This window comes from Drosophila persimilis, unplaced genomic scaffold (assembly GCF_003286085.1).
Source record: "Drosophila persimilis strain 14011-0111.01,24,50 unplaced genomic scaffold, DperRS2 tig00000579-arrow-pilon, whole genome shotgun sequence".
Classification (NCBI taxonomy): Eukaryota; Metazoa; Arthropoda; class Insecta; order Diptera; family Drosophilidae; genus Drosophila; species Drosophila persimilis.
The window spans coordinates 2,850,509-2,920,435 of NW_020825322.1; the positions used below are offsets into that span (position 1 = coordinate 2,850,509).

A 69,927-nucleotide genomic window follows, 5' to 3' on the forward strand; every position below is an offset into this window, starting at 1 on the left:
TCCTCGACGCCCACGATCTCAGCTATGCGGTACTCTGGCTGCTCGCCCTGCCCGTTGACGTTGACGCGCACAAAGCAGCTGGTCACCGCCTGCTCAAAGGCCGGACGCACCAGCAGCTGGGTGATGCGGTGCCGGGTCAGTCTCAGCGGCTCCAGCTGGTCCAGTCTCTTCACTGGCCTGTCGCTCACTGATGGCTTTGGCAACTCCTTCTCGTCATCAATGCGCAAGGGCGACGCCTTCAGACGTCTCAGCTCTTGTGCGATCTCCGAGATGGGACGACGACTCTTCTCAATTCTCAGACTCAGTTTGGCTTTACTGTTCATCCTGCACTAACTTTATTTTTCTCGTTCGATTTGGCTTCTCGAAAGGTATTTTTATTGTATTCCAGGTCTCCAATATATGCCGAAACGACAGGAGACTAGAGGGTGTCTGGCGTTCGGTATCTGGATCAGAGCCAGAAAACAAAATGTAGGAAAACTAGACTGGGATAAGACTATTGTGGCATTTCAATTGTCTTTTGACTGGCGGCCAAGTGTGGAAGATTTAACGTTCATTTAAAAATACGAAATAGGGAGCATTTCTGCAGGATACCAAAAGGGTGGATGAGGCTGATCACATTGATCACAAAAAATCCATTAAATGGCATCCCATTTGTGCTTTGTTTCGCCAAAACCGAAGGATTATCCCGAAAATTTAAGACCAAAAAAAAAGAATTCAATTTATTTCATTTTCAAACTCACACTCCAGGGTATCAACTGGGTCCTCCACTGAGTTGTATATTATCCATTTGAATGCATTTAACGACGTTCGTTTTATACCCACCATAAATGCCAGGCCAACTATTAAATTTATATTAATTTTCGCCATTTTTCCTTGGCACATGGCCGCGCCCTGGCTCTTCCTTTTTGGGATACCTGCTGGGAGATCTTCCCTGCGGAGGTTGCGCCGTCAGCCATTTGGCAAGAGATTTATTATACAATTGTTTTAATTACAGTTGCAGCTAATTGTATGCGGACATCGCCGGCAGATGCTACTTTCAATCCTGGCACAGAGCCCAAAGCAGCCCGAACATCCGCTCCCCGGCTCAGGGGCAGGAGGAGCTGGTGGAGCAATGCAAAATCTTTGCATGCTTTGTATGTGAGTCTGCATAAATAACTTGGGACTGCTGGGTCGATGTGATGTACGATGTGGCACATCGAAAATGCTGCTCACGCACAAAATCCTCCCTCTCCCGCTCTTTTTATCACTCTACCATCGTAGCTCCTGCTCCTGCTCCACTTAAGGGCCAACTCGTTTATGCAAGCTCAGTCATCATCATCATAGGCATTGGTATTGGCATCCACCCCCTATGCTCCCATTGTCCCACCCAGCATCTCAGCCGCATCCTTATGCGACGGCATCATGGCCGCATCTTCGATGAACTGACCAACACAAATTCCCTTCGATTTCGATAATGGACTTTTCGGCTATGCTCAAAAGAGGGAGAGGGATAGATAAATGGAAGGACTTTGTGATAAATATATAAATCCATTTCGTAGACCAACTGGTTCAAAAACCTGTGGCACATGTTTTACCCTTGGTGGCGGGTCTCCAAAAGATAATGGGCGATCCATTGAAACATATACAAAACTTGGGCATTTTTTCATACAATATATTTAAGCATAGTAAAATGGAAATTCCATGAATAAAATATGCATACGGTTTTCTTTAAAACTGTCAGCAAAAGGTCATAACTACTCAAAGATCTTAACAGCTTGAGCCTGACTTCTAGGCAGCATATGAAACAAAATCCTAAGTGCCATGAGACTCATCCATCACATGAGCATCAGCTGGCAAAAGCTAAACATGAACAACTAAGGAACTTTTCCTCGAACACCTTCTGCTGAAGGCAAAGTACAGTCACCAACAGGCCAGACCATACCATACCAGCCAGGCAGGAAGCTCGAGCTTTAAAGCCACGCCTTGACGTTGACGGGCAGGGAAAAAAGTTGCTTGCCCAGGACGAGGACGAGGACGAGGACGTGGTCAGGGATGAGGAGGAGGAACCCTCATCCAGTTGGCTGACATGCCAAGCCCAGAACTATAGCCATTCTACCCTCCCAGGTCAGACGCGTCGTGACGAGTTATAATGTACACATAAGTATTTAACAGTCTTGTCTTAATCCCCTGTACAGCCTTCCTACCGCCACATCTAAATGAAAAATAATTTATCATGATCTTGTCCAATAACGACAATAAAATGCCCTTATAGTACATATAGCCTTGTGCATCTAAGAATCTAATGATCATTATTTTGGTCGTAATTTTATAGCACCCACTTTATAGGAGGTCTCCATACATCTACAAAAATATAATTCCCTTGTCCTATGCGAGTACCAGAATGCCAGAATGCAGCACACAGCACAGAGCAACAGAGCTGGCAGCAGACCCATGACTGCGAATGAATCTAGGATACGGATACCCATGTCAAAAAAAGAAAAGCGAAACTCCTCCCGCATGCGGGACTGGGGCTGTGGAAGGACTTGGAATAGGCTAGGGGCACTTTCCAGTTGGCAGTCGAAAGGAAACTTGTTTGTTGCACAGAAACAAAAGCGCTTCCGCTTTTCATGTACAATGACAGAAACAAGTGTTAATGGTTTTGAGCTTAGGCGGTCGCACAAAGGCAAAAAACAGAAGGGAAGCAACGAAACGAAACAAAAAAGACAGCCAGATAGCTGGAAAGGGATAGCCGAGGGCAGCAGGACTCTGCTGCACTGGATTAGATATCAGATCGGACGGTGAGGTGTCTTCAAGTGCCGCACAGATCTCTGGGACCAAAAAAAAACTCTGGAGCAGCGCAAATAATCTTTGGATATCTAGCAATGTCTTCATAATCTAACATGTATAATCATAAGAGATGATTCCAAAACCTATTTCAAAACCATAGTCAATATTATGGTATGTAGACTCTTTGAAATAATATGACATAAGGCGCTATCAGCGTAGAGTTTTCTTGGAGAAACTGAAGTCTAGACAATCATTGGGCACACTTTTTGAAAACAAAATAAACATTATCAGCGAACATCGATCAATCTTGTTCACGCACACTGCATGTGTTTTGTTTTTGCATTCTCGTGCCCGAGCATCGGTTGCAAAGTCCGCTTTGGCTCCAGAGCCATTCAGGCAGGGGACTCGAGAGTGCTCACACATTTGCGTCCACGCACGGCATGTACTATTTTGTATTTGCATACTCTGACCTTCTCTTTTTCCCTATTCACTTGTATGTACGCCTGTCTGTCGCCGGTTGCCGAAGAATAAACTGAGGAGCAATGAGGAGAAGTTTAGATCGGAGCAAGAGTATGCTTTATATGGTTAGATTCTCGTATGACAAGGCCATATTCAATGCATTCTCTCCTTTGGTATATCTTTCCCTTTTTCAGATATCCTTTGCCAATTTCAGTGTGAAGCCGCTACCACCGCCGCACCGCTGTCTACCCCACAAGCCACAGCCGCAAAACCCCACTATAACCCACAGCCTTCCAGTGCCTTCTCTGTCCGTGTCTTTGTCTATATCTGTGACGTGAGCTCTTTGCTATTTTGATTTGGCATTTTTTGTACCCTTGGAGAAGGTAATATAATTTTCACTTATATAAAGAACCATCTCCAATGCCAAAAGTTTACTGATTCTTGATCAACAGCAACAGTCGAATCTTAATCTGACTCTGAATCAGATAACAATATCATATGACTGTCCTTGAAATGATTGGGGGAAAAACTCTTGTGTTCCTAAAGATATCCGATCTATGTGGCTGTGATTCTTTTTATAGCTTATCTGCGAGGGTGTGTAAGGTTTCGGTCATGAATAATTATAAATATCTCCTTTATTTTTTTCTCGTGCGGCTGCTTTTTAAATTTTACCTACAGGAATTTTTGCTGCTGCTGCTCCGTATGGATGTGCAACATGCATATGCAAATGCCTCGGCCTACATGTGTCGGTGTCTGTTACCGCTCCACTCCCACCACTTCCCACACCCGACACCCCACCCCCCAAGTCCCAGCCCCATCCGTGTCCCTGTCCAAACATATGGGAAACTTTTGCCAGCATGTTGCCTAGTTTTTTGCACTCATTTCTTTGGCAGCCCTCCGTGCCGTTCCAGTAGAAATTACAATAATGAAAATGTATTTGCAAAACTCGCCTAATTAGTTGAATATGAGCCATGTTGGTATTCAAATATGCACACGAGGCTGTCAGAGAGGGACAGCTCTCCACAGCACAGTGGCAGTCAGAGGGCGGTGGAAGTGCGGGTGTGGGTGGCAGAGTGCCACAGACAGCGGGCAGGAGGAGTGGGAGTGAAAGAAGCAGTTGCAGATGCAAACAGACATGAAAATATGGAATACAGACTAGCTTAGATACCCTGAAAGTTCGATCGTTCCTATGGCAGCCAAGGCATAAGTTAATTTTGTTGCTTTTTGGCTAAGCTAGTGGCTAGTATACAAAATATTTAGAAAAAGCTTTTTGGGTCTTCACAAGCAATAAAATATTTCGACCGGTCGGTGTGAATGCTTCCTCCTCTGCATTGAATTCGGAGTAGCCTCTGTAAGGATATCAAAAAGTTTGAAATGAAGCATGCAGTCTATTGCAGTTCCACTGCCTCCTTTCTCCATCAAAGATTTTAGTAAATTTTTCCCACACTTTCACATTCCGAAAGCGTGTCCAGGGCTCATTTCGTATATTTCTATTCAAAGGGAAGAAAAAGAAACCAAGAATGCTCACCTTATTTTAATATATGTTGTACCTTCAACATTCATTGCACTATGGTTTTTGGCATTTATTTTGCATACCTGTACGAATATTTTCCATATTTACAACTTGATTTGCCTTTAAAGGCACAGCCATAACATATGTGCACTGCTCATTTTCGGTAAGTTAAGTTTAATCAGCGGATGTGTATACAGTTTTCCAATCATAAAATAAACAAACAAAATTTAATTAAAAAATAAACCAAATTTTCTTTTTACGTACAAAGTACAAAAGTGCCAGTATTGGCACCAGTGGCAGGGGGTAACGAAAATAACATAATTACTAAGAAGCGCAATAAATTGTCACACAATGTGGCACAGACGTAACAGCTGAGGCAGCGACAGAGGGCAAAGGATCAAGTAGTGAAACGTTTACCACACATACACCTTCTTTACTATTCCGCTAGCTTATATTTTTACTCACTATTTTGGGAAATTGAAAAATAAAATTAATTGCCTTCATCTTTTTTTATATCTAATATATTCGAGGATCAAAAAACACTTCAACCAGTTCCGGGCGGATCAAAACAAAACTCCAAGTGCTAGGTTTGTGGACCCGAAGTGAGCCGAAGTTGAGAACTCCCAGCCGAAGCTATCATCTGCCAGTGCCGAAGTGGCTTTGGGCTTGCTGAGTCGCTCCACAGAATCGGGTAACAAAATACACAGTTTTTTGCGAGGCTGAGTATAGAGTAATTTAACACAGAAAGGAACCAGTTTCCGACATTTAGCAATTAGTGTGTGTAATTCTGTTTGAAAGCTAGTCGGTTTCCCTGCAGGGTTGCGTTTCGATTGTTTATGAGAGATCTGGACAAAAGGCATACGGTGGCAAACCCAATTAGGTCTAAGTGCTCATTCACACTTTACCTTTGGTAGGGCAGAGTGTATAGTGGGAGGCAGGTGTTTGGGTTGTCGAGCGCATTGAACGCACCTGCTTCCCCTTGATTTTCCCTGGAAAACAAACAAACATTTTGTACTTTATTTACACTCTTTTTGGTTCTTCAGGGCAAACGCTTTGGCTCTCAGTTTTATGGTTTGGCATCAGGCAGCAGGTGTGAGAGAGAGCATAAATTTGTAGCAGGGTAAATTTATCGTAATTGCTGAGCGAGTGTGGGGAAAGTGGGTGGCGAAGATAAAAATGTCTGTCAAAAATGGGCAAACACATCATCGAGAGACAGAGAGAGAATTCGTCAAGCCACATTTACCCAGATTACTACATTAGTGGGGTTCACTGGGCGTGGAAACATGGCAAAAAACACCCATCTAGAGAGGAATAGAGAGGGAGAGAAAGTTGGATAGATAGATCGACTGACACACACAGACGCACACACGCACACATCATAATCACAACACAATCAAATGACAATCAAAGCCGCAAACAGACAAACGGCATACTAAGGCAGTGCCACCCCCAGTGTCCCAGTGTCCCAGTGCCCACGCGTCTGTAAGTGATATGCGTAGGGGTGAAGGGGAAGAGCAGCGAAGAGTGGAGGAGGAGGATGCGGTGTGTGGTGCGTGGTGCGTGGTGCGTCTGGTGAAATTGTGGGTGGCATACTCTGGCCCACATGTGGGCTCCCCTTAATGACGATTAACTGCTGAGCCGCAATTAACTGTGAACAGGCGGAAATACGGTGAATGACAGCTGAAGAAATGGCAGCAAGCTAGAGAGAGCGAGAGGTTGCTATAAATGGGTGGAACCGGAAGCAAAAGATGGGGTCACCGGAAACCGTCGGTAACGTGCCCCCAGGGCATACACTTCCCTACAAATGAATGGATTCAAGGCAAGGGAAATGAGTATTATGAATAAAGCAACCCATGAATGAACCACACAGAAATCGCGATGGATTAAAGGCAAAAGAGTCACAGAAAAAATTAATGACTGACTCTTAAATGGAATAGAAAACACCAAAGGTTAAGGTTTATTAACAAGAAGAACAAATATTATTACTATATATTCTCTAACAATCGATGCGAAAGCCAATCAAATAGACCACGTCCTAGTCCATCGGTTTTAATTATTGACGAATTTGTGAAATAATTTCATATTTCAATACTCATAAAAGAAAAAAAATGATGTTTTAATAATACTAATACTCGTGCGGCAATAAGTCACCAAGAGTGGATGTTTTTGTCCTGACAATAAATACCGAAAAACAGTCGTGTGAACACTCAAAAATGACATCCACTCCAGTCAATCCACTTATTATCATTGAACTAATCAAATGCATTCAGAATGTCAAATGAATCGGTGAGACACTTATGCAATCATCTAATCACTAGAGTCTGGAATATTTATTCGCCTACTCTTAAAGATGGTGTAACTAATTGTTCGATTAGCTAGATGCATATTTTGTATATATAGTATGTAGTTCCCATATCCCTCTGTTTAAAAAAATTGTCATTCACTATCATTTATGTTCCACATAATTGCTTCATTCTGGTATAATTTAGAATCCTCAATTTGTGATCAATGGCGAAAATCATTTATGGACCCAATAGTGAAGCAATTGGTCTGGAAGGGTAATGAATGCATCTGCCACGGAACAAGAAACTATTTTCCTATGCACTTACAAGGACATATGTATGAATGTATGTAGTCGTAAACCAAAATAATTGAAGCAAAGTAAATGAATGATTCATAAATGATTCCTTACACCAACGTCTGGACGTCTGGAGAGTGAGAGAAATGTATTAATAAGGAAAATGGAGCATATGCTGGAGCAGATGTCTTGGAGTGCGAGTGTGCGAATGCGAGTGCGAGGGAGGACATACGATATGAATGAGTGCCGACAAAAGCAAACAAATGCGCAAATAAATCGAGGTGAATGGAGGCGGGGCACAGGACAGCTGAGGATGATTATGATGGCGCCCACCTAGACACGCACTTGGCCCATCCAAAAGTCAAATGTTGGATGACAATTGCAGCGCATATCCGCTTCCGGGCCCTGCTCCTTCTCCAGCTTCTGCTCCACCCCTGCACACAGAGAGAGGACAGAGGCAGCCACATCAATTTGGAAGCGTGCACATTTATCCTAATCACACACACAAAAGCAGCCCCCCCACTCGCACACACACACGCCAAGAGCTTATTTATGTGCCCAAGTTCTTTTTGACATTGTTCTTTTATTATTTTAGTCGTTGTCTCTCCCTCTCCGTCTCCTGTGCCGCCCCTCCATGGGGCGACGGCAACGCTGCTCATTTTTGTCGCAATTTAGCTAAAAGCGTCGTCTAAGAGGAAGTCGTTTTATATTCCCCTATATACCCGCGCCATTCCCGCCTTTTCCTTTAATCTTGTTCCTGGCTGGTTTTTCCTTTTCACATTTTCTCTCAAAGAAGAAGTACAGAAATATAAAGAGAATTGTTTGGGGAAAGCGAAGGGGAAGTGGAAGTGGAGATTTAGATAGGTGGAGGCCCTCCTTGCTTGCATATATCTCCGCGTTTCCGTATACCTTGTGGTCTGGTCTTCTTGTTTAGATGATATTCTACACCCAAATAGGACTAGCGATCTATACAGATACGTCTGTATAGGAATCTTCCTAGATCTGCCAGAAAATAGTTTTTTTGAATGTCCAATTGTTTCACTTTCTCAGAAATACTTTTTCCAACATTCTTTGCGTTACTGCTTCGCCTTCAAAAATTTTTAGATCCCGAAAGTGGCTCCATACAAACCCCTCTGAAAATAAAAAATAAAAAACATTCTCTACTAGGTTTCATCTGGGGGTGTGCTTGACACATGTCGCCCCAGGTGGAGTGCTGCAGAGGGGCAGACAACTGTTGCTGCCTGGGTATACACATATATACATACTATATACATATGTACTTTATAGCTCTCTTGTCGCGTCGGCCGGAAATGGCGTCAATGTCAACGTCGACGCCAAAATTTTGCTGTCATATAGATGTCTATGTGTGGGTGCGTGTTGTCATGTGCGTGTGTGGTTGACAGCAGCACGTTTGCGTCTATGGTTGGCCATGTTCCTGTCCCAGTTACAGTCGCAGTCTCAGTCCCAGTCCCAGTCCCAGTCCCTGTACCAGTAACATCTCCAGTTCCCGAGCCACAGTTCGCCATTCGGTGGGCCTGGCTCTCTGCTGAAGTTGATGGGACTGCTGTTGCTTCACGTGCTCGTTTACAGTCATTTATCATAAAAATATTTTTGCACTCTCATTTTTATAAACTGTATTGTTTCACACCCCCGGCCATAAGAGCCCGGGAACAGGGCGCAGGGGGTACCAGCTGGAGGATTGTGGCGCTTCGAGTCGACATTTTTATGAAGCTAATTTGATGTTGTCATTCTTCATTCCTCATTTTTGTAGCGCCATTTTCGTTTTTACAGCTCGTGTGTGTCTCACTCACTCGCACTCCCTTCGCATTCGATGAGGCCTGGAGCAGTCAATTCACGAAGGAACTGGAGCTGGAATGGAAACTAAAAGTATGTACGGGCCCATATGGAATGCTGTTGTTGGCAATGTGTCCATAAAGCTACACCTAACGGCCGGGCACTGAAACTTAACGAGGCTCGTCGCACAACTTTTAACGGATCTGCCACTCTCGACTTTTGGTCGGAACTGCGAAGGGCACAGGAAATGACGAGCAAAGCAAATTATATTTAAACAAGCAGTGCAAAAAAGGAAAAGGAACGAAAAGGATGCTAAAAGAAAAGAACGAGACAAAAGCAGAAGGAAACTGAAGAATGAATGTGAGATTGGTTAGGACAACGCTCAAGATCGTACATACAGGATTATCCTGTTGTATGACGACTTCTGTGATATCGCACTGAATCAAGATTTCCCTCTTTCGCCCCCACAAAGAACGAAATCAAAACACAAAATCAGAGAAAATTATCTTATCTAAAAGATTTGGTTTAGATCGGATCATTATTTTAGCCGTCCACTTACTCATTTTCTGTCTCTCTCTCTCCCACGCTCTTCGTCGTGCAATGTGTGCGCCCTCTGGCGGAGGGGAGCCTTATTCACCATCGTCCTTTTGTGAGCCTAGTGCTTGTTTTGCTTCTCATATGTGGAGAAAAAAATATTGGAAAATGGAGGAAAAGAAAACGTAACGACGATGCTGTACTCTTTGCATACTGTTTTATTCTTATTTCAAGAGCATGATCCCACGTTTCTTAGTGTAGATATTTTGGAAGCCCTCTAATGTTAATGGGCGTTTGGTCAGGGGAATCTCTTCTGCTGTGGGGCCGTTCTAATATAGGAAATATGTTGGGGAATGCATCATCTTGCCTCTAGGGCACGTGTCACGCCCTCGGAGACATAATAGTAATTGAATTTCCATGTGTGTGAAAATTAAAATCGGAGAAATATCAAGAAAACCCAAGAAGCAGGTTTCCATTCTCCCATTAAAAATGGTATAAAAATTGATAGAGATGAGCGGTCTACTTTGTCCGTGTCCTACCATAGGACGTAATTATGTTATTTGTATTTCCTTCATAAAAGAAAGTCAACGAAAATGAACTTTGATACTAAAAAAAATTCAAATTACATTCTGAATTCAATCTACATATGACATGTGGGCCCAGCCGATCAGCCCCATTTAATAAACGCACTTTGAACTAAAGGTTAATCGTCTTCCATTCGAAGGGAACAAAATGGAAAGAATACAAACAAGAGAGAGCGAAGAGCTTTGGCCAAAAAGTCGACCCTAAATAGAAACAAATCTATGAGCTGAACAGAGTGAATCCAAAGAGGAAACGGAAGTTGGAGCTTGCGTGCCGCAGCTATTAGCTTTTGCCCATGTGTTTGCGAATGGCTTGGCTTTCTCTCTCTTCTTGTTGCCTCACGTTGGCTCTTTGATGCGGTCAGTTCGGGACCGAACCGGCCTGGGGTTGGAGATGACTTGCCCACCGCAAATTAAAGTGCACAAAATGCTAAACTTCTCTGTAAAATATTTACGAGACAGCCAGCGGAAACGGGGTAAGGTACGAGTACAGTTTTACCGTTTGAAAAATAGCTTTGTTCCAATAACAGAAGCCCCAACGCGTTGGGAATGTGAGCGTGGGGGAGAGGGTGAGGCTGGCCAAGGGATACTCTGCGGCTTCAGTCGCCTCTCGCCTCCTATTTAAGGGTAACACTTCGAAAAATTGCAACCGCCTGCATTGGAAGCAAAGCAACGAAGAGAACATTCTTTGGGAGTCAGTGTAGAACCCTTTCGGTCCTTTTCCAGCAGCCCTGCTCGTCCGCGTCCGTCGGCAAAACTCCAGCAAGTCAAGTCTTGAGAAAATGTGCGGTTTTTGTGGCCTTCGCTGGAGAAATCTAATTAAACAAATAACAAAAGCTAAACTCAACCTCAGCTTCGGCTTCAGTTTTAGCTTCAGCCTCAGCCTCAGCTAGAGAGAAAGCAGAGTTCCTAGCAGGCAATTGCCGTTGCATTCTAAAGGCTATTAATAATAAGTTTTGGTTGACTATACACGCAAAACTTGAAGCTCGGCTCGTCTTGGCTCCGAAGCCAAAATAATTCCAATCTATGAAAACTTTTGGCATGCGGTCAATAAAATTTACCAATGGGATTGTATGGCTTTTCGTATGATAATAATATTGACTTTATTTGAGAGCATCCCAAGTGATGGTAAGAGATGATAAGTGGATTTGTAATGGCCTAGAATCCGTTCAACAGCTGTAAATTATATCAAGAAATGTTTATTCGCTATTAAAACATAGAAAAATATATCTTCCATTTTCTTCTACATGATTTTCAGCATTGGTACATCCATTATCCGTTGGTTGTGTTCCTGAAACTAGAGATTTATGTAGGGTGCGAAAATCTGCCCATGCAGCCGTTCTCCGCCTCAAGTTTTGCACTGCCAACGACCGACCCTATGGAGTAATTATAACATGTCCTAATTGAATTTCGTTTCACTTTAAAGCCCTCCCCCCAGTGCGGTCTCCGTCGCGTTGGGTGCGACAGAGGTTAACCAATCTTGGCATTATTAAATTATCCCTTAGACACCGCAATCACACTACCCTCTTCGTTATTACGAGCTTTGCTCTGGCCTTTTGCCATTTTTCAGTGGGTGGCAGGCGACGCTTTTTGTCATTAATCTTCTTTGACGCGCTTAAATCACATGAATAACAAATTAGATGGCATATTAGTACGTGGCTTATATAATGTTCCTACCAGCCCTCGCCTCTCCTATCCTCGACGCCCGTGTACCGGCATCCTTTGTAATATTTTTTAAATGTGACAAAATGTCAAATGTTATGTAAAAAAAAGAAAGCGAATGCAGAATGAAGAATGAAAGCGGAAAATGGGAGTGAAAATTAAATAACAAAAGGCTTTTCCCTCCCCTTTGAGGCTGTGACTGCGGCCCTATGTATTTTTGCATAATTCATTGCCTTGTCTGACGATGCGTATACTTTATTTGTCCCTGTCCCTGTCCCCGTCCCCGTCCAAGTCCCAGTCCCAGTCCCAGTCCCTTTTCCATCCTCTGATGCCTCCGCTTTGTGCCGTCAGTTTTCTAATTAGCTACGCATTTTCATTGTCGTTACACTCCTTTCATATGTATATTTACTCACACCCCTATTATGTATTTATTATCCCTCTCTTTTTATATTCCTTTAATGCAATTTAATTATTTTATTTTGTGTTTATGTCAAGTGCGGAGACAGAGACAGAGACATGCTTGAACAGCGAGAAAGAGAGGGCTTTGGCATTGACTTTAGCTTCTCGACTCTCTGGCATGTGGCATGTCCGCTTGATAAATTGTATGAATTTTTAATTCAATTATGTTGCAACAGGCAACAAATGTCAGAAGCTGCTTATGATGTTCACAGAGCAGATGTCTCCCGCATACAATCCCCACACAGTCTGACAGAACTAATTAAAATATGGAATGCAATGCGGAATGAAAGGTGCAGCCTCGTAAGTTTGCAAGCCTAAAAAACTTAAGCATCGCCAAAAGATCTCCCTTTTTCATCGTGTACTTTTATGCCCCTAAAATGTTTCAATTAAAGTTTGTGGATATGCTTCCGAGAGCCATGAGGAGAACATCAAGCTTACTTATTCAATCCTTGTGTACATTAAGCTATTACTTGCCATCAATTTATCCAATGAGGGTGCTTCGTCCAAGGCCAGAGCCTTCCCATGCCTACAAATGCATGTCTACGAATCCCTTTGTACTGATAATGTTTTCAAAACTCAAACAAACCATAGACGTATCCATTGACTCAGTCGAAAGTACGTTGAATAGATGAAGTCTGTAGTATCTTCGATTCTTGTTTTCGTTTGGATGTTACGCGCTGTCGCTCGAGTTACTCCACAGAGAGTGGGTCCTGATGGATCAGTCTTCTGATCCATTGGGAAGGTGGCGCCCATGTGAGCGCCAATTCAAAGTCAAATTGTCCCCAAGCTCCTGCCGTTACAAATAGTTTTGTACATAGGCAATAACTACACAATAATGAGTATGCAAATAGGTCAAGTACAATGGTGAGCATTCGAATAGGGACAGTGGGAGTTCAAGCGTTCAAGGAAGCTCTCTTCTCCTGTTTAGCTCCGGGAGATGGCAGATAGGACTGCTTTAGGAGTGGACATTGAAGCATCCTCCGTTTCATGTGCTCACAGATTTTGTTGCCGCATCGAACTCCGTCCGGCCATAAAGCAGCGCAACTGTTGCACACATGAGCAAAAAGTCCAGGGACACCAGAAGGTGGGAGGCCACTCGGCGGGAACTATTCAGGAGGCAACAATTCAAGAAGATTCACTTGTGGGAGTGCCAGTCGGGCCTGTTGCCACATAAACAGAACATTTTATTAGATTACACTCTCGCCGGATCCTACATATTGGGAGAAAAGTTATCATGGCAGCGAGACTGCATCGTTATAGGGGGTCGTGAATCGGAGTCAGAGTGCAAAATTTTTATGGCTCCCAGCGGATGTTTTGATACGTTTTTATGAGACGCGCGCGTGCTGTAAGCAATGGCGACTTCCGCCCGGCCTAGGCTCGACCTATTCCTGACTGGCTGACTGGCTGACTGACTGACTGCCCGACTGGCACTGCCTTATCGCACTGTTGAGCACTTGGTTGATGTTCTTTAATAGAAAAATATATTGTGTCTTCTCGTTTTATTGCATTGCCACCGACTAGGACAAGATTGAGGCGATTGCCATGAAGTCCACATTGGTTACACAGCCAACCCTATCCCTATTCCGGGTCTTGTCTTTGCATAAACAAATTCATCAGCGCCGGCAACGAAATGGATGACATAAAAATTTGAGCTGAGAACTGACAAGATGAGAACGGTTTGGGCAGCTCATTCGGAAGGACCTGAAAAACTAAAGAATAAATGGCATGGCTGGAGCTCGAATGCCAACTGCAATTCCCTATTCCCCACTTAATCCTTTGTGATTAGAAGACCCGATACTTCACATATCTGATATGTAATCCTAAAATTTTGGAAGAACCCCAACCCTTGTATATTTTCCAATCGAAACACTAAAATAAATCTCTGCAGTCTTATGAAACTTTTTTGGGAATTGATATTTCCACCAGTTAGAAGATAAACTTGAGTAGATATCTGCTTACCCTAAGATCTCAGGAGCATTTCTGAAGGAACCCGTCTAAGCAGACCAAAAAAAATGTCTAATTCAACTTAACTCTGCCATAAATCTCAACCTCGATGTCTGACAAACGCTTAACTCCATCAGCTATTCCCGCTTCATCCGTTTCATCCGCTCCATCCACACCCAAGATTGGGGGCACTTCAGCAGTCATTTGGCTTGAAGTTGTTGGACTAACTAACTATGTGACCCGAACCCATAACACATTCCTCTCTTTAAAAGTTGCTCAAACTTTGGCTCAAGCCCTCCTACATTATCCTCAGGGCCTCCATCCACATCCACATCCAGCCCCCTGCCACCCTGTTAACTGCCACTTTATCCATGGAGCATACTTTTCGGGCATGGCAAATGGCAGCGCTGATTTACTTTGCAATTACAGCCAACTGAGTGGGGCTGCCGCTGCCGCTGCCTCTGCCGCACGGACGCCAAAGGAGTAGACGGCGGTGCCATTCAAGGAGTGGGGCGGGGCGATGGGGTTAAGGCAATGAACTAGAAAGCTGTCTGATTAGCGTGCAGCTCGGAAAAGTTTCTCCACTCACACTCACACAACCCCCACATCCGCATACCCGTACACAGATTTATTGAGCCCACTGTCCGCGTCAATAATTTGCATGGGTTAAGAGTGCAAAGAGAGAGCGGGCACGGGTAAGGCGGGGGGAACACAGATTCAAGCAGGGGTTAAGTCAACCTCATTCTCACTCTGACTGAACCCCACCCCTCACTCCCCCCGCCCTCGTGCCTGACATCCTGTGTCAATGGCCAAAGCCTCACCTGTATGCGTCTGTGTGCCTCTGTGTCTGTGTCTCTGTGTCTGTGTGTGAGAGAGATTGCAAAAGCGTGTTAAAAAAAACTTTTTACGTTTTTTTACCCTAGCTACTTCTTGGCTTTTTTCATACTACCCAAACACACAACGACCACAAAGGGTATACTAGTTTTGATCGAAGAAATGTCACGGACTGGAGAAATCGATGGAAAGACTTGGGAAAATAATACCAGTCTGTCCTTTCCACAAAAAACTACAGGTCTCTAAGATTGGTGGTACAATTCGTATATATTTATGAAATGATGTACCTGAATGTTGTTTCAGCCCTGTCCCTTATCCGTTCCTTTGTTCTTTCACCACTTTAAACCATACAATCCATACACAGATGAAGATCTTGAAGAGACTTGTATGCAAAGAGTATCTCCTGGTCATTCGCTTTTTCACATTTTTTTTTCTAGTCTGCAAGCTGCAACGCGCGGTGGCAACAATAACAAGTCCAGTTCCAGCAGCGACAACAGAGTGACAATAAATTGTTAAGTGTAAAAAGTTTATAGCATTCGACTGAGTGAGTGATGGCAGAGCGGCTGGGTATGAAGTGGAGGCCCCCCGCCACCCATCCACCCCCCAGCTTTGCCCTATGCCATCCTTAGAGCTTAGCGAAAAGTTAAAGATGGATTTAGGGTTTGGTTCTTGGGTTCTTCGAACAACAAACAGAGCAGCAACAAGCAGTGGCAAACCCGCTCTGAGCTGCACTCAAACAGGCGAAGCCCCAAAAGTGTAAGCCCCAAGATGAGTGCGAGAGTGCAGCGCCAATGAGTGAATGAGTGCCACATGAGGAGAGACATTGCCCAGACATTGTTGTCTGGTCTCGATCCACGTTGACAAAGAAAACATCAGAGTTCCCAGAACAGAAACGAACAGAAACAAACACGCCCTTTTGTGGGCATTTATTTGAATATTGAGTTTTAATCTCAAATGTGGCACATTTTCAAAACATATTTTGGTTGGCGGAGAAGGAGAAGAACAGGCATTAAATTACCTATACGAGTATATAATAAATTGATTGATACGATTATATATTTAAAATCAAGAAAAATATGACTACTTTCAATATAGTTCAATATAGTCCCCCTCCAAGAAGAGTTATCTGCAGTGGTTCTACAAATCTCAAGTCAACTTCCTCTTTCATCACATTCAAAAATTTATTGACAGAGTGGTTGAATGTTGTCCGTCACGTCACCACTGGCCCTGTCAGTGTCCTGGTCCTGGTCCTGCCCAGCCACCTGATGGCTGATGATGAAGATTGATAATGTCCGGGCCCAGAGATGATGAGGTGTTAACGATGGCGACAACGACTGAGGGCAGGCGCGTCAACAGGCGTTTGATAAATCATGCATGCCAAGTACAGTGCAAGCCCTCGCACCACCAAGTAAGAACAAACAGATTAAAGAGAAAACAAGGAGGAGCAGAAACTCAAAAAAAATAATAATAATAAAAAATAAACAGGAATAAGATGGCGATAAGAAGAGATGATGCAGCAGTACCACCCTCTACCTACCTCTTGCTCGCTCTAATCAGCCTTCAAATAGAACCATAGCCGAGGCGCTCAAGTTTTTATCTCTGCCAGTCCCAGTCGCAATCCCAGAGCCCCGGGCCACTCAAACACTCATTTCCACTCGCCAAGAGTCAAGCCAAGAGTCAAAGTTGTCGCTGTTGCTGTTGCTGTTGCTGTCGCTGTCACTGTCGCTGCCACTGTCGCTGTTGTCGCCTTAACCAACGTCAATGTCCGCCTTCAGTTGCATTTTGCCAGCGGTTTCGTGACAAAGCTCCACGCGGTTTGCACCACTCCCGTATCGAACCCCGTGCAAAGCCACATTTTCCGCACAAACATAAGTAGTTTTGTTTGTTTTGTTTGTTTTTTTTGAGTGAGTGATCGATCAAGGAAATTAACTATTAAGCAGAACCCATACTAAAGAAGATGGGCCAAGAGGATCAGGAGTTGTTGATACGCGGAGGTAGCAAGAATACCTCTGCCGAACACTTGAACAACGTGAGTATAATCGAGTCGATTGCCACATCCATTGGTGGGGTTTTGTCTTGGGCTCGGGCTCGGGCTCGGGCTCGAAGCAGCGTGAGAATAGCAGAAAAAATCCACTAAACCGCAACTGCAATTGCGTAAACTAGAAATACTAACGAAAACCAGATCAAACGGAGACCCAGACATCAAACGGAGCAACCAGAAATTAGCTAGTATTTTAATGAATTTTATTTGGCCCAGGAAAATCATCTCCAATTCTGAATGGGTCATGCTAAGAAACAAAAACCAAACTGAAGCTCAAAGAAGGTCGCATCCAAGTTGATCAGATAAACAAGATTATTATATTATAACACTATCAAAGGATCCATTAAAACATACTTAGAGCTTGATTCAAGTCATAGAATAGATCGAATGTAAAATATCGATGGGTTGACTTGCAAGGTCCATTCAATCCGATTAAATTAATATGCACCTGTTCTCGAACAAAGACTAGTACAAATATGAGTTAGAGCATCCACAGTTCAGGTGTGGTTTTTGCATCCAAAAATCTAAAAATTTCGAGTGTCTGACAACAAGCGTGTCATTTTTCTCATGAATTGAATTGAAGAATGTTCTTAGCCCAGTTTCAGTGGGGCAGAACCAAAAGAGTAGGGCCCGGATTGGACATACATACATTCTACATAAGTCTCAGATAGTGGAGCAACATTGTTGAGTATCTATGGCCCCGAGGGCTATAAAATACTTTATCTGCAGCGAGATCTTTTGAGTTCTGAGTTATTTACTTGCCTCCCCCTCTGCGATGCTTGTGTGATATTCTATAATCTTGTCTTGTCTTATCTAGGTCATTATTTGACCAGGCCCATGCTTCGGGCTCAGCATCTGATACGAGTATCTGTATCTTAGCACCTGTGTTTATCTGCGTATCTGCTTGCTCAAAAAAAACCACCTTGCCACCTCGGCTTGTGTTGGAAGTTCTTTATCGCTGCCTCGGTCTTTGAGGCCAAGTGTAACTGGAAATGGTCCGAAGGTTTAAGAAAGTTCTTCGAGAGATAATAGGAAAGGTGGATAAGGGCCAATTTGTGGGAAGAGGCATCTGTTTTTTGTTCTGCGTAATGAATCCGTGAAAATTTCTTAAATATTTTTCGAATTTTCTCAAACATATACTCCTCAAAGCTAGCTCTGGTTTTTTGTATCTCCAATGTTTCACATTGCGAGCCGTGCTTCGTTCCGTGCCTGCCTTGTATTCATCCAAGTGAATGACTTTTGAGTGCACTCATTAGCCACTCGACGCCCCACACTCGAGGACAAAGGGAGGAGAAAAGACAAAACAAATTGAGTCGCTTCTTCATTTAGTCATTTCAATTTGTCAAGTTCATCAAAAAACATTTCTGCTCTGCCATCTGGCATCGGGGGGTGGGTGGCGGGGGGAGGGGGGTAGCCGGCATTCACACTCCCATATACCACCCTCTCACGAATTTCTTTCATAAGTAATTCAAAAATAGCACGCAAAGTAAAAAGTAAGCAAAAAAATATTAAATAAATATGAAATGTAGCATCTTTTTCCTGCTGCCATCCTACCGAAGAAAGAAAATAATATACCAAGATATAATATAAGACCTGCTCAAGAGGTGGCTAAGAAGTGCGAGGGGCTGCAAAGAAAAGAATAACTTTTTAATAACATTTTTCGGCCTCATTTGTTGGGAAAACAATTTTGCCAGGTCTGAGTCACCAACCAACCCCCCACGTTTCGGCCTGCTCTCAGGGAGTTCTTGTAACGGATATTAAATTTTTTCCGCGCTCACCGTTCCCGACGTCACCCGATGATTTCTCAGCAAAAGTCAGACAACACACTGGACAGTGGGACCGACCGACAGAAGAAGGTTGAATGACAGGTTCTTTGGTAAGGTGGACGACATTAAGTATTTGTACGAGTATACCCTTGCTGAGGGTTGATCAGATCATCAGGATCATTAGGTGGAAAGTCGAGTTTTTATTTTTTGACATTATTTTGCTTCTTTTCGATTAGTTTACGTGACTGCTCGAAGGATAATAATGAGAACCGTAGTTAAATCTTTTCATTTGTTATGCCAAGCCAAATAAAAATCTAAAGAATATCACAGGTCCTTATTCTTTATTATCCTTATAATGAGAGAGTGAGAGGTTACGGCAAGTGTATATGAACTTCGTGTCCCCGAATTTGCATTTATTTTTTTTTAAATTTTCTTTCTCATTGAATGTCAGCTTTTTATTTGCCTCTCAGCCCTCTCCTTCCCTCTCTTTCTCTCTCTCAGTAGTAAGTATTTTTTAACGTAGTTTGCATTTTTTATTATTTTTTTTATGCTTAATTTTTTATGATTATTTATATAAATTATTATGGGTAGGGAGTGGGGGATAAAATGTTTTCCATATTGTGGCCATCATTTTCTTTTTGGTATTATTTTTTTCCTGGACGCCAATTAGTGGATCCCTGTTATTTATGCTCTGGCCGCAGGCCCTGGTGGAAACCCCACAAGCAGCGGGAAATGGAAAACAGCAAAAATTGTTTATGAAAATGAAAGATGACAGCGGGCGGGGCAATGGGAGGCAAAACTCAAAGGGGCGGGACTGTGCAATAGTAGTGGACGGGATACGAAGTGTAGAAGTCCGACGTTACCGCAAGCGACGTCAGCGGCGTGGGTGAAACGTCTTCGGTTACCGCTTCGAGCGGGAAGCCCCACCTCGACCCATGCGAGGAGTAGATGGAGCTCCGGACAGACATCTGACTGCTGAGTGGGTTTCGAAAATCCCCTCTGCCACACCTATCGACTGTACTCGATTTTCTCTCACAATTAAGCCCGAGTAGACTCGCAACCAATTTCACTCATCTATGGAGTTCATTGAATATTCATTATGCATAGAACTACATATTTTGAAGCTTTCTTTTCGATCTTCGATTATCGAATATACATATGTATATGGATGTGTAGAATGGTGTATGATAGAAGATATGTATGATAGAGAACCTCTCATGGTTCTGCTGCTGCACGTACAGTGTACAGCAATGATCTGCACCAATACACCCACACTATTCACCCTTTTGCCTGCTGCCTACGCCCACTAACGCACTGTAAATGTATACATGTATGTGTGCCGAGTCGGAAATCCTTCCCTCAAATGTAATAAACTCAATCGAGTATGCCCGCCTAGTAAATATTCATGATATAGTTTCTCCGAGCAGCCACTCGCATACTTATGAATATACATCGTATGTACGTATACAAGCTATATGTAGGCAACAAAAAAGCTTCACGATTATGGTCGCTGCTCAACTCATCCATTATGATCCAGTTTCCCCGCACTCGGAGGCCGGTCAAGTGCCAGGCTTGGCCAAATTGCCCTTTCCCGATGTCCTTAAAGTTTTATATTTAATAAAAACAAAGCTGACGGGCTCAAAGTCCCCGAACGAAACCCGAAGATGCCAGCGATTTACACTCACAATTGTCTTATGAAGTGGCAACATGGCGCGGCGGGGCGAGCACTCCACTCCCCCCCCCCCCCCCCCCCCCCCCCCCCCATTTGTAGCACACCACCACCACTGGCACCACCCCCCCTCAAGGACGTTAGCCGGCTGCGGCTTATGGCTGCCCTAATTTGCACATTTTAAATAGACGCCGCCTCCCAGGGTCCAAGGCCCGGGACTTGGGCATTTTTATTAAACAGATGGGCCGCCGTCCTTTTGGGGGCTTGGGACTGTGCCGGGACCGGAATCGGGATCGGGATCGGGGTCGGGGTAGGGATTAGCCCGGCTAGCCAAGATTTATGCACAGACGCCTTCATTTTTATGGACGGACGCGTGAAATTGAAAAGTTTTGTGTTGCCAACCTTTTTCAACTACACTCGAAGAAAGTGGCCGAAATATAGAGACCGATTTTGTATATAGCAGATACACGTTTCATTCGGATAAAAACGATTTCACATAGAGGTATTCAACTGATTTACCAATGTTTCTATTGGCTATTGCATGGAGATGCAATTGTGCATCTGTCTACCAGTTTCTTCGAGTGTAGGGGCCTTTCAAGCTTCTGCTTATCGTGCTCCTCCGCCTCTCACTTATTTAAGCAGCTCCTCCGTTTAACCATTCCCTGGAACCTTTTATTAATTTATTCACTCATCCCTCCTCGTGCTTTCTGCGAAGCAGGGGGACGGCGGCGGAGGTTCCTCGCAGAGCTGCATTAGCCAGGGATTTGGCCAGACCAAGAACTACGGCACCCTAAGGCCACCAACGCCGCCGGATGGTTCGGTCAGCGGGCAACAGCCGGAGAATCTCACCTATGCCTGGCACAATCTGGACATCTTCGGGGCCGTCAATCAGCCCGGCTCCGGCTGGCGACAGTTGGTCAATCGGACGCGAGGACTCTTCTGCAACGAGCGACACATCCCAGCGCCACGGAAGCATCTGCTGAAGAATGGTGAGTAGCTGGTGGTGGTGGTGGATTTAGCAGGGATCTTTTGGCTAATTTGGAGCTTGGCCAATCCTCAGTCTGCGGCGTGGCCTATCCGGGAGAACTGCTGGCCGTAATGGGCAGCTCTGGGGCCGGCAAGACAACGCTCCTGAATGCCCTGGCCTTCCGCTCACCGCAGGGTATCCAAGTGTCGCCGTCGGGTATGCGGATGCTGAATGGCCAACCCGTGGATGCCAAGGAGATGCAGGCCCGTTGCGCCTATGTCCAGCAGGACGATCTCTTCATTGGCTCGCTGACGGCCCGCGAGCATCTCATCTTCCAGGCCATGGTGCGGATGCCGCGGCAGCTCAGCTACCGACAGCGGGTGGCCCGCGTGGACCAGGTCATTCAGGAGCTATCGCTCAGCAAATGCCAGAACACGATCATCGGGGTGCCCGGTCGGGTCAAGGGGCTGTCGGGGGGTGAGCGCAAGCGTCTAGCCTTCGCCTCGGAGGCTCTGACCGATCCACCGCTCCTCATCTGCGATGAGCCCACCTCCGGCCTGGACTCCTTCACCGCTCACAGTGTCGTCCAGGTGCTGAAGAAGCTGTCGCAGAAGGGCAAGACCGTTATACTGACCATACATCAGCCCTCGTCGGAGCTCTTCGAGCTTTTCGACAAGATCCTGCTAATGGCCGAGGGTCGGGTGGCCTTCCTCGGGACACCCAGCGAGGCCGTGGACTTCTTCTCCTAGTAAGTACAATCCTATACCCATATATGTAGCTTTACTCGATCGTTCCGATCTAGCAGCAATATTCCCATTTTGAATATATTTATCTCTGTACATTTTATTATTGTCCCGTGATATTGCTCATTTGGTTCTTTGAATGGCAGCTATCTGTAAAGAAACACAAAGGATCGTCTCTTGTTCGTTGTCACCGGTCGAAGGATGATACAGGATGCCCTGGATCTTACAACAAAACAGACTAGAAGATTAGAAGATTTTCTCACCAAAGTTTTCTGTATGTTTATCCCCGAAAATGCCAAACTTTTTGATGCGAAGTGCCATTGTGTCCTAAAAAGGCCAAAAGTGACCAGAGCCAGGGACTTGAAGAGCCGCCCTCGTATATACTCAATATGGTCGGTTCTGTTTGTAAAACAAATCAAACAAATAACAGCTTTTATATTATTCAAATATGCTGGAGCCACAACAGAAAACAGAAATTAACATCAGCATCGGATCTCTGAAAATGAAAAAAGCATACAAAAACATATTTTTGTCGAAACATATTGCGTTGTACTAACACATGCAAAGCTGATATTAGTATGGAAATGATTCAAATGCATTTTGATCAACAAAATATTTTGCAGACGAGTACTCAGATCCGGAAAAAGCAAACTCCGATTAATACTGGAAAAGCAACCGATGATATTTGATGGGCATACCGCTAGACATAAACTGTCAGACGTCAAAAAAGCAGAAATGCCAAACACATTTTATACAGTACAGAAAAAAGAAATGGAGAACTCCATAAAAGGAAGATTTATGGGTGCGGTCTGCTACGACCTGAGCCGCTGCTGGCAAGTAGTGGAGACTCCCCACTACTCGAATGTTGTCTACCGCCTGATGACATACAATCTGTTGGCCCCGGATATGGTAGTGAAGCACAAGTCGCACTATGGGGGCTTCGAAGAGCAGCATCTGAATTGGGGAAATCGTCTGAACAAGCTCACGCAAGAGGTGCAAGTCCTCAATCCGGACATCCTCTGTCTGCAGGAGGTCCAGTGCAGTCATCTGCCGCAGATCATGCGACGCTTCAAGGCGACCACCATGCGGAGCTACAATTACATATTCCAGCAAAAGTTGGAGAGTGAATCCGATGGTATAGCCATCATCTACGATATGATAAAGCTCGAGCTGATCGGCCATCGGGCCTTGGGGCGCCAAGTCCAGGAGCCCAACAAGCGTGAGGACTTCGATCGCTTTGCCCTCATGGGAAAGTTCAACCTGACCGGTACTCCCAAGCAGCTGATCGTGTGCAGTGCCCATCTACTGCAGGGCAGTCCCCTGGGTACGGATGGGCGCCCAGACATTGTGCAACGTCTGCGCAGCGAACTACTCCAATATAGCCGCGACCACGAGAACGGCAACTGCATTCCAATCATCCTCGGAGGAGACTTCAACTTTTCGAGCGGCACCAAACCCTTCCGCACCCTGACGACGCCCACCGTCTATTCAGCCTGTTCCAAGCAGTTGGTGCCCGTCTACACCACTACCACCAAGCAGGTGTCCGCCTACGACTCGAAGCAGGGCTGGATCGATGCCGATCATATTTTCTACTCGAAGGGCTGTCCGCGCTACAATATACGTCCTTGCAGCTACTACCTGCTGCCACGCATCTGCTTGGAGCAACTACCCAACCATTTCCTCGGCTCAGACCACTACTGTCTGTCCGTCAATTTCACTGTGAATTAGGTGACAGCTGAAATGAGCGTGCTCCCATCCCACTACAAACTAGTTCTATGTTCAATAGTTTAATGAAATGTATCTTCAGATGTATCCACAATATATACATATTTCTGTATCTATTAATCTTTCAGTGTTGGGGCCCAGTGTCCGACTAATTACAATCCGGCGGACTTCTACGTTCAGGTCCTGGCCGTTGTACCAGGCCGCGAGGCTGAGTCCAGAGAGAGGATTGCCAAGATATGCGATAACTTTGCCGTCAGCAAAGTGGCCCGGGAAATGGAGCAGCTGCTGGCTACCAAGAATCTCGAGCAGCCCCTGGAGCAGCCCGAAAATGGTTATACGTACAAGGCCACCTGGTTTATGCAGTTCCGGGCAGTGCTCTGGCGTTCCTGGCTATCCGTGCTGAAGGAACCGTTGCTGGTCAAAGTACGACTCATTCAGACAACGGTAAGAAGAGGAGGCGGAGGAGGAGTTGAAGATGAAGATGAGGGGTATCGAACCGCTACTGGTACTTGAACCTTTAAGGTAGTCTTAGCTAATTTACCTGAACGTTGCGTAGTCCGTTTCTCAGTTTTAAATACATATATGTAAATATTGAACTGAATTTTCGGCAACATTCGATTGTTTTTAATGGGAATGTCTGTACATACAAAACTCTACACTATAGGACAACAAATATTATATAGCAACATTTTAATAATCCGCAAGGCTATCATATGAATTCCCCCCACAGATGGTGGCCATCCTGATTGGCCTGATCTTTCTGGGCCAGCAGCTTACGCAGGTGGGCGTAATGAACATCAATGGGGCCATCTTCCTGTTCCTCACCAACATGACCTTCCAGAATGTTTTCGCCACTATCAATGTGAGTTCAAATCCCCCTCTTACGCCTCTTATACATACATATATATTTATTTATTTCATGTATTTTCTCCTTAGGTTTTCACATCGGAGCTGCCGGTATTTATGAGAGAAGCCCGAAGTCGTCTGTACAGATGTGACACGTACTTCTTGGGCAAGACCATAGCAGAGCTGCCGTTGTTCCTCACCGTTCCCTTGGTATTCACTGCAATTGCCTATCCAATGATTGGACTCAGGCCGGGTGTGATGCACTTCTTCAACTGCCTGGCACTGGTGACATTGGTGGCCAATGTGTCAACATCGTTCGGATATCTGATATCCTGTGCCAGCTCCTCCACCTCGATGGCCCTGTCGGTGGGCCCACCCGTCATTATCCCGTTCCTGCTGTTCGGTGGGTTCTTTTTGAATTCCGGGTCGGTGCCCGTCTATCTGAAGTGGCTGTCGTATCTGTCCTGGTTCCGGTACGCCAACGAGGGGCTGCTCATCAACCAGTGGGCGGATGTGGAGGCAGGTGAAATCAGTTGCACCTCCTCGAACACGACGTGCCCCAGCTCCGGCAAGGTCATCCTAGAGACCCTAAACTTCTCGGCTGAGGATTTGCCCCTGGATTACGTGGGACTGGGCATCTTAATTGTTAGCTTTAGGGTATTGGCTTATCTGGCACTGAGACTCAGGGCCAGACGCAAGGAGTAGAGTCTGCCGATGATCAATCATAGTTAATGCGGTTTTTTGTATGAGTACTCGTACGTGTCGTGTGTGTAATTATTATTATTATAATTATTATTGTGTCTATTGTTTGGCTTCCGCCCCAACCACCACCCCACAAAACAACTACATTTACTGTTACTAAGCTTGAAATGCTTGAGAATAAAACATGCTTTTTTACTTCAACACAAATTTTACTTGTAATAGCTCGGACACAAGCTCTTCAACATTCACAAATCAACATTCAAACGGCGCGCTCAATTTAAACACACCACAGACCTTAAAGTTCACCAAACGTGGCAAACTCAACATTATTAGCTTGGAAACATGAAAGCGTGCAAGTGAACAGACGAAACTCACCACCGCACTGGGGCGCTCTCACTATCTTGCTCTCACGTCATTCTACTCTCTCAGACATTGAAGAGGCTCGCTTTGGTTCTGTTCGTGAGTGTTGGTTGGTGGTTCCTCTAACGGATCCCAAACTGAGACCTATAAACGTATATCTAGTGACGAAAATCGGTAATATATAGAAGATAGGTATATATCTTATTTAATACCATTTTTTTTATATACATGTTCAAGGTTTTAGGAAATTTTTGTTTTGTTGGAGCGAACTAGTTCGTAACGGAGCAGCACTATTGGTGTTTACGCTCTCTGTCTGCTGCTGCTCTCATTCATTCTCTCTCTTTCTGACGCCCGCGCTGACTATTGATGACCTTATGTGCGCCGTTCGTTCGTTGCTCACAGAGAGTAATTCCGTTTTACATTGTTGGCCGCCGCTGAGCGGATTTTATTTGGTGTATTTTTTGTTTGCAAAAGTATTTAAAACAAAAGTGCAACGGAAATAGTTAATAACAAAATATTAGTCGTCCGTCGGTGTAGTCGGTGTGCGGTCGGTCGTTTGTTCGCCAGTCCACCACCCTCCTCCACCATCCTCTACAACGCTCGTCACAAGTTTTGCTCAACAATTTATTTTTAAAGAAATAACCCGAACGAACCATCAGTTCGAGAGGGGTGCAGAGCGAGACGCCAGCAAAGCAAAGCAGTGAAGAGTGCGGCGCGTAGCGGCACAATATTTTTTTCTCCTAATTTTCAAGTGCAAATCAAATTACTGTTGTTTTGTTCCCTCTTGAAAGTGATTTTTGTTTTTCCTTTAATACGTTGTGGCACAGTGTATGTAAGTGTCTATGTATATGCATGCATGCGTAAGCAGCAAATAACCAGAAGGTGGAAAGAGAACTACGCTACTAACAGAGCCATTAGTAGACGGCGTCGCACAACTAAATTGATTTTTCACCGGTCACCTAACCTCAAAAGCCCCTGCCGGTAAAAGGGGGGGTTCGGAGGCACAGCTGTTGCATACAACAAAACAACAAAACACAACCGAATAACGTGGATAAAGAAGAAGACGAAAAATAAAAAGACACAACATGGATATCGATTCACTGAAAAATGAATGGGAGGAGCTTAACAAGGAGTACACGGAGCTGGAGGTAAGCCAATTGAGAAGAGCCCAAGGTGTATGTTGTATAGGGTGAGGGGTCATTGCCACTCCTTTGAGCTATTATTGCCTATATTAATAGTCTCTGTTACGCGACAACTGGGCACAAACAATTTTTAAAGCAATTGTCAGAGCGGTCTCTGACAAAACAGCCACCCTTTATTAACATACCTTTGAGGGGAAAGAGAAGTCTTTTGTTTGCCCAGTACGTATTTGCAGACATATCCATATGTATGTATGTATAGCTCTGTATGTTTTTGCTTATGGTTATGCTTGAATATGTGTATGTAGATATGTTGTATTGCCATGATGGCTTTCACCTTGACCAAACAGCTGCTTATAATTCACCACCTTTTCTCGCTCTCTCTCTCTCTCTCTCCCTCTCTCCCTCTCTCCTACTGTTTTTGCGACAGAACTGCAACAGACGCTACATCGAGCTGCTGGAGCAGCTGCACAGCCGCCAACAGATCTGCTTCAATGAAATTAAGCATCAACGGTATCGCATGAACCAAATAACGGCATCATTGAGACAGTGAGTATAAGACAATGCCCTTACCCTTGAACTCGCAGAAAAGTAAGCATTTGGGACCCGACACGATAACATTGAATGTCTCTCTCTTTGACGCAATCAATTTTTGTTTAAAGACTTCTGGCTAAAGTTTTCCCACAACCCAACACCCAACACCCAACTGTGTTTTGGAACAGTCTAGATCGGATTGATTTAGAAACTGGCTGCAATTCGGACAAATTAGATCCACATTTAATCATTATATCATGTAACAGACAGGGTTTCAATTTCCTTCTTGCATGTTCTTTAACAGTTGTGTTACCATGTTGAATTGGAATTTGACTTCAATCAATTAGAGCCCCGGTCTAATCAGTCGCGTAGCGCTGCTGTCGCACACGCATTTCAGGCACTTCAGTCACCGCCGCTTATCAGAAGGAGGGGAGCACACGAGTCTTACGGCAATTAGCCTGTTATCAGCAGGGGGGTGGGCTCTTATCGGTGAGAGAAACGGGGGCTAAACCGGGACAGCCATGTACATTGCTACAGAACGGCTTTTACAGCTGATTTCCCAAGTGATAAAACTTCTGATAAAACCAGCTCCCTAGACTTTGCTCTGGCCTTTCTCAGGTGGTACATATATGTATTTATGTATTGCCCCACCCCTCATAAAAACTAACTGTTTGCTGACAAGGCGCATGTGGAGGAGAGCAGCGAGGTATTTACTCGAACCAAAAACTGGCCAGCAAAGCAGCTGATTGACCGACCAAACCAGCTGCCCTTGACCTCTGTCCAGCCAAGACGAAATCACAGACACACACACACACAGCCACAGACATAGTCATACAAAAGCACAACACGCAAGGCAAGCAAAAGCTGCCATTGGGTGTGTGGCACAGTGTGACCAAGCAGTTTTTCCGTGGAGAGAAATGCCAAAGATACACAATTCCAGTACCAATTAAACCATACAATTATTCGTAAAATTTGAATCTTAAAAAATGTTAGCTTTCCAAATGTGAATGGCAATAGCCGTATGGATTTCCCCGTTTAGAGAAATTTATAAAAGGGAATTGCACAATTGCAGAAATCTTTGTAAACAAAAAAGAAAACAAAAAATAAAAAATAATTAAGAAGAAAATGTATTACTACGAACCAATAATTTTTCCATCTTGAATAACTTCGGAAAAACTACAACTAATAAAGTATTAAAAAGCAGTGGAAAGTATGGATTCAGCCTAATTTTACTATATTCTTTGTTGATTATTTTCCATTTGTGGCTAATTAAAATAGAATTTGATTTGGGTTCTACCTCAAGGAAGGAGTTGGGTTTATTGAACCGTAGCCAGGGTGCAGAATGATTTATTTGCTCATCCGACCTTGAAGCGCATGCAAATTGTTGCCGCTTGAATGCCCTTTGACCCACTGTACATCGCATTGTTATTGCTTGCGTTTTTTTCCGTCGCCCCTTCGACGCGTTTTTATTTGTATTTGTTTGGACTGTCTCGAAAGCGCTCTGGCGCTCTGGCGCTCTGGCGCTTTAAAACGCTCCCGCCTACCGAGACACTTTCCTCTCTGCGGGACTGAGCGCGATGAAGGGTATAAATATACATATGTACATATGTAGGTATATAAATACATACAATCATTGTAGGATAATGATGAAATATCAGATTCTGTAGGGGCTTACAATCGTCCGACGCTTTTGTGGATTTATATAAATGGCTTATCGCGCGCGTCTTGACTCTCGCGCGTTTAATTGCCTTGTTTTGTCGATGTTCCCAGTCGCGTGTTCCACGTCACGTTGCAAACGTTTTGACCTCCTGAACGCATTCCCGGCAGCCACAACTCACACAAAAATTATGCAAAAATCGGGTAGCAGCAGAAGCTAAAAAACAAATCAAATGACTACCATTTTCCCTGCTGCCCAGTTCAGTTCAGTCCACTCCACAGTCCAGTCCGCCCCGAACCGCCTTGCGAGTCGTCGTCCGAATAATGCGCTTGGGTGCCTTGGAAAACCCCTTCCATCCTCCATTCCTAGCAAATGAATTTTAATTGAGTCATGGAGAACGGGCGTCCCGCCAGCGATTCGAGGGAAACGCGTGCGAAGCCCGTCATCCCAGTGTTTGTTTACTTGTTTGTTTGCTTTTGGCTAGCGGCAAGAGCCTCTGAAGATTTTTCCGAGTATAAATGCATCCAAACCTCAACATTAGCCCCCCAACCCCCCAACCACTCAAAGGGTGTTTATTTTCTGTGTCTGTGGAGGGCACGCGCGTTTCGTGTGCAATTTCAATGGATTGAGAAAGTGTACTAATTGATTTGTAGATCTCGAAGGGGTTTCGAATTTTGATTGCGATTATGCAGAAATAGAAAATTAAGAGGAAGATTTTGATAGTTTTCAAGCCACAAGAAATATGAGCTTACATAAGCATATGGGTAGTCTACCATATAAGGAATCGAAAACGATTCTATCAATTATGTTAAAGTGGTTTTCTTTTTATGGAAATTTTCCACAATCAGATTAGACAAGTAAACAATTCCATCAATATGTAGAGAAAAAGAACAACTGAAAGAAAGAAAGAGTTGGCTCATAAGCAAATCGAGCGGAAACTAATATAATCAGGCCATTGAGTCGGCACTTTTGTGGGTTGTGGGCTATGGGGCGGTCATACCATACGCCCGATATCTCTTTAGATTCGATTCCAGTTGTGTTCAGGCGTACACATCTATGTATATACATATATGGGGTCGTTATCTGTGGGTGTTAGAGGGGTATTAGAGGGTGTTTAAAAATAAAACATGAATTATACAAGCGATTGATAAATCGAACTGAACCCGAGAACCCACAGCCGAACCCACGAACCCAAGAACCCGAACCCGAGCACGAAACGGGACATATTCAGTCGAACGACCGCTTCAGTGCCATAAATCTACCTTTGAAGCGCCATATAGATGGTGCTATATGGCACATACATGCATATACATATGTATGTACATACAGCTAGCCTACATGCATGGGTCGCACTGTCAATTGATCAGAAAACATACACAGAGACCTGTAGAACCCACCCCCCACCGCCCACTTTGGTTATCAATTATGTATATCTAAATTGAACTTTGACGCTGGAAATTGCTCTGGTCGGGTAGGTGGACAGACGGTCCGGCCGGACTGGACCGGACCGGACCGACCGACCACTTGCCTCTCTCCCATTTTCGCCCTATCAATGATGTGAACAAATAATTATACTCGAATTATTTACAAGGAAAGCAAATCATGCATTCGAACGAACAAACGAACAGTCGTGTATTGTACACATGTACACTCAATCAATAAAACAATAAACATAAATAAGTACTGGCGACTGCCGGAAAGTACTGCCTCCTCTTCGACGAGACCTACATATTGGCCAAAGTCCAGAGCCAATGGTTGTGCGATGGTTTTATGTTAATTTATGGGGAGCTACCTACCGACTACCAATATGTATTGTATTGCCAAAACTGTTCTCTTCGATTTATTATCTAAAATGGTACTAAATGAAGGGAATGTAAGACCCGAAACTGATCAAAATGTGTCCACCCCTTGAACGTTCCTCAAGGACAAAGACAGCTTTACGTATCGTTCCTTTTTTAGCTACGTTAATGATCACTTTATGATGGGAATTATGCAAGAATTGTTGGATGATTATCTTCGCAAAGATAAGATATCATTGTAGCCCAATCAATGTGTGCAGAATTCTCTTGAAGCTCGCTTGGATTATCTATAAAATGTTCACTGTATACTAGTATACTAGCAAATACCATAAAATACAAAGTTATTGCACCAGCATACCAACAAATTCCATTCGCAATTTTCCTTCGATGACTCGCGCGGTGTACTGGTACCAAGCCATTCCCAAGCCACGTTTTTGCTTTCTTGGTACCGACTACTACGCGAAGGACTGTGTTTTTTTGTTGTTGTTGGAGTTTTTTGACCGGAAAGTAAGTCTTTTGTGCCCCCCGCCAGAGACTGTGTACTTTGTTATTGGATTCTGGGGACCGAATTGGGAAGGGGAATTGAAACCCCGAAACATACGAAAAACCCCGCCATAGAACAGATTTTGGGTGCCTCATGCAACATCTTGGCCATTGTATAATAGTGGCTGTCTGCGATCGAGAATTCCGAATGAATGATTCCTTCTCAGGATCTCAATAAATGTTTTTTTATAATCCCCTTTTCTCTTAATTGCAGATTTAAGGGTCCGGTGGATGTCGAAGTTAAAGAGAAGGTTGATGAGTTGCAGAAGATGACCTTGAAGCGGAAAGCGCAATTGCACGAAATCGAACAATCTTTGCCAGCGAAATCGGGTCGCTATTTGCAGGTGAGTGCCCAAGTGCCAAACACCCCACACCCCACACCCCGCCCCTACACCGCAAGCGCGTGCCCATTCACAATCATGGTCCCAAAGGAAAACTTTCCATCTGAAAAAACTAACAAACAAAAGTAACAGCAACAAAAAGGAAACGTTAAAAGAAAAGTTGCTTCCTGCGCGACAATTTGCGCGCGACTTGTTATGAACTTGACTCGGACACGACTTTGGAGGCGACTCGACTCGACTGGAGAGTGGAGTTGGGTCCAAGTTGAAGTTGACCACCAGCCAGGAGTTGAGCCACAGACTTATCCACTTTACTTATTCGCAGATAATCTTGGGCGATGTGAATGTCTCGATTCTCAACAGAAACGACAAAGTTCGCTACAAGGACGACTATGAAAAGTTTAAATTAATACTCAACGTAATTGGACTGATAATGGCGTTCTTCAATTTGATATTCAACTACAGGTAAGTGGAATAAACTGAAGAGAAAACCAGTGCCCAGTGCCCAGTGCCCAGTGCCCAGTGCCCAGTGCCCACCAGTGCTGTCATCCATTTGCTCATCCATCTGCCGTGTATTTGCAGAGCCTTAGAGCTTGCCTTCATTTTCCTGTTGGTATGGTACTATTGCACCCTGACCATTCGCGAGTCGATACTGAAGGTGAATGGATCACGGATCAAGGGCTGGTGGCGCGCCCATCACTTCATCTCGACGGTGGCCGCCGGGGTCCTGCTGGTGTGGCCCCAGGGCGAGCATTGGCAGATCTTCCGCATGCAGTTCATGTACTTCAATGTTTATATCAGTGAGTGCATATCCGAAGATTTGATTAGATATTCATCAGCACTATCACAATTCTGTATCTTCACCTCACCCTCTTCTTCCATCCGTGCAGGCATCGTGCAGTATCTACAATTTGGATACCAGAAGGGTCTGCTCTATCGCCTAAAGGCCTTGGGCGAGCGCCATAACATGGATATCACCATCGAGGGCTTCCACTCATGGATGTGGCGTGGTCTGAGCTTCCTGCTGCCGTTCCTCTTCATCGGCTATTGGTTCCAGGCGTACAATGCATGGACCCTCTACAAGTTGGCATTTAGTCCCCCGGATGCACCCTGGCATGTGTCGGTCATGTCCGGTCTGTTTCTGCTTTTATTCATTGGCAACATGGCCACCACACTGTGGGTGGTGCCCGAAAAGATACGCGCGAGGTCCAAGGAACGCTACCGTCTCCTGAGCATGGGCAAGTCAATGAAGCTGCGCAGAGAAGTCAAGGTGAATAGAGCCATACTAATACTAAGCCATATTTAAGACAAGACATACATACAGTTGTGTTTCGGAAAGGCTTACCTTATTCGAGAACAGCATTAACAGCATAGTAGCTCCCTTAATACCTCCTCCTCTTTGGACTCTCCCGTTACAGAATAGCGCCAGTGACATGGACCTGTCGAGCAGTGCCAACGGCAGCACACCCAAGACGGCAACCGGGTCGCTGACAGAGCAGCAGCCACCCGCCGATAAGAAGGAAATCTAATCAACTTAATCGTTATGTTCTATAAAGCCTGGCATTTCAATATACAATTTATATTACCTATGATTATGATCTACGTTTTTTTTTCGTATTTATTAATTGTAAATCCCCTTTCAAACTATCGGTTTAAGATCTTGTTTTTCTCCACCAACTACTCTCTCCTTTTGATTTAATTAATAGTTATGTAAAATTGTAAATTTTGAAGAAAACTGCGAGTACATAAGCAAACCATTTACATACATACATATAAATACATACATACGAGTACATATAGAGAAAATGATAGATGATGTTTTTTCGCCTATTTGTAAGTTGATAGAATTTGATAAAAGAAAACCAAACGAAACGGAAACTAAGAAGAATTATTAAAATGGAATTCAAATGAACGAATAATGACTCTTTTTATTTGGCTGGATAATCATGTAGATTTTTTTTTTTTTTACAAATTAAAAGCTCTAAGAGACAAATAATAAATACAAGTAAAACCCAAATATATCATAGAGTTTTGTGGGTAGGGGTGGTGGGGGAAAGTGAATAGATTTTGTTTGTGAATACCATCGCATGGCAGCCCCTTATTGTAAATACAAATTAACGTAAGTATAATGTAATCATTCGATTGACGCTTGAACGATTTTGATGTAATGTGTAATTTGGAAATTTAAAAACCCCAAGGACAATGTTTCCTTTGAAGTATAATTTCTCTGTCTATAGAGAGTGAGCGAAGGAGAAGTGGAAAAAACAATGCTTAGGTGCCGGTCCACCTTGTTTTACTGGCGGCCGTTAATGCGGTTCCTGGTCAGCAGCCTCTCATCCCACCATCACCATCGCCATCACCATCACCATACTCTCTTTCCGACGACAGTGAGTGTCTGTGCAACAAAGGTTCCATCCTGCAATGCGGCAAAAAGCGGCGCGGTTTTTGCTGCTCCATTGCCATCGCCCGCGTCAACCGCAAAAGCCACAGGGCCCTACCATCCTTGCTCTCGCTCTCTCTCTGTGTGTGTGTGTGTGTGTGTGTGTATGCTCCGGCTACAGCCCAGGCTCCGGATCCGGTTCTGGCCATTTGCTTGTCTGCTGCGCTGCCGCAGCCTAATTTGGCGAGAGTTCATTAATTGCGTAAACGGCGCGCGCTTTTAATTATGTCGAACGTCGACGTCCGTCGCCCTGTGGGTGTGGGTGAGGGTGAGGCTTGGGGTATTTTGTGCATTTGCGGCATGTACCCCACACCTACCCACCGATCACCCACACCCACACCCATACCCATGCCATTACCATTACCCGCTGTGGGGCCGTTGCCCCACACAGTCTGCCTGTTTTTCTGCGGCAAATGGCAACAACGGAATTTACGACTTTTGGTCAACGCAGCCGCAGAGACCATCAAGCGTGACCAGCACTGTTGCAGCGGGACGGACCGACGACCGGACGGACGCTGGAGAGGGGTGAAGTGTGGCGTAGGGGTACGGAGGGGTACGATTATCATTTATTGCAACCGCATACGGCGGAGGAAAAGTGTCGGGAAATGCCATTGTAAAGGCGGGTAATTCGTTAATTTGATAAGCATACGCCACGTTGAACCCCACACCACGTCACCCATCGATGCAAAATCAGACACAATAATATCAAAAACCGGAAGAAAAAAACACACGCGCACAGAAAAGCCCTGAAAACCAAAAATTAAATGTATAAGCAGGAATCCAGTGGGTCGATTAAGAAGTTTTAATTTGTTGACGCCTGCCTATTAGGAAATATCAAAATTTTTTCAATGTACCCTTTATAGTTCTTTGTTGAATTTGAAAATCTTTTGCGAGGAAACATCGCTTGAAGAATGCACATTATTTTGAGCCGATTCAAAGAAACAGTTCTTTCTTCCAGACTTCATCTAAAAAAATCCTTACAAAATTCCATAGCGACTTTGGAACAGACAATTTAGACAGAAATATCATATGTCCTAGGATTTGTAAAAATATAAAATATATACTACACCATTTATTGACCTTTTGTATGAATGTGAAGAATTTCAGCAATTTATGGAATTTTTTCGAAGAGGAATAAAATAAAATAATTATAAACACAGTACTTACAAACAACCCATGACCACAGGCAGGGCGTTTTCCTCTTCCCGCTATCACCACGTCATTTCCCGCTGTGGTCTTCTGGGGACTATGACTCTTCGGCCAGAATTGGCCGAAACCAATTGGCAATGCCCCAGCCACAGGGGCGCTGACGCCGGCGTTGACAATTTTCCTCTTTCAGCGCTGTCGTCGGCCAATAATTCAGTATTAATTTATGCTCGAAAAATAGCACTTAATCAGTATTTGATTTACGCTGCTATAAGTGCAGCAGATGATCAAAATATCACAGTCAGAGTCGAGGAAAATATTGCAATTGGAGGGACTACGATACGGCTATCCATTCGATTTGGAATAGTACTTACGTATAGAGGTATGATAAGTGTGTTGGAATAATGAATCACCCACTTTATAAGAGTTCTGTTACTCGGTATATTTCAACGATTAAGAAGCATACGTTGCGACAGGACATATGTAATTTTCCACACCAATCTCAGAAGTGTTTTTATCAGTTCATGTCATGTCAGCGAATGATCGATTTTTAGTGTATATGTATGTATGATGTTTGTCAGTGTACACTTCAACATTGTATAATTATTGTATTTGTGTGGAGGGCATAGAATTTGTGGTTCGATTTTTGTAGCTAGCCCTCGTCGTTTCCCGGCAGATCGAAGCGCACCGTACGATCAGCCGAGCCGTGAATGTGGCTCATGTGAGTCCCGATATTGTCCAAAAGGTGTGGGTCGGACCCGTGCACGGCCACGCACAGGGGACAGATGACCTTTGTGCTGTCAGTCTTGTGGTCGTTCACTGTGTGCTTGACCAGATCGTCGGCCGAGTGTCCGTGCTTGGAACACACGGGACAGGTGAAGCTGTCCGCCTCCAGAGTCGGTATGGGCTCGCCGGCGAAGAGCAGCTCCTTGGTGGGCAAGTCCACCAGGCACTGGAACGGATGATCCGGCTTGTGTTCAACTCCGGTCACCACCTTCTTCTCATGGCACGCCTCACACAAGTCGTAGTTTGCGCAACGCAGACACTTGAAGCGGTATCGCGGTAGGTTTTGGATTCGGCACCCACTGCAGCACACATTCCAGTAGGCGGTTGACATCGCGGCTGCCCAGTTTTAAATCGGTTCTGCCCACTAAAAATAAAAATAAAACCCGAATTTTGTTGATTTTTGGGATATAAAGTTGTTAACAATTTTTGTTGAGACTTACCAAAAATAGTGCGACCTGTTTGAGGTGCTGGGAAAAAGTGAGGATATATGGAGTTTTGGGCCTACAGAAAGGTATGAACTTTATTACAGGGACTTCTAGATGCTAAATGAATCAGGGTCGAATAGAACTAGGCGCGGCCTGCTTTTTAGGCATCAATAAATATGCGAATCCCCCCCATTCCTTGTTATATTTTTTGATCACACCCTCGTTTCTCATTCATTCATTTTAGCTCTCATGGAAATTCACTTCTGCATCCTCGTGTGGGTTAAGGAAATCCCAAACAATTATAGCGAAAATAGATACATATATAATTGATATATTTGACATTTAAATAATAAATTATACAAAAGCGTGCCGAATATGACTGAATATGAATATATTTAATTGAAACATTTCAATCAAATAAAATAAAACAAAAAAACCAGCGAATCCAATTAAAATGTAGTCGGTACCTGCGTGGATTTAAACAATTGAACAATACAAAAAATGGAAATTAATTTTAAAATCAAATCTCGTGAACAATGACAATGAATTTAGGGACCGAAAATTTTTGGCACACAGCGCCACTACAATGAACGACTTGGCTAGAGCCGAGTCCAGAGGCACATCAAAAGAGAATTTAATTTTCGAAAAAAAGAGGAAAAGGAGAGAGAAAAACTTTTCAACCAATGCATTGGAAAAAAAGAAAAGAAAAAAACTTCGAGATTGGGGGACAGAAAGAGACAGTCTCGCTCTGGCAGGAGGTCCTTGGCGGGAGAAATGGCAAATGAAATCGAGCAATCAAATGAGCATAATAAGTTAATCAAGAACTTGCTCATGTCCAGATCAATGGGGTCAGTCGTGTGCCGGGTGACGGGTCCCTTCCCTCCTTATGGTCTTCCGCCTTCGCGTCCCTTCCCATTTTGCCGCCGACAAATTGAAATGCCCAAAAGGAGAATGGATGGGGCTGGAGGGTGGAGGGTGGATACAAACAGGTTGACACACAAGCAAATAAATAAATGCACTCAACTATGTAATATGGCCAACAGCTAGGGCCATGGTCAGACAATGTCCCCCCCGACCATTCCCATTCCCACTCCCATTCCCACTCCCAGTACCAGTCCCAGTCTCTATCCTTCTGGAGAATCAAATGTAGCGTGAAATCGTTAGTTTCGTTTTGGCCGGGTCCGAACCTGGAACCACGTAATCAGTTGCCTCTACCCAGTGTCCCTCAGAGTCGGGGCCTGATTTATAGCCGACACACGATTTCCAGCAGCCCACAATTCTGGCAACATTTCTCCGCCTTCAGTTCGTGGAAGGAACAGTGCGGCAATTGAAAATCAGATCAATGCTCCACTATTCCACATAGCCAGGAGAAGGATCATAGCTGAGACGTGAACATTTTCCTGACCGTTCGGATAAAGAACAAAATCTTATGGAAGTACACAGTTATGGAGTATTTTTTAAATCGGTTTTTCAACTTTTACAATTTGTGTGTTTGAAAAATTGTCCAATTCGTTACAAAAAAATTAAAAACCGATTTAGAAAAGTGCTTAAGAAAGTACCCATCCTACTTGGAATTCGACGATGTCGTATTTTTGATGGGATCGGAACCTTCTCCCTTATCGATTTCCTTTCTTCTTGCCCGCCTCCTCCTCCGCCTTTGGGCCTGTACAGACGGCCATTACGTAATTTCGGCCAACAAAGCGAAGACAGCGCAACGATGTCTTCAAATGCTCACTGGAGCTGTATAGTAGCTCCTTGGTGCTCGGTTTTGGGTTTGGTTTTGGGGATGACTCCTTATCGTCGAGGTCGAGGTCGGCGCTGCAGTGATTGACGAGGAGCTGAAAGTCCCAAAAGCTCAGCTCGATATCGCTCCCCACCGCCAGCGCATTGTTCTCCATGTTTACAGCAATCGATCTAATGACGGACGTGTGATATTTCAGGGTGCGGACCATCCGGCCGCTGAACATGTCCGAGACAATTATGAGGAAGTCGTGGCCCCCGGAGATCAGATAACGGCCGCACTTTGAGTATGCCAGAGCAGTGATGGTGTTCTTATGGCCACGGAAGAGACGCACCTGGACGCCCTTGAAAATGTCCCACACTCTCACAGTGCAGTCGGCAGATCCTGTGGCCAGGTGCCGACTGTTGGAATGAAACACGCACACCGCCATGTCGGCCAGATGGCCGGCGAGCTCGAAAGCAGGCTTCTTGGTGTTGCGTCCCCAGACGCGTGCAATGCCGTCGTCCGAGGTGCCGGCAAAGATGAAGCCCTGGGGGGCAAAAGTCACGAAGGTGCACAGCTGATTTCGATAGACGGAGGCACAGGTCCAGGAGGTCACGCACCACAGCCGCATCGTTGAGTCCAGCGAGCAGCTGAGCAGGAAGCGGTCCTTGTGGGAAAAGGCAAGGGACAAAACCGGCCCCTTGTGGCCGCCGAGCATGATCTCCCCCTTGCGGATGATGGAGTCCAGCTTGTCCAGCAGTCCAATCTTATCCATGCCCACGGCTACACGGATAAAGTGGTTGCTCAAGCCAAGTGCCACCATAGACAGGTCCTCCGAAGGGGTGCAACAGAGAATTTCCGCATCACTCTCCACAGGTGCGTACGTGAAGATCGTGGGCCTAGCGTCCCGATCCAGTGGCCAATGGTGCGGCAAGTCAACCGAACTGTCGACAAGGGGCTCCAGCTGAGGCAGCTGTGTCCACTCTGTGTCCACTCCTCTAACGGGTCCTCGTCGGTGTAGCTGCGAATGGCAAAATGGCCGAGCAGCTTCTCCTGCTGCCCACGCGTCCACTTCGCCACGCAAGTTATGTACAGATAGTAGGTCGGATAGGCCATTACGATCTCCACGGTGTCGGCACTAGCCAGCAGCTCCAGGGCCCTTTCCGGCAGGTCTTCTGGGGTGCGAATCAGCTTGAGCTTTTCGATGCGCTGGCTGTACGACTTGTCCAAGTACGTGGCGCCCTCCTCCAGGAAGGACGTGGCCCGCTCCAATCTCTCTCCCAAAACCATTTTCAGGTAGCCAATGGTCAGCATAGGATACAGCATCAGGAATATCTCAAATTTATGATTGCTGGCAACAGTGTCAACGATTTTCTTAGTGCCTCGGAAGGCCTGTTCATATCCCAGAAAAATCTCTTCGTCCACAATGGCGTCAAAGTGAAAGCTTTCGCCCTCGGTACGAATTACGATGGCATCGCCCTCGTAGAAGTCTTTGAAATTTGTATACATTTCAATCCGTTTACTGGACGCAATGGGCTCTACGGGTTCTGTGGCCAGCTTAGAACTACGAGCCGCACAATCGCCAGAGATGCCATTGCTGCTTTCTTCTTTAATTGCATCTGGTTTCTTTAGTTCTATAGCGGCTTGAATATTATTGAAAACGTGGGAATACTCCGACGAAGAGTTAGCAGACAGCTGGTCACCATTCTGCGGAAGAACGATTGAATTATACGTATATAAAGGGATATAAACTTACTTCTAGATTGATCGCATTATTTATATCCTCCACCTTTGGTTTTTCCTTTTCACCCCTTTTTTTATTGGATGGGACATTCTTTTTTGAATATTTCATTATGGTAATGTTTCGTTTTCGCAAGCTTTTTACAATTTTTAAAATTTGCACAATTTCACAATGCCAGAAACGCCAGAAACACAATGCCAGTGTGGCAACACTGGATGCAGGGCTGCTGTTTTGATAGTAATCGATATAGTTTCCTCATTGAATCGATGTTTTTGTGCTTTCGCTTGTAAGTATCATAAATTAATGCTGTTTTTCATTTAATAAATGCACTGGGAAATCGTGACCGAGTAAACACTGCATTTTCGCTCCACGCATTGCATTCGAAGGTGGCTGTGGCTGTGGCTGTGGCTGGGGCTTTGTCTCCCAGCGAACCCCACTCACACGGCGAAATCACAGTGTTGCATTCCAATCCCAATTACAATCACGGTTTCCGTCTGCAATCACTGCGCTTTCCCTATCACAGTTCAGCCATCGTCTGGCCCGCCTGACCCGTGACCGGGAGGATGGTCCCCGCGCCGACACGGTCATGCCAAATATCCTGCCCAACTTCCGGATGGGCCCACTTGCTCCCCTCCAACTGCTGGCACGCCGGTCTTCCCTCATTTCATCCTTTTCTGGCATTTGGCTTGAATAATGTGCCGCATTAGTAGAGTCGTTGGCAATGACTGCGGCGGTGCTTCTTGCAGGACGAGATGGCACTAAAGCTGGAGGATGAGCAGGAGCCAAGTAGGAGCCCATTGGGGCATGGAGGCGCTACGCTGCCCCACGCCACGCCACGCCAAGCCACGCACTCGCAAAACTTTAACACAAATTGAATTATGCAGTCGCCCACGGACGGAGCAAAGGAGACACAAAGGACGTGTGGCGTAACGTGGCGTTCTACGATGGAAACGTAAGTGGAGGCAGATAGAGATAGAGAGTTGGGAGCGGAGCCATTAGACGGCTGGCGGTGGGCGGTGGGCGGTGGGTGGTGTTGACCTCCAGGCGCACTCCGCCTGACTTTGGCAAATGTAACTGTAATTTATTGAAATTTGTTAGCGCCGCCACGAGCGCAGACACAAAACCCGCCGTAAAAGACCGCAGTGCTCGTGCCCGTACCCGTAGCACTACGACTGAGAGTACGAGGACTGGAATTCCCCGCCGCATTCCCTGCCGAAAAAAGTTTTGGTCACGTTTTTTGTAACGCCTTTTTGTGCCCCGCAAATGGACAACAAAAATTGCGCCCGCGGTCAAGAGTCAGACGCCGTCTATTTTTCCTTTTTGTACAACCCTCTATATTATTTTATTCTATTTTTTTTTTACCACTTTTTGGGTATTGATGCTGTTGCTGCCGGGTCCATGTTGGAGATGCACCACACGCACCGCTGCTGGACTCACTCAGCGACAGCCCTGTGGCGCTTGTCGACAGTTGTCCAGGACCCTATACCCTATAGAGAGGCACATACATATGCATGCATGCACGTACTGAGGTGAGAGGGACCTTTATGCCAGCATCTCACAGAAAATACTCTCACTGTGCGGTTTTCGCGGTGAGCCACTCTCAGTGAAAATTGTGGTCACAACAGGACCGGAAGCTCCATAATGTTTGCTGTCTTTGGCTGTCATTGACTCCTAGGCAGGTGAACAAATAATTTTGCCAATAGTAATTTATCCGAAGGATACACATATTTCAAAGGACGGAATGGCAACTCTTTATATTATTTCTAATTTCAAACACAACAGCATTATATTGTATAGTAACAGCTATTATATTGAGTTAGAATTCACTTTGCTATTTGCAAAGACGGCATTCTGGATAATCCCCAGCACAATCATTTACGATTGTATTACTGGGACTTCCTGAGGCATCCATTTAGTGAGTTCTGTTTCTAGAGCACGTATTCCCTTTAATATTGTTCCATACAATACCATTGCTAAACCTATATTTATCTAATAAAAGAGCATCGATCCATTCGATCTCTCTCTGAACGCTCTGTCCTTCACTTTTAATTGCTGACAGGCCATGGTCATGACCAACACCAGCACCGGGCCCTTACTCCAAGCCGCGAGCGTTGGTTTTTTTTCGTACCGCCAAAAAGTTTGCCAGCTGCAACGTTTCGCGGTTGCATGCTAAAAAGTTTTAAGTGCCCCGCTCGACCAGCCACCACCAGGACTCCAGCGATCGACCACCTTTACCACCCTCAACCGAACTTCCCCCCTCCTGTCCATCCGTTCGTCCGCTCGCCCATCTGCGGACCTGTTTGGATCCCATACGCTTCAGTTTTTCTATTAAGCAGACCAAGGCTCGTCTCATTTGTAGCCTATTTGTCCTCTGGACCCACTCCGGCTCATTCTCCTTGCATCTCTTTCATTCTCTATTGCCTATCTCTCTCTCTCTGTCTCTGTAGCTCCCCCAGTCTCTGTCTCCGTCTCTCTTTATAGCCCTCTTTTCTCATCTCGACATCGTAAAAATGCCAATGAGTCGACCTGAGCGAGCGGTGTTAAAAACTTTTCTCATTTATCAGACGACGGGGAGACCCCCAATGCCGCTGTTCCAATGCCAATGTCCCCAGAGCCTCCTCCCCACACCACCACTTTACAATGACTCCTCCTCCTCCTCCTCCTGCACCACCTCTGGGGGAACATAACCCCTCGACTGGCGTCAGGTAAATTGATTGTCGCCGCCAACGAAGTTCGACGGTTGTTGGTCAACTCACCCTCACCCTCACCCTCACCCTTACTTCGCCGTTACCTCTTTTTACCCCCCACGGCACCACACCTAGCCACGCCCGAAAGAGCCTTAAAGTTTTCGCACGCCCTGTGTTTAATTGCTGTAGTTTTTCCCCATCGCATCGCACTCTTTTCCTGGTGCTCAGATTTTTAAAACGACAACAATGGCCAGCAAGTGGCAAAAGTTTTTGGGTTAGCCAGGGGTTACGGGTCAAAGTGGAGCCAGTTGGGGCAAGAGGCATGCGGCAGAAGGCAGAAGAGGGAGGAGCCAGGGTTCAACTGCAGCTGGAGTTGAAGCCGGTTAATGGCCAGGCAAATGAGCTAACTGGACAGGCGGCTAATGAGCAGCGGCCCCAACACGTAATTTATACACGTCGAAAATCATTTTAAAACAAGAGGATAATAATACACAAAAAATACCGAGAAAACAGTGCGTACAGTTGCCTTATCAGGGATACATACTCGTATGTACATACACAGAGTTTGCAGAAAGAAAGAACGGACTACATTTTGGGATCATATTCAACTTCACAGCAAAGAACTCTGTGGCTGGATATCTGCAGAAATTCTGGAAACATTTTACTTAATATATATAGAGAGATGTTAGAGCTCTCCGCAAGGGTCTTCTAAATACTTTCTAAATACACCCAGCGATAAAAAGGAGCCCTTCCTGCCTGCCTTCGTCGGCGGTTTCGTCTAATTATTTGCTATTAAAAATTTGTATTAAAGAAACAATCCACTTGAAATGGAAAAAATGTTGTTCAATAAGTTTCCCATAATAATAAAGGATTTGTGTTCGATTTTAATCTTTTGTCCATACTTCTTAGGTATAATATTAAATTTCAAGTATAATATAATATTTCTTTGAGGTTTAATATAGTAAAGTGTTTGTATTCTTTGGTTTTTCGTAGATATTTAATTGTGTTGCTGGTTCTAAATTAAATATTGATGTTAATTATTTAGATTAGGTTATTATTTTTGAAAATTTGTTTTGTGATATTCGATGCCTGTGTTTTTGTTGTTTTGTCAATGTTGTCTATGTCTATGGTTGTCTAAAATTTAATTGTAAAAGTTAATTGTAATTAAATTATTCGGTCGTGTAATATATTTGAGAGCTACATTCTGTGGGTTATTATTTTCTTGATGTTAATTTGATGGCTTGGGTTTATTTAGTACTAATGTATGTCAGCGATTAAGTTTTGACAACTGTTCCAATCGGCATCCTTTACTTTGAAAAATTTAAGGCTTATCGTTTCTCCAAAGCCGGCCAAGGATGTTTCAGTTGTTGACAGGAACTTGAGAGAGGGTCAATGCGAGCAAAGATGTTGTTGGTGTTAAAATGTATTGGAGAGTGTTCGTTTGATATGGTGAAATGTGTATGTTTCAATATGAATTTGGATACGACAAGTCCTCATATGGATCAATGCCGAGAATGGCGTCGTGGTAGGCTTCCTCTATTCATAATATATAGATGGATATATTTCGTAGACCAGTCGGTGGGGACCCTCTCGTCGTTGTCGTATGGGGAAGACACTGATGATTATAGACTGGACCTGAGACCCACGGAGCCTTAATGGCTGGGTCGCAAACGGAGGCGCGTCTCATATCACCACAGCCCAATAGCCAATAGCAATCAACGACCAGTCGGTGGCGATTGTGGGGGATAACCTTGTAGTCCATATATCGGTTGACAATGATCCGGAGAGGCATGCAATGATTATTGACTACCTGTTGCTGACTCCCTTATGCGTTCCCTATCGGAATGGTGATTTTGAAGAGTGCAGATTGGCTCTAGCCAAGGTCCTATTTAGTGTGTTCAATCATGCCATCTTTCACTGCGGACTCAAGGCGAACTATGAGCATGAGCACTATCTGCAGCAGCGAGCTTGGTTACCGCACAGAACGTATTCGGCTGTGGGAGCCTTTCCAAACCAATAAAAAAAACACAATAAAGAACTTATAAGAATAGGAAGTTCTTCTTTCTGCTTGTCACATAAATCTAAATGATACATCGAATGAAACCCATCAAATAACACAAGCAAATGGGTGTGAAAACATTTAATTAAGAGCTCATGCAAGTGAACCACATCAGATGGCTGTTTCCCAGTACATTAGTGACATTCTGACCTTTGTTTTTGAATTGAGTACATCCTATGTATATGTATATATGAACGTTAATTTAGATTTTGTTAAGACAGGATATATTCATGAATTAAAGACTAAGACATCCACTACAATTGTGAGGACTGCTCTTAAGATCTCCAACATACTGGGGATGCCCTAAACTGATTTTGAGTTGTTTTGGATTTCAAGGGCCAGACAGATTTCGGACAGACTATTGGTAGGCAGGACCGTAATGCACAATGGGATGGAGCATAGCGTATTTCCGGGATCATTATCGTTGTTAATAAATAAATGCATAAATTAATACATATATGAAACCATGGATGAAACCACTAACCACACAGTATATAGATGTGCCCGTTCATGCTAGAAAGCGCCACACGATGGGTTACCAGTTTGAATACCCCAGAGACCTCGGCTCTGGCGTTCGGGTACTGACGCGTCGTCATTATAATCAACCTGTTTAAAATATGGAAATAAATGTTATAAATTAGTTATTGTAATATATTGTTATTATATTTGTATAAATTATATTATTGTAATATTTTCTAAAACAAATCAAACATATAACAGCTTTTATTTTATTTCCCGCGCCCTAGTGTACCGTACCCCCACCCCCTGCCCATTCATCAAAAGACCCAAAACAAAAACCAAACTTTAATCTCAGTTCTAGCGGCCATAGAAATGATTCAAATGCATTTTGATCAACAAAATATTTCGCAGACGAGTACTCAGATCCGGAAAAAGCAAACTCCGATTAATACTGGAAAAGCAACCGATGATATTTGATGGGCATACCGCTAGACATAAACTGTCAGACGTCAAAAAAGCATGAAATGCCAAACACATTTTATACAGTACAGAAAAAAGAAATGGAGAACTCCATAAAAGGAAGATTTATGGGTGCGGTCTGCTACGACCTGAGCCGCTGCTGGCAAGTAGTGGAGACTCCCCACTACTCGAATGTTGTCTACCGCCTGATGACATACAATCTGTTGGCCCCGGATATGGTAGTGAAGCACAAGTCGCACTATGGGGGCTTCGAAGAGCAGCATCTGAATTGGGGAAATCGTCTGAACAAGCTCACGCAAGAGGTGCAAGTCCTCAATCCGGACATCCTCTGTCTGCAGGAGGTCCAGTGCAGTCATCTGCCGCAGATCATGCGACGCTTCAAGGCGACCACCATGCGGAGCTACAATTACATATTCCAGCAAAAGTTGGAGAGTGAATCCGATGGTATAGCCATCATCTACGATATGATAAAGCTCGAGCTGATCGGCCATCGGGCCTTGGGGCGCCAAGTCCAGGAGCCCAACAAGCGTGAGGACTTCGATCGCTTTGCCCTCATGGGAAAGTTCAACCTGACCGGTACTCCCAAGCAGCTGATCGTGTGCAGTGCCCATCTACTGCAGGGCAGTCCCCTGGGTACGGATGGGCGCCCAGACATTGTGCAACGTCTGCGCAGCGAACTACTCCAATATAGCCGTGACCACGAGAACGGCAACTGCATTCCAATCATCCTCGGAGGAGACTTCAACTTTTCGAGCGGCACCAAACCCTTCCGCACCCTGACGACGCCCACCGTCTATTCAGCCTGTTCCAAGCAGTTGGTGCCCGTCTACACCACTACCACCAAGCAGGTGTCCGCCTACGACTCGAAGCAGGGCTGGATCGATGCCGATCATATTTTCTACTCGAAGGGCTGTCCGCGCTACAATATACGTCCTTGCAGCTACTACCTGCTGCCACGCATCTGCTTGGAGCAACTACCCAACCATTTCCTCGGCTCAGACCACTATTGTCTGTCCGTCAATTTCACTGTGAATTAGGTGACAGCTGAAATGAGCGTGCTCCCATCCCACTACAAACTAGTTCTATGTTCAATAGTTTAATTAAATGTATCTTCAGATGTATCCACAATATATGTATATTTCTGTATCTATTAATCTTTCAGTGTTGGGGCCCAGTGTCCGACTAATTACAATCCGGCGGACTTCTACGTTCAGGTCCTGGCCGTTGTACCAGGCCGCGAGGCTGAGTCCAGAGAGAGGATTGCCAAGATATGCGATAACTTTGCCGTCAGCAAAGTGGCCCGGGGAATGGAGCAGCTGCTGGCCACCAAGAATCTCGAGCAGCCCCTGGAGCAGCCCGAAAATGGTTATACGTACAAGGCCACCTGGTTTATGCAGTTCCGGGCAGTGCTCTGGCGTTCCTGGCTATCCGTGCTGAAGGAACCGTTGCTGGTCAAAGTACGACTCATTCAGACAACGGTAAGAAGAGGAGGCGGAGGAGGAGTTGAAGATGAAGAGGGGTATCGAACCGCTACTGGTACTTGAACCTTTAAGGTAGTCTTAGCTAATTTACCTGATCGTTGCGTAGTCCGTTTCTCAGTTTTAAATACATATATGTAAATATTTAACTGAATTTTCGGCAACATTCGATTGTTTTTAATGGGAATGTCTGTACATACAAAACTCTACACTATAGGACAACAAATATTATATAGCAACATTTTAATAATCCGCAAGGCTATCATATGAATTCCCCCCACAGATGGTGGCCATCCTGATTGGCCTGATCTTTCTGGGCCAGCAGCTTACGCAGGTGGGCGTAATGAACATCAATGGGGCCATCTTCCTGTTCCTCACCAACATGACCTTCCAGAATGTTTTCGCCACTATCAATGTGAGTTCAAATCCCCCTCTTACGCCTCTTATACATACAAATATATTTATTTATTTCATGTATTTTCTCCTTAGGTTTTCACATCGGAGCTGCCGGTATTTATGAGAGAAGCCCGAAGTCGTCTGTACAGATGTGACACGTACTTCTTGGGCAAGACCATAGCAGAGCTGCCGTTGTTCCTCACCGTTCCCTTGGTATTCACTGCAATTGCCTATCCAATGATTGGACTCAGGCCGGGTGTGATGCACTTCTTCAACTGCCTGGCACTGGTGACATTGGTGGCCAATGTGTCGACATCGTTCGGATATCTGATATCCTGTGCCAGCTCCTCCACCTCGATGGCCCTGTCGGTGGGCCCACCCGTCATTATCCCGTTCCTGCTGTTCGGTGGGTTCTTTTTGAATTCCGGGTCGGTGCCCGTCTATCTGAAGTGGCTGTCGTATCTGTCCTGGTTCCGGTACGCCAACGAGGGGCTGCTCATCAACCAGTGGGCGGATGTGGAGGCAGGTGAAATCAGTTGCACCTCCTCGAACACGACGTGCCCCAGCTCCGGCAAGGTCATCCTAGAGACCCTAAACTTCTCGGCTGAGGATTTGCCCCTGGATTACTTGGGACTGGGCATCTTAATTGTTAGCTTTAGGGTATTGGCTTATCTGGCACTGAGACTCAGGGCCAGACGCAAGGAGTAGAGTCTGGCAGTCTTAAACACACCACAGACCTTAAAGTTCACCACACGTGGCAAACTCAACATTATTAGCTTGGAAACATGGCGTGCAACTGGATGTAATGTATGTATGTATGCGAGTATGATGGATATACCAAGTCTCGAAATCTTGTGACAAAGGCATGCACTTAATTTGAATTTTGTTCTGGTTCGTTTCTTTGATTTAGAGTATTTTAGGATACTAACACTTCTTAAAGAATACAACAGTTATTTTAAATACCCTCATGCAATATACGAATGTAATAATCTGACATAGCTATGTACATACGTATGTGCATAAGATGTTACATAATTTAATTAGAAAATGTTTGGGTATTGTCCATGAGAGTAGTCATGGTGCGACACGCATCTACATTTTTGCTTTGCACATTCCCGTCGGAAAGCGCGCTATTGACAATTGATTTGAAATATATGTAACACAAATTCCATTTATATTTATGCATATTTATTTTAGTATATAGATATATTTTTTCTTATATCGTTTATTTAGATACATCATTATTTTAGTTATAATAAACTAAGAAGTCAAGAACCGACGGCGTTTACATAATTTTTATAATTTAAAATAAGAAAATAAATGTTAAAAATTAGTTATTGCGATATATTATTATTATATTTATATAAATTAATATAATATAAATTATTAATAAATTATAAATTAATAAAATGTAATTCAAATCAAATAGTAGGTCCGTTCATCAAAAGACCCAAAACAAGAACCAAACTTTAATTTCAGTTCTAGCGGCCAGCAATACTAGACACACACACGAAAAAAGCATGCAAACACATATTTTTGTCGAAGCATATTGCGGTGTTCTAACACATGCAAAGATGTTCTCTCTGCGCTTTCTCATGATGACGCGTCAGTACCCGAACGCCAGAGCCGAGGTCTCTGGGGTATTCGAACTGGTAAACCATCGCGTGACGCTTTCTAGCATGAACGGGCACATCTATATACTGTATGGCTAGTGATGAAACCGGCTTGCAGGTAAACATCGAAACTATCGATAGTACCTTCGATGGTTTGACGTTGCCACCTCTCATTTGATGCATTGACGTTGGCTAGCAATAAAAAAAAAGCGACTTTTTGCTTAAATTAAAGGCAGAGACTATGTTGAAAACTCCAATTGAACTCGATACGCAACGAAGCACAGAGATGACAGCATCGGACATTGGTAATAACGAAATGGTGATCAAGCTTAAGCATGATTTGGAGCGATTTCAAGCGCCTATAGTGACTGCCTATGGTGTCCTTACCTGGGAGAAAAAATACTACCCCGTGGTGGTATTGGGGGGCATAAGCGTCGCTTATTTCGTTCTCTGGTACATGGATCTATCGGTGATAACTCTTATGTCTCTCCTGGCATTGCTGACTACCATTTCGCACTATTTTCTTCTGTGGTGCCTGGATCCGCCGGATTTCATTTTGGACTTTTTCTCAACCAAAATGGCCGGCTTGTTTTGGAATATCGACAACGACGCGAAATTCGAGTCTGTTTGCGGACAGATGTACATCATCAAGGAAAGCTTGGCAGCATGGTACCAGTATCTATTCAAGGAACGTAAATCGACCGGCCTCGTGATTGTGAAAAGCTTGGTCCTCCTGGCCATGGCTTGGATTGGTTCAATCGTTAACAATCTTCTGTTGATGTACTTGGTTACTCTTCTCATTGCCATGTGGGCTGGTCTGCAAGCTAAACACGTCTTCAAGAAACTCCAGTAGAAAGCTGAAAAAGTACTGCTCCACCCCTAGGCACCACATCCACAAAATTTGTTTAGAAATATTACAAAAAATAGAAGTCATCCTCAATTCGCCATTCCAGATTGGTAAGTGGCTAATGAAATAACTTGAAAGGGATCTATGCAATATAAATGTTTTTTCATCAGCATCTGGCCTTCTTTGCTCATCCACAATGTGCCACTCTGCTGGAGTCGGAGGATCCGAAAATATACTTTCAAAGGAAACAGTATCGATTCTACATCATTTGGAAATGCCCTGGCGTATCTACCCAACAACAGCAGCTTAATAATTAAATAATACTCATTACGTACATGCTTCGATTGTTCAATTATTATAACTGAAACATCTTGAAACTCAATCAAACGTATTACACTCGTATCAATAAAATGCCACGAACTACGAATTTGTGTACGATTCTTATAAAGAGCAACTATTACTCAGATAATCTACTATTTTGGAGCGCAGATGTATGTTGTTCAATCATTTTCAATCCCCTTCTTTTCATGGTATACCATATGGTGTATATTTTACAAGGATAGTCTTGCTATCAGTCCTGTAATATGAGGCGGGGTCGCAAACGGAGGCGCGTCTCATATCACCACAGCCCAATAGCCAATAGCAATCAACGACCAGTCGGTGCCGATTGTGGGGGATAACCTTGTAGTCCATATATCGGTTGACAATGATCCGGAGAGGCATGCAATGATTATTGACTACCTGTTGCTGACTCCCTTATGCGTTCCCTATCGGAATGGTGATTTTGAAGAGTGCAGATTGGCTCTAGCCAAGGTCCTATTTAGTGTGTTCAATCATGCCATCTTTCACTGCGGACTCAAGGCGAACTATGAGCATGAGCACTATCTGCAGCAGCGAGCTTGGTTACCGCACAGAACGTATTCGGCTGTGGGAGCCTTTCCAAACCAATAAAAAAAAACACAATAAAGAACTTATAAGAATAGGAAGTTCTTCTTTCTGCTTGTCACATAAATCTAAATGATACATCGAATGAAACCCATCAAATAACACAAGCGAATGGGTGTGAAAACATTTAATTAAGAGCTCATGCAAGTGAACCACATCAGATGGCTGTTTCCCAGTACATTAGTGACATTCTGACCTTTGTTTTTGAATTGAGTACATCCTATGTATATGTATATATGAACGTTAATTTAGATTTTGTTAAGACAGGATATATTCATGAATTAAAGACTAAGACATCCACTACAATTGTGAGGACTGCTCTTAAGATCTCCAACATACTGGGGATGCCCTAAACTGATTTTGAGTTGTTTTGGATTTCAAGGGCCAGACAGATTTCGGACAGACTATTGGTAGGCAGGACCGTAATGCACAATGGGATGGAGCATAGCGTATTTCCGGGATCATTATCGTTGTTAATAAATAAATGCATAAATTAATACATATATGAAACCATGGATGAAACCACTAACCACACAGTATATAGATGTGCCCGTTCATGCTAGAAAGCGCCACACGATGGGTTACCAGTTTGAATACCCCAGAGACCTCGGCTCTGGCGTTCGGGTACTGACGCGTCGTCATTATAATCAACCTGTTTAAAATATGGAAATAAATGTTATAAATTAGTTATTGTAATATATTGTTATTATATTTGTATAAATTATATTATTGTAATATTTTCTAAAACAAATCAAACATATAACAGCTTTTATTTTATTTCCCGCGCCCTAGTGTACCGTACCCCCACCCCCTGCCCATTCATCAAAAGACCCAAAACAAGAACCAAACTTTAATCTCAGTTCTAGCGGCCATAGAAATGATTCAAATGCATTTTGATCAACAAAATATTTCGCAGACGAGTACTCAGATCCGGAAAAAGCAAACTCCGATTAATACTGGAAAAGCAACCGATGATATTTGATGGGCATACCGCTAGACATAAACTGTCAGACGTCAAAAAAGCATGAAATGCCAAACACATTTTATACAGTACAGAAAAAAGAAATGGAGAACTCCATAAAAGGAAGATTTATGGGTGCGGTCTGCTACGACCTGAGCCGCTGCTGGCAAGTAGTGGAGACTCCCCACTACTCGAATGTTGTCTACCGCCTGATGACATACAATCTGTTGGCCCCGGATATGGTAGTGAAGCACAAGTCGCACTATGGGGGCTTCGAAGAGCAGCATCTGAATTGGGGAAATCGTCTGAACAAGCTCACGCAAGAGGTGCAAGTCCTCAATCCGGACATCCTCTGTCTGCAGGAGGTCCAGTGCAGTCATCTGCCGCAGATCATGCGACGCTTCAAGGCGACCACCATGCGGAGCTACAATTACATATTCCAGCAAAAGTTGGAGAGTGAATCCGATGGTATAGCCATCATCTACGATATGATAAAGCTCGAGCTGATCGGCCATCGGGCCTTGGGGCGCCAAGTCCAGGAGCCCAACAAGCGTGAGGACTTCGATCGCTTTGCCCTCATGGGAAAGTTCAACCTGACCGGTACTCCCAAGCAGCTGATCGTGTGCAGTGCCCATCTACTGCAGGGCAGTCCCCTGGGTACGGATGGGCGCCCAGACATTGTGCAACGTCTGCGCAGCGAACTACTCCAATATAGCCGTGACCACGAGAACGGCAACTGCATTCCAATCATCCTCGGAGGAGACTTCAACTTTTCGAGCGGCACCAAACCCTTCCGCACCCTGACGACGCCCACCGTCTATTCAGCCTGTTCCAAGCAGTTGGTGCCCGTCTACACCACTACCACCAAGCAGGTGTCCGCCTACGACTCGAAGCAGGGCTGGATCGATGCCGATCATATTTTCTACTCGAAGGGCTGTCCGCGCTACAATATACGTCCTTGCAGCTACTACCTGCTGCCACGCATCTGCTTGGAGCAACTACCCAACCATTTCCTCGGCTCAGACCACTACTGTCTGTCCGTCAATTTCACTGTGAATTAGGTGACAGCTGAAATGAGCGTGCTCCCATCCCACTACAAACTAGTTCTATGTTCAATAGTTTAATTAAATGTATCTTCAGATGTATCCACAATATATGTATATTTCTGTATCTATTAATCTTTCAGTGTTGGGGCCCAGTGTCCGACTAATTACAATCCGGCGGACTTCTACGTTCAGGTCCTGGCCGTTGTACCAGGCCGCGAGGCTGAGTCCAGAGAGAGGATTGCCAAGATATGCGATAACTTTGCCGTCAGCAAAGTGGCCCGGGGAATGGAGCAGCTGCTGGCCACCAAGAATCTCGAGCAGCCCCTGGAGCAGCCCGAAAATGGTTATACGTACAAGGCCACCTGGTTTATGCAGTTCCGGGCAGTGCTCTGGCGTTCCTGGCTATCCGTGCTGAAGGAACCGTTGCTGGTCAAAGTACGACTCATTCAGACAACGGTAAGAAGAGGAGGCGGAGGAGGAGTTGAAGATGAAGAGGGGTATCGAACCGCTACTGGTACTTGAACCTTTAAGGTAGTCTTAGCTAATTTACCTGATCGTTGCGTAGTCCGTTTCTCAGTTTTAAATACATATATGTAAATATTTAACTGAATTTTCGGCAACATTCGATTGTTTTTAATGGGAATGTCTGTACATACAAAACTCTACACTATAGGACAACAAATATTATATAGCAACATTTTAATAATCCGCAAGGCTATCATATGAATTCCCCCCACAGATGGTGGCCATCCTGATTGGCCTGATCTTTCTGGGCCAGCAGCTTACGCAGGTGGGCGTAATGAACATCAATGGGGCCATCTTCCTGTTCCTCACCAACATGACCTTCCAGAATGTTTTCGCCACTATCAATGTGAGTTCAAATCCCCCTCTTACGCCTCTTATACATACAAATATATTTATTTATTTCATGTATTTTCTCCTTAGGTTTTCACATCGGAGCTGCCGGTATTTATGAGAGAAGCCCGAAGTCGTCTGTACAGATGTGACACGTACTTCTTGGGCAAGACCATAGCAGAGCTGCCGTTGTTCCTCACCGTTCCCTTGGTATTCACTGCAATTGCCTATCCAATGATTGGACTCAGGCCGGGTGTGATGCACTTCTTCAACTGCCTGGCACTGGTGACATTGGTGGCCAATGTGTCGACATCGTTCGGATATCTGATATCCTGTGCCAGCTCCTCCACCTCGATGGCCCTGTCGGTGGGCCCACCCGTCATTATCCCGTTCCTGCTGTTCGGTGGGTTCTTTTTGAATTCCGGGTCGGTGCCCGTCTATCTGAAGTGGCTGTCGTATCTGTCCTGGTTCCGGTACGCCAACGAGGGGCTGCTCATCAACCAGTGGGCGGATGTGGAGGCAGGTGAAATCAGTTGCACCTCCTCGAACACGACGTGCCCCAGCTCCGGCAAGGTCATCCTAGAGACCCTAAACTTCTCGGCTGAGGATTTGCCCCTGGATTACTTGGGACTGGGCATCTTAATTGTTAGCTTTAGGGTATTGGCTTATCTGGCACTGAGACTCAGGGCCAGACGCAAGGAGTAGAGTCTGGCAGTCTTAAACACACCACAGACCTTAAAGTTCACCACACGTGGCAAACTCAACATTATTAGCTTGGAAACATGGCGTGCAACTGGATGTAATGTATGTATGTATGCGAGTATGATGGATATACCAAGTCTCGAAATCTTGTGACAAAGGCATGCACTTAATTTGAATTTTGTTCTGGTTCGTTTCTTTGATTTAGAGTATTTTAGGATACTAACACTTCTTAAAGAATACAACAGTTATTTTAAATACCCTCATGCAATATACGAATGTAATAATCTGACATAGCTATGTACATACGTACATATGTGCATAAGATGTTACATAATTTAATTAGAAAATGTTTGGGTATTGTCCATGAGAGTAGTCATGGTGCGACACGCATCTACATTTTTGCTTTGCACATTCCCGTCGGAAAGCGCGCTATTGACAATTGATTTGAAATATATGTAACACAAATTCCATTTATATTTATGCATATTTATTTTAGTATATAGATATATTTTTTCTTATATCGTTTATTTAGATACATCATTATTTTAGTTATAATAAACTAAGAAGTCAAGAACCGACGGCGTTTACATAATTTTTATAATTTAAAATAAGAAAATAAATGTTAAAAATTAGTTATTGCGATATATTATTATTATATTTATATAAATTAATATAATATAAATTATTAATAAATTATAAATTAATAAAATGTAATTCAAATCAAATAGTAGGTCCGTTCATCAAAAGACCCAAAACAAGAACCAAACTTTAATTTCAGTTCTAGCGGCCAGCAATACTAGACACACACACGAAAAAAGCATGCAAACACATATTTTTGTCGAAGCATATTGCGGTGTTCTAACACATGCAAAGATGTTCTCTCTGCGCTTTCTCATGATGACGCGTCAGTACCCGAACGCCAGAGCCGAGGTCTCTGGGGTATTCGAACTGGTAAACCATCGCGTGACGCTTTCTAGCATGAACGGGCACATCTATATACTGTATGGCTAGTGATGAAACCGGCTTGCAGGTAAACATCGAAACTATCGATAGTACCTTCGATGGTTTGACGTTGCCACCTCTCATTTGATGCATTGACGTTGGCTAGCAATAAAAAAAAAGCGACTTTTTGCTTAAATTAAAGGCAGAGACTATGTTGAAAACTCCAATTGAACTCGATACGCAACGAAGCACAGAGATGACAGCATCGGACATTGGTAATAACGAAATGGTGATCAAGCTTAAGCATGATTTGGAGCGATTTCAAGCGCCTATAGTGACTGCCTATGGTGTCCTTACCTGGGAGAAAAAATACTACCCCGTGGTGGTATTGGGGGGCATAAGCGTCGCTTATTTCGTTCTCTGGTACATGGATCTATCGGTGATAACTCTTATGTCTCTCCTGGCATTGCTGACTACCATTTCGCACTATTTTCTTCTGTGGTGCCTGGATCCGCCGGATTTCATTTTGGACTTTTTCTCAACCAAAATGGCCGGCTTGTTTTGGAATATCGACAACGACGCGAAATTCGAGTCTGTTTGCGGACAGATGTACATCATCAAGGAAAGCTTGGCAGCATGGTACCAGTATCTATTCAAGGAACGTAAATCGACCGGCCTCGTGATTGTGAAAAGCTTGGTCCTCCTGGCCATGGCTTGGATTGGTTCAATCGTTAACAATCTTCTGTTGATGTACTTGGTTACTCTTCTCATTGCCATGTGGGCTGGTCTGCAAGCTAAACACGTCTTCAAGAAACTCCAGTAGAAAGCTGAAAAAGTACTGCTCCACCCCTAGGCACCACATCCACAAAATTTGTTTAGAAATATTACAAAAAATAGAAGTCATCCTCAATTCGCCATTCCAGATTGGTAAGTGGCTAATGAAATAACTTGAAAGGGATCTATGCAATATAAATGTTTTTTCATCAGCATCTGGCCTTCTTTGCTCATCCACAATGTGCCACTCTGCTGGAGTCGGAGGATCCGAAAATATACTTTCAAAGGAAACAGTATCGATTCTACATCATTTGGAAATGCCCTGGCGTATCTACCCAACAACAGCAGCTTAATAATTAAATAATACTCATTACGTACATGCTTCGATTGTTCAATTATTATAACTGAAACATCTTGAAACTCAATCAAACGTATTACACTCGTATCAATAAAATGCCACGAACTACGAATTTGTGTACGATTCTTATAAAGAGCAACTATTACTCAGATAATCTACTATTTTGGAGCGCAGATGTATGTTGTTCAATCATTTTCAATCCCCTTCTTTTCATGGTATACTACGAGTATATGGTGTATATCTTACAAAGATAGTCTTGCTATCAGTCCTGTTATATGAGTATTGAGTATTTTCTGTCATGGATTTGGTAAACATTTTTATGTAAATTAACAGTGGGCTTCGATGAAATAGTTGTTCCTTTGGGGCGACGTTTAAAGGGCCAACGAAATTTGTAGTAGTAGTCATACCCAAATGTCGTTATAAGCAATAGATAATGCAACTTATCTTAACTGATATCAATTTGATTGCATAGATTAGGTGTTAGTTGTATTTCTTAGACAGCTAATCTATACGCATGTATCGGAACTATTGGAAGGTATCAGCTGATTGTTGATCAGGACTGGCTGACATCCTGATCGGCCTTCCTATGGCCTATTCCTATGGTTTATGCTTAATTTAGATTGAACATTTGTATTTTATATTTACAATCCCAGTCCCAATTCGAATCCTCTTCCCTGGATCCAAGTGGGAAGGGAAAAGAGAGACAATGTGTCTGGACATCATTTAATGGCTTAGATTGAAATATTACACATTCATTCCTTGGACATCTTTTTTGAGATTCCAGCAGCTGCGGTCCCCAATTCTCACATATTGTATTACATTTATACATATCTGTAATCAATTATGCACATGTTTCTACATATTTATGTAAGCTGTGACCTCAATGGATGATCATAAATAAAGCCATTTCCAATTGTCCCAACACACACAAAATTCAATGTCTGCAAGATAGTCAGTAATCAGTAATTTTTCAAAATGGAAATTTTACTTAATGCATTCGGTTCGTCTTTCAGAGGGTTTGTGCCGGTCCATAAATTGTAGCTCCATTTGTTGTGAAGTCGCGTGGGCTGTGGAGTGGATTGAGAGTTCCGGAAGCCAGGCCACAAAACAGTTGAATGCAACCGCGAACCACTTTCAGCACTTGTCTACCGTATTTTAAATAGTCTTTTGGGGCCACTCAGGGAGTGCCGCAATCATTGATATATATTCTGAAAAACAGAACAATATTGCACATAAAATCAGGGAAGGCCTTTGCTTTGACCAGTGGAAACTTACAGCTCAAACAATGAGTGGGATCCGAATGGTTAGTTTTAATGTTTGAAGTTTGGGCTGTGTATGTTTACGTTTATATACTTGAATCGAATGTATGTTCATGGAATCCACGGTGCTTTCCATCGATGACTCGCCTCAGCGCCTGGGTCCGAGAAGCTATTTCTGCATCTGAAGGTGCAATAGAATATGCCAATGGAACATGATTAGTTTAAGAACTTCATTTAACTGAGACACGACCTACCAATCTCATCATTTCTCTGTATTCAAAGTACAAGTTTCAAGAGCCTTCACAACGCCAGTCTTCTTCTCGGCTGCTTTCGGGCTTAACGCTATTACCTTCCGAGAACTCATCGTCCAGATGACAATCAGGGCATCGCGACCGACGAACCCACTTTGAAGGAAAATTCCATTTTTACAGGCCTGAATCGTGCTGATTAGCGCCAGCTCACTTGCTTTGGTGCTTTGGGTGGACGAAACCTTCTTCTCGGGGCACTTGACGAGCAGCTGAAACTCCCAAAGGCTCAGATGGCAGTCCTGGCTCCAAACAACCAGCAGATTGTTGCAGTAGGAGAAATCGATCGAGGCAATATTTGCGTTGGGCTGGGGCAGGCTGTAGACTATTCGCTCGATGGTTGTGTCCCAGACATTGATCAGGTCATCTCGGCCACCAGAGACCAGGTAGCCTTGGGGGGGGAGCCTTGGGGGGGGGCCTTGTGGCCGCGGAAGAGTCGCATTTGAGTGCGTTTGTCGCAGTCCCAGATTCTGGCGGTGGCGTCTGCCGATCCAGTGGCCAGGTACTTTCCATTCGGATGGAAAAGGCACACCTCCAATCGTGCCAAGTGACCGAAGAAACTCACAACGTGCTTTGCGGGATCCACTCTCCACACGCGCGCCACATTATCGTTGGAGGCGGTGGCAAAGTAGCAGCACTTCGGGTGGGTCGAACGCCACACTCATGGCCCCGTGGTGCGCAAAGAGTTTCTGACAAAGAGCATCTCCCTTCGCAGGGTGTTCATGCGTAGCCAGTCCTTGCCACGATGTGGCCGCACGGCCTGTCGGGAATGGCGTCCACGGAAGCCCAGGCAAATGGCGTCGGAAAATGGCGTCGGCAAAAGACGATCGAGGTGGATACGCTCCTGGGGCATCATCTCATCAGAGTAGATGAAGATTTTAAAGTGGGACAAGAACGTCTTGAGCTGCCCCTTTGTCCAAAACTGAGATTGGAGTACTTTGAACTGGTTCAAGGTGCTCCTGGCCATGAATATCTCCACTGTGTCCGCACCAGATAGCAGCTCCTGGGCTCTTTCCGGTAGGTCTTCTGGCGTGCGGATGAGCTTCAGATATTCGATGCGCCTCTTGTAGGAATCGTCCAACTTGTATTCGTTCCTACCCACGAAGGATATGGCCCTCTCATACTTGCCGCTCCACACCATTTGCAGGTAGCCAATGGCCAGAGTGGGATACAGCATCACGTATACTTCGTACTTGCCGAAGTCAACTATTTCCTTAGTGACATTCCCGATCGTCTCGAACATCTGCTCATAGTCCCCGAGCACATCCTCTGGTATGGCTTTGCAGAGCATCCGTTGCTGGGGCGGTCCGAGCACAACGCCCTCGTAAAAATCGACGAAATCCTCGTCCGATTTACGCACGCCGGAGCCTACGGCCTCCGAGGCTGCGTCTTCAGACTTGTTGTTCTCTTTTTCCTGTGTCGGCTTCTGCTTCTGCGTGGCAATTTATTAGCAACGAGACATTTATGTGTTGCACGTTCTCATCCCATCGATCTTTTTTACTCACATTCTTTTTCCCGGGGTCCATGCTCTTTCTTTTGTTCCATTTTTTATAATGCGGATTGACCATTCTTCTATGGGAATTACACAATTTAGCAAATTACTGGTAAATGGCAATTCCAATATAATGTAATAATCGCAATGAGAGAGAGAGAGAGAGAATCATAGTTGCAATCGACTTCGATATACCATCGGACACCGATACACAGAAACAGCTGATTTGTGGCTTGCTTACATTACGAATAAGCGCGCATCGCTTTCAAACGTATTGCGCAGACGCGACCGTGCCCATGCCGGTGTGCCCAAAGCCGTTGAAGATCTTAATGTGTGGCCAGCCACTACATTATCAGAATGGGATAGCGTGGAACGCTTCGAGGTTGTGACCACACCACATACATATATGGTAAGCACTAGGTAAAAGCATGTCTCTCTTGTGGGGTGTCGCCTTATCGTTTTCTCCTATCAGATATGAGATGTAGAGTGCCATCAATTCGACTTTAGCCTCCTGTTCTGATACCCAAATCCAGCGTTGATAGGCAGCGTCAGTACAGTGTGCCAAAGTCCATACAAGCCACGAACCATCCGCGGATCAGCGGGGGATATGCCAATTCTTGATTTCTATCTAACATCAGCATTTCCGACACACTGCCTGAGACAGCTCAAGATGAGAGCAAAAGTACGTGGCACTGTACGGGTGAGATCTTCAAGAAATTAATGCAGCACAACATTTCGTTCACAAATCTAGTCATACATGTGTACCTATACTAGACTAACACCTGTTGACTAGTCGTCTTCTAAAGTGTAGTCTCTGCACGGCCTGTTCTATAGATTTAAAAACTCTGGAAGCCCCTTAACCGAGCGGACACAAGTGTATAACCATCTCAAGTTGCACGTTAAATGTGTGCTACCTTTGTGCAAAACCCCACCCCAATCCACACTCCCGCCCAATTAGAAATCCCTTAAAATCGGTGAGCAAGATATCAAGATTACTGATTTTGTCGCTAGGGCAACTGCTGGCAAAGCAAAATCAAACACATACATATGTAATTAGGCTACTCCTGTTGCATTGAACGCATGGCGCTATGCGGCCCACGATTTGTGGCTGGGGACATTGATTGTGGGATTCAATTGAGTCAAACGCGAGCAATTGTATCAATTATTTCAGTAATTATCAATTGAAGTTGGGCCCGAAATTCAATCCAAACCACAAACGTGTGCCCCTTCACTACCCTTCACCACTCCAAAGGCATAGGAAGAGGCGGAGAGATGGCGGAGAGATGGAAGCCCAAGCCACAAAAGAGCAACAACAAAATGTGTGTAGCACTATTCTGGACCATTTGATTGGCTAACAATTCGGCGCGCCCCAAGAGAAGGAGGTCACCCGAGAGTGAGGATTTCACTGTGCGACAAAATCAGTGTAATTTGCACGAGGCAAAAAATAAGTTTGTACGTCTGGATGTGTAGATCACATGCCCATACATACACGTAGAATATACGATATATTCGCAAATACTTTTTTTAAATTCAAATGCGCCTGTTGACTTTGCGCATTCGATGGGCTGTAAAAAGTAATGTATGGACTTTTATTTGATCTGCATGTACTTTCGACACAGAAGCTATACCTGAAGATAAATGAGCCCAATGTTAAAGTTGTCCACCATTTCACACAAGTACAAAACACTGTCGCACAGTGTTGTAAGACGGTGTTTCGGACGACCATCTGGCATCGCAGATTGAGTGTAAACCTATTAGAGAAATTGCTAACTAAATAAACCTCTGGGCCCACACCCACAACCACCTGAACGGCCCAAAGACGTGTCCCCGCTGGGTCAATTCAATTACCAAGCCAGCCAGGGTCGCTTTTAGAGTTAATAGTTCAACCGCAAAACAACTTGGAAGAGGGTATTCACTGTACACTGTGCATATTTAGATATCAATGCACGGAGAAGGCTATGACGAGGCAATAAGTAGTTGAGGAATCGGCGAATAATATTTATGGGTATTATAGTACGATTTTGTAAAATGGGAAGAGGGAGAACCACATCATAAAGAAATAACGAAACGTATGTATTTTTGGGCCGTCGTCCGAATATTTTTTTTTTTTTCTATGGGTATGGGTATGTACATATCTCCAAAACTTGTTGAGCTTCCCTCGCCCCGCCTATGAGTTGGCTTGAGTGTTATTTAAGATATATTTTCCTCTTTGTGGCTGTAAATATTTAATAGATTTTCCGACCCCAACCTAGACGCCGACCTTAGTCTCTCTCTCTCTCTCTCTCTCTCTCTCTGTGTTTGGTCACTCTCGTAAGCTTTCTCCTGCCCTAGTGAACCATTTGGGATATTCCCGACGGACAGGAGACCCCCACTGCAATTGGTATGAAAATAAAGCGAAGTTCTTGAATTTTCTGGACTAGCATTATTATTGTTATTAAATTTTACTGCCCTTAACTGTTGCTGGAAGGCCGAGACAAATTAGAGGAAAAAGGCGATCGAGGGCCCCGAAGGTGAGTCCTCCCACGCTGGGCTCCTCTCCTAGAACCTCGACCATTTTACGCACAATGTTTTAATGTTGTGTTTGTGTGCTCATCAATATTTATTGCGGTTCGACTACGTGAGCCGCACACAATCAGCGTCGACTCCTGGGCGAGGACCTGAGCCTGGGCCACCTCCTCCTGCCAGCACAGCGCACGCCCTCAACAGTTGGGGAAATATTTTTATTATGCTTGATACGGGGTCAACGCAGGACTACCAACGGAAATGTACCCTATATCACTATGCTTCTGATGCATTCAGATTAAAAAACCGATTTGTAAAAATCAATTTGGGAAAGTTTAAAAGGGCTTTGTAAATTTCGCTAAACATTTCGCAGACAATATCGTATGAGGTTTGACTTTTCGGTAGATGATTAAAACTTTTTGGATTTTGGCTTGAATCAAAATTAACAAATAAAATAGGGTTATTGTTAGTGCGATATCAGGGTCGAAATATAAATCCTTCCCATTTTATTTATACTGAGGTGTTTTCCCAGTCGTTTAGCCACTGAAGCATGTATTTTATTTATTTTAAAGTTTTTTGTTTTTTTTTGTGTGTGTTTTTGTTGCGGCTGACTCGACTCGACCCTTTGGACAGTCAGGGTGCTAGGTACTAGGCCGACTCAGGGCTGCCCTCTGATACGAGTACATACTGCTCGTCTATTAGTACCCGTAGGTATACTCGTCGGTTGGACCCAGAGCCAAACAATGTAGAGCAATGGTAGGAGAAAGAGGGCCTTCAGCAGCTAAAGACGACGTTATTTACTATTCAAAAACTTCAATTACCGCAAAGAAGTCGACGGAGCGTTAATCGCCAGCAGGCCATTGTGTGTGTCCACGTCCACCCTCACGGTGGCATCCGAGCCACAGTGTTCCACGGCCTACGGCTGGGGCTGGGAGTCCCACCCACCTTGCGCCATTATTATGCTGATTTAACGCTTTATTTGCAAATAAATAAAACAAAAGTTTATTGGTTATTAAGTCATTTACCCGCTGTTGCTGGAAAGCAACCGTGGAGGAAACACGCGGCGATTTAGCACACGCAGCGCCGAAGAAGGCAACAAATTTTCGCCTTCGTTGTTGCCTTTTGTTTTCGAACTAGTCAATGGAGTAAAGGTAAAGGTAAAGGTAAAGGTAATGGCAGTGGGAGTATTCCGGGGGCAATTAGATAAAGCCGATTAGAGTATTTAAGTAAATCAATTGATGTATAATAAATGGTAAGAGCGGCAGATGGGCTCAAGCAAAGAAAATAAAGCGAATAATGTCAAGAAAAAGACAAAATATTGAGTTAGATCAGATTGTATTTCCAATGTATGGCCAATGTATTCTCCATTAATCTGCAGGTCGATTTTATAGATGCTTCCAATGAAGAAAGCTAGCTTTATAATGCTACCTGGAGACCTGGAGAACAAATGATATTTTAATGATAATTCTTATAGACAGGCATTACGCCAGACTATGTTTTAGATATATGTATGACAAAAAATAGTGACCAGATGCGCAAATTATGATTGTAGACATTTTATTGACTGCAAATCTTGAAGAAAATTAGTTAATACATTTATTTGTCCCATATGTTGTTGTTTCCTGAAAAGCTAACACCCAAGTTCTTTACTCTTCAAAAAAATACTTACAAAACTCACAGCGTCTTCATAGTTAGCTTAAACTCCCATATACATTTTCAGCTCCAACTCCAACGTCATCTCCATCTCTGTTAGGTATTATATTAATATCTATATACGGTCACACCATCCAAGGGATATAGAATAAAAGAGAATCTTGAAGACAACGCGTGCTTAAATCTGAGTGTCAATACACTACATAATTGGCGACGAGGATAAAATAAAACGTATTAATATACATACACATGTTAAAAGTGCATATATATGGATAGCAACATGACGAAAAATGAAGCACCAACATTCTATCAAATGGCAACAATTGCTGAGTTTTCGCCACACCAAGAAACGTTCTGCATTTGGAAGGAAAAATTCGACATACATTTGTGCGAATTGAATGTGAAAGAGGAAAACACAAAAAAGGCAGTTTTGTTGAAGTCGATCGGTACAGCGGCTTACACTGTACTACATAGTTTGTGCAGTCCGGTATCACCCGTATCAAAAGCATACAAAGAATTATGTGAAATTTTAAAAACACACTACACACCACCTACACTCATATTCAGAGAAAGAAAAAAATTTCACATGTCCACAAAAAGTGAAGATGAGACTGTAGCGGAGTGGTATGCTCGAGTTAAACAATTGGCATTGGAATGCAAATTTGGCTCAAATCTGGAAGCGTTTGTATTAAACCAATTTGTGATGAGCCTTCCCAACCCCATATATGAAAGAATATGTGAAGAAGACGAAAATCTAACTCTGGCTGATGCACTCAAGAAGGCGATGATCATGGAGACGAAGATCAGCACAAGGAAGACAGAACACAACGTCAACTACATGCATCAAAAGAACGGGACTAGTCAATGGCAGAGGCAAAGAGGCGAGAACAGAGATCAAGCAAAGAGCAACGGCAGAAGTCATTTCAAGGGCAACCGAAACGTGAGTTACAGAGGCGGCAGAAGCGACGGTGACGGCGACGGCGAAACCGACTGCGACGCTGGCAGAGAAAAGAAGCAGCAGCCATGCACACACTGTGGCTGGCGAAATCATAACTCAAACAATTGCAAGTATAAGGCATGCAAATGTCACAGCTGTGGAAAAATAGGTCACTTGGCGAGCATTTGTAAAAATAAATCAAAAAAATCCGTAAATTATGTATCTCAAACAAAACATTCTGATAATAATTTTGATAATGATAATTATAACTTTTCTATCTATAGCGTTGATACAACCTCAACTAGTGGAGTGTATTATTTACCTGTAAAAATTGATGGAAACATAACGAAAATTGCTTGCGACACTGGTGCACCGTGCACATTGGTTCCAAAAACATTTTACGAAAGCTTAAATACCAGCAGACCACTTAGAAAATGTCTAGTTCCATATGTAGATTACAATGGAGATTCAATCAAAGTTATTGGTGAGTACGATGCAACGATCGAATATCGAGGTCTAAAAAAACAAATTGTTGTTGTTGTAACCAATGCAGTGAGTCCACCTTTGCTAGGTAGAACATTTTTGAGAGCTTTTAATTTTGAGTTAATGCAGGTGAACAATGTGTACGTAAATGAACCAAATTCTGTAATTACAGAACAGATTAAATCGGAGTTTGCTGAAGTTTTTGAGCCTCGTTTAGGTTCATATACTACGAATACGATATCGTTACTATTAAAAGAAGATGCAAAACCAATATTTTTCAAGCCTAGGTCAGTACCATTAGCATGGAAAGAAAAGATTGAAGTGCAGTTACGAAAATTCATAGATGATGGAATTTTAGAGCAAGTTGTTAGTTCTGAATGGGCAACACCTTTGGTACCGATTTTAAAACCAAACGGTGACATACGAATTTGTGGTGACTATAAGGTTACATTAAACCGGTCTTTAGTCGACGTAAAGTATCCACTACCTCGAATAGACGACATTTTTGCAGCGCTTGAAGGGGGTACACTGTATTCAAAACTTGACCTGTCAAATGCTTACAATCAGCTAAATTTAGATGAGCAATCTCAAAATTTGTGTACTTGGAGCACACATATTGGACTATTGAAAGTTAAACGCTTACCATTTGGTATAAAAACTGCAGCAGCTATTTTTCAAAAAACAATGGAAGGGTTGTTTCAGGGTATGCGAGGAGTTGTGGTTTATCAAGATGACATAACAGTTACAGGACGAGATCTTCAAGAACATATTTCAAACCTAAAAGCTGTACTTAGAAAACTGAAATCAGTTGGACTTAAATTAAATGACAAGAAATGTGAGTTCTTTAAATCCAAAATTTGTTACCTAGGATTTTCAATTGACAGGATAGGACTGAGCAAAAACAATGATAGAGTTGCGAGTGTATTGTTTGCACCGGCTCCGGAAAACGTATCACAGCTTAGAGCTTTCATAGGCATGGTAAATTATTATTCAAAGTTTATCAATAACTTCGCTCAGATAATGAGTCCTTTATATGCATTATTAAAGAAAAATACAAAATTTAATTGGACACGCGAATGTCAGAGTGCATATGAAGAGGTAAAGAAAGAAGTAACTTCTGAACAAGTTTTAGTTCACTACAACCCAGATCAACCGTTAGTATTAACGACTGATGCTAGCAGTCATGCAGTTTCAGGTGTTTTATCACATAAATGCAATGAAGATATCAAACCAATAGCATTTGTATCAAGAGCATTATCCAAAAGCGAGCATAATTACAGTACAATCGAGAAAGAGGCCCTGGCTATAGTGTTCTGTGTGTGTAAATTAAGACAGTATCTTTTAGGAAACAAGTTCATCCTTCGAACAGATCACAAACCTTTACTAAGCATATTTGGAGACCTGAAAGGACTTCCATTGATGGCCTCTGCACGAATGCAAAGATGGGCACTGACTTTGTCAGGTTTTCAATATACAGTTGAACACATAAAGGGGACCTTAAATATAGCAGATGGACTCTCAAGAATGCCTCAATGGGAAACGGCTGTACCAAACGAAGACTATAATTACATACATTTTATACAGTCCGAAAAGGTGTTCAAAATTAGCTTCAAAGAAATAGCTCGTGAAACACGACGTGACCCAATATTATCAAAAGTTTGTGAGGCAATTAACACTGGTTCGAAGACAAGATTAAATGGCAGCGAGTTTTCTGCCTACATCTCTAAAACAAATGAACTTTCAGTGGAGTATGATTGTATCTTATGGGGACACAGAGTAGTAATTCCAACCAAACTGAGACAAGCTATTTTAGCAGAATTTCATGCATCGCATTTGGGAATAGTAAAAACCAAAATGTTAGCACGTTCTTATGTGTGGTGGCCTTGCATGGATTCTGAAATTGAGAAATTAATTCGAGATTGTATTCCTTGTCAGGAACTACAATCAAGTCCAGAAAAGAGTCTGTTAATACCGTGGAAATCCACAGGAAAGTCTTGGAGTCGAGTACACATAGACTTTGCAGGACCAATTAGAGGTTTTCATTTATTGGTTATTATAGATTCATATACAAAATGGGCAGAAGTATTCAAAACGAAGGAAATAACTTCATTGTTTACTATCAACAAGCTTAGAGAAGTATTTTGTCGATATGGTTTACCAGACGTGTTAGTTAGTGACAATGGACGACAGTTTACTTCTGATGATTTTAAAACGTTTATTAAAAACAATGGTGTTAATCACATTTTTACTGCTCCAGGACATCCAGCGACTAATGGTCAAGCAGAAAATTTTGTAAAGACTGTTAAGAAATCACTATATGCAAACATAAAGGCTAATGAAAGACAAGATTTTAATACAATTTTAAATAGATTTTTGATCGATTACCGAAATACAATTCATTGTACTACGGGCGAATCTCCTGCTAAATTATTTTTTGGTCGTACACTAAAAACAAGATTTTCGTTGTTAAAACCACCTACGGTCGAAAGCATAATAAATAAAAAACAGACTGAGTGTGTTGCAAATCACAAAGGTAGACGAAGCACAGAATTTTTAAAGGGTCAAAAAGTTATGGTTAGGGACTACAAAAATCCTAACAAAGCAAGCTGGACTCAGGCAACTGTAAAACAACAACTGGGCCCGCGTTCGTATTGTTGTATTTTGGCGAACAATAACAGAGAAATAAAACGTCACCTGGATCAAATTAGAAACCAAAGCACTAACAATCATACATCGCCTAATGCGAAAACACCTGATGTCGAAAGCAATTGTTCAGTAGATGACAATTCCAAAACCAACAATGAACAAATAGTTTCTCAACAAACACCCACCAGGAGAGAGTTGAGACCACGTGAGGCAGGGAAGGTAGTAAAGCGTATTTAACAATAAAATAATATAAAGAAAGGAATTATGAAATCAAATTATGTACAAATTAAACACTGAAACAAATACTAAATAGATTAAGAAGAAAGAAAAATACGAAATCACATAAATTTTATATACGCTAATTAGATTAAGTACACAAATCAAATTGTTATAAGAAAATAGATTTGTAAATGACATGTATATTAAACATCTAAGGAGAGGCGTGTTAGGTATTATATTAATATCTATATACGGTCACACCATCCAAGGGATATAGAATAAAAGAGAATCTTGAAGACAACGCGTGCTTAAATCTGAGTGTCAATACACTACAATCTCTATCCAGATCCACATCCTCATCCGTAACTCAATTTCCCTCACGCGAACAAGCAAATGGATAAATGTGGGTCATAAAATGCAAATGGCTCTCGTTGCACCTGAGGCGACTTCTGTCCATGGCGCCAGCTCCCCCGAAGCCCCTCGGCCTGATGAAGAGGGGCATGGCCTTTGGCTAATTAAACACAAATCACCATAGTTCACAGAATGTTAGACACTTGGGCTCCTGTGTGCCCTACTGCCGGAGACAAAGGAAACTAAATATTGTATAAAGACATCTTGCAAAATGATTTTTATAATTTAAAAAATTAAATAAAAATTCCATTTCAATTTGTGGACATTCTGTGAACGCGTTCGGCAATACTTTTTTGTATAAGTTCGACCAATTTATTGGGTAGCGCACTACTCAGCCAATTGGTTGGTTAGTTTATCAGCCAGTAGTGGAGTAGTGAATGGCTTTTCCTCTGTTGCGTCGACTCGCTATTCAATAAACAAGCGACAATGCAATTTGTCAAAAGAGTTTCCCTCAAGAGGTGTCCCCGTAGGAGGTATGGGCACGGGCATGGCCACGGCCCCGGCCCCGGGCATTGTTCATTTGCAGCCACAGTGGCCATAAATCGCAGAGCAACGTGGCGTATGAGTTATGCCGTGCACGGCACCTGGGCAGATCATCCTTGAAGGATCCTTCAGTCGACTCAACTGATGAGCGGCCGTGTCAGCAATTTTTCATGCATTTAACAATAGAAGGAAGCGCAAAGCAATGGAAATGAATGACTCTGATGGAATGGGATCGGATGGAGGCAGAGGTGGAGGTGGAGGTCGGCTGGCTCTTGGTAAAATTCAGATGAGAATGGCAATGCCAACGCTCCTTCTCCTCTCCATTATCCATTCTCTACTCTTCACTTCCAATCCACTCCATTCCATTTATTCGCCTGCCCATTCAGTCCTTTTGCTCTCTGCGGGAGAAATGGCGGGCAGAGCACAGTAGCCAACATTTCGACTGTGGTCTATTACTAATACTAATACTCTGCACGGTGGCTGTATTGCCAAACTCCCAGTTTCCGAATCAATTTTAAGCAATTACCTAATGTAAAAATACAACTTGGTTCTGCAGTAAAGTGCGTCCTAGAATGGATGTTTCTTCTGATGTGCGAGTTGCTCTTTGGGATGAACACAGCAATAATTTTTTCAGGATTCTTTGGAAGACTCCTCAGAGGACGAAGATTATCTGCAGTGTTAGGTATCTGTACTTTTTCTTGAGGATTCTTCAAAAGTTCCA

General features: G+C 43.8%; 9 protein-coding genes across 11 annotated transcripts in view; 6 read left to right on the top strand and 3 right to left on the bottom strand.

Annotated features, from left to right (window-relative positions):
* LOC6598474 (RNA polymerase-associated protein Rtf1) overlaps positions 1-364 on the bottom strand; it is a 939-nt gene extending 575 nt beyond the window's left edge. Inside the window, exon 1 of the mRNA XM_002023629.2 lies at positions 1-364. This exon is cut by the window's left edge and continues 575 nt beyond it. Within this exon, the coding sequence (XP_002023665.1) occupies positions 1-323 (323 nt within the window). The 5' untranslated portion in view covers positions 324-364.
* Positions 365-16,857: 16,493 nt separating this feature from the next.
* Positions 16,858-25,784, top strand: LOC6598419 (protein white). 2 transcript variants are annotated; one of them, XM_002023627.2, is made up of 6 exons: positions 16,858-17,153; positions 21,316-21,589; positions 21,661-22,315; positions 24,164-24,479; positions 24,766-24,897; positions 24,972-25,784. In XM_002023627.2, the coding sequence occupies exons 1-6, from the start codon at positions 17,082-17,084 to the stop codon at positions 25,584-25,586; spliced, it is 2,064 nt and encodes a 687-aa protein (XP_002023663.2). In that variant the 5' UTR covers positions 16,858-17,081; the 3' UTR covers positions 25,587-25,784. The 2 variants fall into 2 exon arrangements, with proteins under 2 accessions (XP_002023663.2, XP_026846328.1); XM_026990527.1 differs by having other exon boundaries at positions 21,319-21,589.
* A 678-nt stretch (positions 25,785-26,462) lies between these two features.
* Positions 26,463-33,551, top strand: LOC6598418 (transmembrane protein 120 homolog). 2 transcript variants are annotated; one of them, XM_026990412.1, is made up of 7 exons: positions 26,463-27,091; positions 27,513-27,631; positions 31,830-31,959; positions 32,279-32,418; positions 32,536-32,753; positions 32,844-33,223; positions 33,372-33,551. In XM_026990412.1, exons 1-7 carry the CDS (start codon positions 27,029-27,031, stop codon positions 33,480-33,482), a joined length of 1,161 nt encoding a protein of 386 aa, XP_026846213.1. In that variant the 5' UTR covers positions 26,463-27,028; the 3' UTR covers positions 33,483-33,551. The 2 variants fall into 2 exon arrangements, with proteins under 2 accessions (XP_026846213.1, XP_026846214.1); XM_026990413.1 differs by lacking the exon at positions 27,513-27,631 and having other exon boundaries at positions 26,464-27,091.
* Positions 33,552-35,974: 2,423 nt separating this feature from the next.
* Positions 35,975-36,827, bottom strand: LOC6598417 (E3 ubiquitin-protein ligase KCMF1). Its single transcript, XM_002023625.2, has 2 exons — positions 36,766-36,827; positions 35,975-36,689 (listed from the first exon to the last, which is right to left on the bottom strand). The coding sequence occupies exon 2, from the start codon at positions 36,654-36,656 to the stop codon at positions 36,192-36,194; it is 465 nt and encodes a 154-aa protein (XP_002023661.1). The 5' UTR covers positions 36,657-36,689; positions 36,766-36,827; the 3' UTR covers positions 35,975-36,191.
* A 9,152-nt stretch (positions 36,828-45,979) lies between these two features.
* On the top strand, positions 45,980-48,481 carry LOC6598415 (protein white). Its single transcript, XM_002023623.2, has 4 exons — positions 45,980-46,911; positions 47,062-47,377; positions 47,661-47,792; positions 47,867-48,481. The coding sequence occupies exons 1-4, from the start codon at positions 45,980-45,982 to the stop codon at positions 48,479-48,481; spliced, it is 1,995 nt and encodes a 664-aa protein (XP_002023659.2).
* Positions 48,482-49,636: 1,155 nt separating this feature from the next.
* Positions 49,637-50,622, top strand: LOC6598414 (ARL-6-interacting protein 1 homolog). Its single transcript, XM_002023622.2, has 2 exons — positions 49,637-50,343; positions 50,404-50,622. The coding sequence occupies exon 1, from the start codon at positions 49,673-49,675 to the stop codon at positions 50,237-50,239; it is 567 nt and encodes a 188-aa protein (XP_002023658.1). The 5' UTR covers positions 49,637-49,672; the 3' UTR covers positions 50,240-50,343; positions 50,404-50,622.
* A 1,621-nt stretch (positions 50,623-52,243) lies between these two features.
* Positions 52,244-54,745, top strand: LOC113566145 (protein white-like). The gene is made up of 4 exons (XM_026990481.1): positions 52,244-53,175; positions 53,326-53,641; positions 53,925-54,056; positions 54,131-54,745. The coding sequence occupies exons 1-4, from the start codon at positions 52,244-52,246 to the stop codon at positions 54,743-54,745; spliced, it is 1,995 nt and encodes a 664-aa protein (XP_026846282.1).
* A 1,159-nt stretch (positions 54,746-55,904) lies between these two features.
* On the top strand, positions 55,905-56,890 carry LOC113566155 (ARL-6-interacting protein 1 homolog). The gene is made up of 2 exons (XM_026990505.1): positions 55,905-56,611; positions 56,672-56,890. The coding sequence occupies exon 1, from the start codon at positions 55,941-55,943 to the stop codon at positions 56,505-56,507; it is 567 nt and encodes a 188-aa protein (XP_026846306.1). The 5' UTR covers positions 55,905-55,940; the 3' UTR covers positions 56,508-56,611; positions 56,672-56,890.
* A 1,300-nt stretch (positions 56,891-58,190) lies between these two features.
* LOC6598413 lies at positions 58,191-59,045 on the bottom strand. Its single transcript, XM_026990482.1, has 3 exons — positions 59,042-59,045; positions 58,330-58,771; positions 58,191-58,256 (listed from the first exon to the last, which is right to left on the bottom strand). The coding sequence occupies exons 1-2, from the start codon at positions 59,043-59,045 to the stop codon at positions 58,338-58,340; spliced, it is 438 nt and encodes a 145-aa protein (XP_026846283.1). The 3' UTR covers positions 58,191-58,256; positions 58,330-58,337.
* Positions 59,046-69,927: the final 10,882 nt, after the last annotated feature.

What these genes read in the sequence shown, in the direction of transcription:
- LOC6598419 (XM_002023627.2), top strand. Translation starts at nt 17,082, where the DNA reads ATGGGCCAAGAGGATCAGGAGTTGTTGATACGCGGAGGTAGCAAGAAT. An exon ending in GAAGCATCTGCTGAAGAATG is followed by an intron (nt 21,590 to 21,660) that starts GTGAGTAGCTGG and finishes GCCAATCCTCAG; the next exon opens with TCTGCGGCGTGGCCTATCCG. An exon ending in GCCGTGGACTTCTTCTCCTA is followed by an intron (nt 22,316 to 24,163) that starts GTAAGTACAATC and finishes TTAATCTTTCAG; the next exon opens with TGTTGGGGCCCAGTGTCCGA.
- LOC6598418 (XM_026990412.1), top strand. Translation starts at nt 27,029, where the DNA reads ATGGATATCGATTCACTGAAAAATGAATGGGAGGAGCTTAACAAGGAG. An exon ending in AATCGGGTCGCTATTTGCAG is followed by an intron (nt 31,960 to 32,278) that starts GTGAGTGCCCAA and finishes ACTTATTCGCAG; the next exon opens with ATAATCTTGGGCGATGTGAA. An exon ending in GTACTTCAATGTTTATATCA is followed by an intron (nt 32,754 to 32,843) that starts GTGAGTGCATAT and finishes CCATCCGTGCAG; the next exon opens with GCATCGTGCAGTATCTACAA.
- LOC6598417 (XM_002023625.2), bottom strand. Translation starts at nt 36,656, where the DNA reads ATGTCAACCGCCTACTGGAATGTGTGCTGCAGTGGGTGCCGAATCCAA.
- LOC6598415 (XM_002023623.2), top strand. Translation starts at nt 45,980, where the DNA reads ATGGAGAACTCCATAAAAGGAAGATTTATGGGTGCGGTCTGCTACGAC. An exon ending in GGCTCAGACCACTATTGTCT is followed by an intron (nt 46,912 to 47,061) that starts GTCCGTCAATTT and finishes TTAATCTTTCAG; the next exon opens with TGTTGGGGCCCAGTGTCCGA. An exon ending in ATGTTTTCGCCACTATCAAT is followed by an intron (nt 47,793 to 47,866) that starts GTGAGTTCAAAT and finishes TTTTCTCCTTAG; the next exon opens with GTTTTCACATCGGAGCTGCC.
- LOC6598414 (XM_002023622.2), top strand. Translation starts at nt 49,673, where the DNA reads ATGACAGCATCGGACATTGGTAATAACGAAATGGTGATCAAGCTTAAG.
- LOC113566145 (XM_026990481.1), top strand. Translation starts at nt 52,244, where the DNA reads ATGGAGAACTCCATAAAAGGAAGATTTATGGGTGCGGTCTGCTACGAC. An exon ending in GGCTCAGACCACTACTGTCT is followed by an intron (nt 53,176 to 53,325) that starts GTCCGTCAATTT and finishes TTAATCTTTCAG; the next exon opens with TGTTGGGGCCCAGTGTCCGA. An exon ending in TACGACTCATTCAGACAACG is followed by an intron (nt 53,642 to 53,924) that starts GTAAGAAGAGGA and finishes TTCCCCCCACAG; the next exon opens with ATGGTGGCCATCCTGATTGG.
- LOC113566155 (XM_026990505.1), top strand. Translation starts at nt 55,941, where the DNA reads ATGACAGCATCGGACATTGGTAATAACGAAATGGTGATCAAGCTTAAG.